General features: G+C 34.1%; 1 protein-coding gene across 4 annotated transcripts; it reads right to left on the bottom strand.

Annotated features, from left to right (window-relative positions):
- Positions 1 to 25,824: 25,824 nt before the first annotated feature.
- Positions 25,825 to 61,186, bottom strand: LOC143255536 (uncharacterized). Of its 4 annotated transcripts, none has more exons than XM_076511355.1 (8): positions 61,066 to 61,186; positions 60,236 to 60,355; positions 55,175 to 55,295; positions 38,966 to 39,442; positions 37,058 to 37,179; positions 31,745 to 31,810; positions 29,506 to 29,605; positions 25,825 to 28,889 (listed from the first exon to the last, which is right to left on the bottom strand). In XM_076511355.1, the coding sequence occupies exons 2-8, from the start codon at positions 60,337 to 60,339 to the stop codon at positions 28,845 to 28,847; spliced, it is 1,035 nt and encodes a 344-aa protein (XP_076367470.1). In that variant the 5' UTR covers positions 60,340 to 60,355; positions 61,066 to 61,186; the 3' UTR covers positions 25,825 to 28,844. The 4 variants fall into 4 exon arrangements, with proteins under 4 accessions (XP_076367470.1, XP_076367472.1, XP_076367468.1 ...); XM_076511357.1 differs by having other exon boundaries at positions 31,745 to 31,804; XM_076511353.1 differs by having other exon boundaries at positions 27,366 to 27,616.
- Positions 61,187 to 72,089: the final 10,903 nt, after the last annotated feature.

Here is a 72,089-nt window from a genome sequence, read left to right as displayed (position 1 = left end):
CTCATAAAAACCGCAAAAGTGAAAATTTGTATTTACCGTCGCTTGGATATAATGAACCTCCACACCAATTTTAATAACATCGATCCACATTCTGTTGCATAGTTGCGTGAACAGACAACAAACAACACTAACTTTTATATGCAAAAACGGCTCGCTTGGGTTGAGAAGATATTTTACATAGAAGAGCGAACAACGTTTCGACCTTCTTCGGTGACGATGACCGAAGCGAGCCGTTTTTGCATATAAATTTCTCAACAAGTGGGTTTCTCGACATCACTGAAACAGCACTAACTGCCTTTCTTCTATTCTACAAGTTCGAAATTAAAGTCGGCTGTATGTGCAAACCTTCTATAAACAAAAAACATACTAACTAATGACATGTAACAAAATTGCAACTTGAATATTCATGTTTAGCGTTAGCCTCGTAGCTGCTAACAAAGCCAAAGCTTCCAATTTCGTATTTGACATTAAGCCCATATCTGCTGTAAGTTTTCTGCATTTTCCTAGACGTTCTGGGATTGTTACACATTTTAGGTTCTTAACTGAACTATAAACGAAACTTGGACACGAAACTGATGACATGGGTAGTGTAGGCGACTTGTGATAAGTAAATTAAAAAGTATACAAAATTTAATCAGTTATGGATATGTTTAATATTAGTCCAGACGTGAACTAGCTGTTTACGTGCCTTACTTATCTGATGATTCATAGTTCGTGATCAGTTGTCACGAAAACACGTTCCGAACTTTAAAACCAGGGAACATTATAAGAATGACAGTCAAACTTTACTGTTTAAATAGGATACCACAATAGCTGGCAGTGGATGTTTAAATCGATTTGTCTTCACTCAAGTATATCAGTTTAAAACAATAGACAGCCTCGCAGATAGCACTTGAATAATTTTTCCCAAACGTCTCAAACAAGCAAACCAAACACGCTATTAGTAACCGAATATTTCGTACTTTTAGAAGATTCTAGTAGTCACATATTCTAAATAAAAAGTATTTTGTATTTTTGTATTTTATTTTCTGTTATGATTTTTTTCCATACCTTCTATTAAATTTATGGTTCAAACCGTTTCCTATTGGCGTGGCATGGCCAAGTAGTTATGGAGCTCGACTTGTAATCTGAGTGTTGCGGGCCCAAATCCCCGTCACACCAAATATTCTCGCCCTTTCAGCCGCGAGGGCGTTATAACGTAAAGGGCAATCCCACTATTCGTTGGTAAAAGAGTAGCCCAAGGGTTGGCGGTGGGTGGTGGTGACTAGCTACCTTTCCTCTAGTCTTACACTGCTAAATTAGGGACGGCTAGCACAAATAGCCCTCAAGTAGCTTTGCGCGAAATTCAAAAACTAAACCAAACCTTTTCTTGTTGATCTGAACAGTAAAGTTGCTAACATATTTTTATATGTACCGACCAAGGGTAACGTTACATGAATTATAGATACTTCCATAAAGGGGACAAATTATTTCACTATTCTAAACAAAGAGAGGGTTCTTTGGTTCTTACACACGTAAAAAAGAACTCGCAAATAACTTTATATACTTGAAATCAAATAGCCTAATAAAAAATAATTGTTAATGATATTCAGGAAGAGAAAGTGTCCTCAGTTTGTTCCAAGTCATTATTATTTTACAAACTCTGTCTCTGTTATTTGTCTCAATATTGGATATATACAGACGATAACTTAAAAATATCAGTAATTTAAAGCGTAGGTCATTTTATTGTAATTGGTGTAGTTTTTGCGGTAATATAAACGTTAAGATGTGGCTAAAACATTTTTAAACTCTTTTGAGTTACGGTTAAACAAGTTACATTGCACTGAATTTTGTTTACATCCAATAATAGCATTTTTAATTGATACTGAAGACTGAACGATAAGAAGAATATGTCGTCTCGTAAGTTGTTTTAACTTCTGTCTTTTAAACAAGTTTTACTAGATACTGTCAAACGAAGTGGAACAAACAAATAGACGGTATTTTAAAGAAATATTTTTACTCTTATCATATATTTATATTTAAATAATGTTATGCTAGTCTTTAGTGTCTGTATTTGGGCGAGTTAAAAGTTGAAGAATGACTTGCTTGTTTGGGGCTTGCTTTTCTGAACAAAGTGAATGACTGTATAAACCTTGTGCCAGATGTTTGTTTTCGATTTTGTGCGAAAATACTCGAAAATCACCGACGCTATCAGTCACTAATTTTTAGTGGTAAATTAGAGGGAAAGCAACTGGCCAACACAAAACCACCGTCTTTGCTTGGGCTACTCTTTACCAACGAAAGGTGGGATTGAGTGCATCATTACAAATACACTACAGTTGAAAGGACGAACATGTACGAGGACGAGATTCGAACCCATATCCCTCAGATTATGAGTCGACTGCACTAATCATCAGACCATCAAAAAGACTTGGAGAATATTTGATGTTTATAGTATTCGGCGTTAGGTTTTCGTATCAAATATAACACTTAATAATAGGTGATTCTAAAAGATTGTGGGTTGGTTTTTGGTTTGTTATTAAGAACGAAGCTACACAATAGGCTCTCTATGCTCTCTATATCGCATGTATCAAACTCAATTATTAGCATTTTTGTGAGGATTTCGAGATAAGAATACACTTGTAGCGATGATTTCCATACTGATATTCAAACTCACTATATCACCTACGTACCAGAAATCTCACCTAATTACTCAGAAAATGACAACGATCCTACGTATAAACAATAAAGTTCCATCAAGTTTTCTCGTATCAGAATGATGATTGGCTACCCCGAACTGCACTCCTTGAAAATTAGAATACACGCTGATGAGCGTATATGAAGGGGTAAGTTTTAGTTAGTTTTGTACGTTGTTGTTTTTATACCGACACACTACAACACCAAAACAAAACACACAAGATATTCTTTCAATATTGTTTATATGTTTCACATGTTATTTTTATTGCTATAGTTAAATTAAAAGCAAAGCTATTTGTTAACATTTCTACCATACTTCCGAGTAATATAAGTTTATACATTAACTATCACTAAAAATAAAAACTATATGAATTATTAACATTTCTTCAATTGCATAATAGAAAATATCATAGTTAATGATATTTTTAGGTTCATGTTTCAACTTAGTGTAGCAAAATCTGGATTGTCCATTATGACCGTTCCCCGCTAAGAGAGCGATAAGACTACGGATTTACAACGCTAAAATCAAGGGTTCAATTCCCCTCGGTGGACTCAGCAGATAGCCTGATATGGCTTTGCTATAATAAAAACATATACACACCCCATCATGACCACTGACCAAAGGCCGAAAGGCCATTACTTAAACAAATCGGACTGTGTTTTTTATTCTCATTGTTGCATTATTTTATTATGGCCAGGTGGGTTAAGGCGTTCGACTCGTAATCTGAGGGTCGCAGGTTCGAATCCTGGTCGTCCCAAACATGCTCGCCCTTTCAGCCGTGGGGGCGTTATAATGTTATGGTCAATCCCACTATTCGTTGGTGAAAGAATAGCCCATGAGTTGGTAGTAAGTGGTGATTACAAGCTGCCTTCCACAGCTAAATTAGGGACTGTTAGCACAGATAGCCCTCGAGTAGCTTTGTACAAAATGCAAAACAAAAAATCAAAACAAATCGCTTCACTGGTGGTACTTTTCTTACAGTGGTTTGTACGGTTATACTTGCCCTTAACGTCTCTTCTATTTTTTAGTGTTTCAATCAGCTTAGATTTATTTGGGTGTCTGCTTCCAACAAGATGGTTCTTTTTGTTGTACAACCCTTATTTCATTAAGCTTAAGTAATTTTATGCTTTTGTAATTTTTTGGAAGAGAGGAAATTAATTAGAACTCCTATTTGAGACGTTCCGCGTAACTTATGGACTTCGAACGCTATAATTTAATGCGGCTCTATTTTATTACAAAGAAGTTAAATGGTTTTTGGCTCCTTAACATTTGACTTCCGAGTGGCTCAGCGGTATGTCTGTGGATTTACAATGCTGAAAAGCGGGTTTCGATACTGGACAGAGCACAGATTGTGCAACTTTGTGCTCAATTCAAAACAACAACAACTTATCATTTGTTTCCCCGTTTTTATCGTTTCCCCATATTATGTCTCACATAGCTGAGTTTTGTAATTTAACACATGGCTGGTACTGATAAAGATTTAACATGGTGTAAAACTTTTATGAAAACTGGAAACTAGGGGGAAAGTTTTAATACAATGTACAACCTTACACTACCACGAAAGTTTTAATGTGATACACAAGTATTCTGGAAACTTGACGTTAAAAGTACTTCAATGTCTTGTGGTCGTTATGGTTCAACTAACAACTTCCCATTTTAGCCCCGTTTGAATCAGAAGAAAAGAGACCTTGGAAAGGGGAATGTCTGACAAGAGTGTAAAGTTAATAATCTAGGTATACAAGATGTAAGAAATGGTGATCGTTTACCTATAGAGTACTTAATATGTGATAGTTTCTTTTACTACTATGTTTCAAAGGAGTGGATCATTCATAACAATTTTTAAAACCAATGCCCAATGTCCACATGGAATCCTACAAGAGAACATACTACACAATCAAAACTCAAACACATCAAGAGAAATACAGCAACACTAGAATTTCATGGGCAATACCTGAACATCAATACAAAGACATAATATCCAAAACGACTGTTGACGATGTCTGATACTTGCATTCAGTTGACCCTAGCCACAACTGACTAGCCAGTTGACCTTGAAGGGGCCAGCCATGAGCTTTATTTGAGGATTGCATCATTTCTTATCAGTTCAGTACTACCATGGTAGGCTATGTAAATTACACTGCCCTGTGTAAATTGAATTCTATAGTTTAGCATCGTGAGTCCGCACCACGGATATACTGAGTGATGGTGAGGTAATTAGTTACCATAGCATTATGGAGGAGCAAGTTATGACGTCATTTGTAGTTAATATGTGTGTGTAAATGATATGCAAAATGAATAAATAATAGTTAATTAATTAGATGTAAATTATATTCAAATTAATAATTAACTTCTAGATAATGGTTATTAATGTAAAAGATAACACTTTTACAATTAAGTGTTAATTGATTAATTAACAGTAGCAGAGCACAGATAGCTCAATATGTAGCTTTGTGCTTAAGTACAAAGAAATACGCAAGCTGGAAATTATATGCAAATTAATAATTAATATATAATTAGTGGTTAATTAATTAATAATTATTATCTAATAAATTGTTTACCAACTAAAGGTTAATTAATGTCTACTTAATGGCTTGTTAATTAAATGTTTAATTAAGTCTCCACAAAGTAGCCAACCAAACTTATACAAAGTTTGAATGATTTTTATGTGAATGGGACAACAAAGCATGAAGTTAGCACTAGATAAATAAACATGGCCTCGCACAGTCAGTCTGACACTAGGATCGAAAACATTGAACGTGAAAATTTGGTTTACACAGAGAAAGTCCTGTTACCTCCACTGTACATAAAACTAGGCTTGAATAAGCAGTTTGTAAAAGCCTCAGAAAAAGACAGCTGCTGGGCTCTTTCAGCTTTATCAGAAGCAAAACTCAAAGAAGGAATTGATTTGGATAAACAGTCCGAAAGGACAACGAGAAAAGTTAAAAAAGCAACATATTTTCATAATTTGGATCCTTGTTGTTTTTATAAAAATTTGTCAAAACATGCTCGATAAATTCAGGTAGTTGGTTTATATTCTGAACTTGAAAATCGTGGTGCCATCAGCAAATAACATAGAGAAAGATTTCATCAAAGAAATGAAGAGGAGGTACAGGGAAGGTGGAACATCAGCAAGACCACTTATTACTGCTGGTAGTTGAAACATAAAAGAAAGTCTACATAATGTAGTTTTGAGACTAAAAGATGTAGATTTCAGAAAAACTCCAAGATGAATAAGGATGTATATTCGTTTGACATCAAATATTATTCACTTTTCTTTAGTTTGTATGTAATTTTGTTAACAAACGTAATAATAGAACGTGTTCATTGTGGTAAATAAAATAATAATTAAATTAAATTACGAGAAGCTTTATTCTCCCAACTTGTAAAAAAAAATCCTTATATAATAGAAACAATAATTACACTATGTAACAAAATTTTTACCTTTTCTTGTTCCTGGGCAGAAAGTGTTATTTCCCAATTGCTTATGCCTAAAGTAAATAGAAAAGACCTATTTTTCTCTTCAAATTTTGCTTTTGTGACGTAGGTAATTTTCAAATTTACCCATTTTCCAGAACATTCCAGGTAGATTCGTGCTGAGTATCTGATAGAGAATTTTCTCAAACTTACAAGAACTTTCTAGACTGTTGTAGAACTTATGAGAATTTTCAAGAACCTTTTAGAATTTTCTAGAACTTTTCATAGTAAGATATATAGAGGGGTTCACCACTCACTACTTCAGTTTAGTTCTAGGTGCCTAAGTGAACACATAGACCAACCTAATTTTATCAGAGATGACATAAAGAAGCTGCAAGCATTACCCAGACACATTCTGCTATTATGTAGCCAATTTATCAAAACAAGAGCGAAAAAGTACTCTACAAAAGAGGAATAGAACAGCATCAAGACCTTGCTAAAAGCCTTGAAGTATGATGAGTATGGCTGGGAGGTTGTCGAAGACTTCAAAATGGTGGCATTCCTGATGGGTCTCCAAAGAGGATTTACCAAGTTTCCCTGTTATCTTTGTCTTTAGAACAGCAGGGACACAATAGCGCACTACAGCATGAAGCACTGGCCACAAAGGACCAAGTTCTTTGTGGAAAGGCACAATGTCAAGTGTGAGCCGCTAGTGGACCTCCAGAAGGTGTTGTTCCCACCATTGCATATAAAATTGGGTCTTATAAAACAGTTAGTCACGGCACTTGAAAAAGAGTCTGCAGCCTTCAAGTACTTTCTTTCCTAAACTGTCTGAGGCAAAAGTCAAAGCTGGTATCTTCCTTGGACCACAAATAAAGAAGATCCTGGAGTGCACAGAATTCCCCAAAAAGCTCAGTAGAAAAGACAAAAAAGCTTGGGACAGCTTTGTAGCAATGGTTCGGTGCTTCTTGGGCAATCACAAGGCTGAAAATTATGTGGAACTGGTTGAGGCTCTGGTAAAGAACTACGGCAAAATGGGCTGCAGGATGCCCCTGTAAGTCCATATCCTTGACGCTCATCTTGATAAATTCAAGGAGATCATGGGAGCATACTCAGAGGAGCAAGGCGAACGCTTCCACCAAGATATACTGGACTTTGAACGCTGCTACCAAGGAGCATATAACGAAAACATGATGGGAGACTATATATGGGGACTGATACGTGAAAGTGATTTACATTACAGTCGCAAATCTCGAAAAACTACTCACTTCTAAACATTTTTGTTCATTTTTGTATAACTTTAGTATAAATACATGTAAATCTTGATTTTATGTTGTTTTATGCGGACCTTATGTAAATAAAAATGTGCAAATTTGCCCGTTTTTACATAAAAAGTAGGTTAATTTCTAAATTTTATTATCCAGGTCACAAAAGCAAAGTTTGAAGGGAATAATGTCCATTTTCTGTACTTTTACAATATAAGCAATTAAGAAATAACACATACTATCCTGGAACAAAATTTGTGTCACATAGTGTAATCACTCTTCTTAAAAAAACCTGACATGGCCTGTTGGTTAGGGTCGCAGATTTGTTAGAATGTTACAGTCACTCCTACTTTTCGTTGATAAAGAGTAGCCCAGATAGTCAACATCAACCAATGCATGCCAACTCAGATAACCTCAAGAGGCTTTGCGCGAAAGTTAACAAATAAACTTTTATAAGTGTCACTGTCATTTGCTTAGAATAACAATATTTTGAATGGTTTTCTGTTTTCAAGGATAGATGAAACTATGAATGGATAAAATGCTCTAAGTTGAACATAGAACTAACAGTATAATATTATTCTAAGCGTTAATATACATACGATTATTAATCATTCTTTTCTTTCTTTTTTATTTCAGGAAATTTAAACGATCACTAACTAGTATCTCAGTTATAGTTGGTTGCAGATAGATCACATAAAAACTATGAAATCCTAGCGCTTTCGGCGAATGGATACGTCTCTTTGCTCGTGATAAAGGTTGTTCCACCTGTAAAAAGCGCTAAGATTTCATCTTTTTATTTTCCTAAGTTATTTGTAATATTTGGCTAAAGATATAATGTGTACAGTTAATTTGGAGGTTCGCCATAATATAGTGACTGTATCAAAACTGTTGTCGCTAACTAGTAGTCTAACTATACAAATCCTACCTTTTATTGAAACAAACAACACTGAAACAAGGAAATCCAGTCAAGTTTAATAATACGAAACGGAACATTTAAGAGTAACATGGAAGGAAACATTTTTATGGATTAAATATGTATATATATTTTTATTAAATAATTGCTCTTAGACAAATATGTTTGCACAGTGTATAGTTACCAAATATTAATCTTACAGTACCATAAGTAATTCTCAAAAGGCTCTGGGACAAACATTTTTTATTTACTTCCCCCTTTCATAAAACGTTTTCTGTCTTTCATCAGAATATTTCTCCCTCTGAGGGGCTCTTTGTAGGTATGGTCCCTTAGATAGCTGCCTCATCAATCGCTTACCCGTAGTTTTGTTTGTTTATTTACACAAACAAAGAACAAATTATAAATTCAAAACAAATGCTGTATTAATAGAATGAAACACAAATACGTGATATATATTATACGTTCCTAGCTTCCCTACTTCAGGCTTCACCTCAAGCTAATATCTAATTTTATCTTTAAAAACAATAAACTTTAATCTTGTGCTTGGGTCCAGTAGTTTGTGAATTTTCTAAATCCTGAAAGCATTTACGTACGACACAGATAACAAACGCTTTTAACAAAAAAATATAATGCATAATCAACTCTTTAAAATTAATGCTATTCAACAAAAGATTTAATGTCATAATTAAACTTCACAAAAATACTTTATAACATAGAAAAAAAAAAAACAACAACAACTCTATAATAGAGCTAATCATGTAATATCTTCAAACACAAGCCCTTTAAATATGGAAATACGATACAGATATACATCTTTTTAAGGAGTAAAACAAAACATAATGAAATAATAACGTGAAAACACATGACGGTTCAACGATCTATAGTAATATTAGAATACTCTTGATAGTAAAGTAATTCATAATAAAACAAAAACAAATATTTCACACAACACAGAAAAATAAACATAAAACTTTTGATAAAGAGATAAACACGTATCCACAGACAAAAAATCTTTAACAATGATATTTAAATTAAGTTTTTACCAACAATCCAAATCTCATTCCATTTCACAGAAACACTAAAAACGATACATCATACTACATTGTCGCTACATAATAAATAATAATACGTTTATCTCTTTGTGCAAGGGTGGGGATCAAAATGTGCATACCACAACCTTCTAAATAATCCCCGTCTTTATTGTATTATGTATTCGATATCAGATTTATCAACTATCAATTTTACTCTATATTTCTGATTTAACGACAGTTAATGGTAAAGAAAAGTAAATATCACACAAAATATTTAATGAAAGGCAAACTATCAATATGTATTCTGAGGTTTTATAGGTTACGCAAATACAATATTCAGACTACGATGTTTTCATACATCATTTTGCACTACAATTTGCCAGAATCTCAGTCAGATTGATGTTGTCAAATTATTACAATGCAAAAACATTAACATTTTAACAAAGAAGCAAACACACATGCTAAACCCTTTAAAAAGAAACCTAAATATTAATCCTTCAAATAAGATTCAACATATCAATCAATCATTTTGCAGGAACAATGTGCTTCCTTACAGAATACTGCAACAGAATTAAAAATAAAAAACGAGATTTGAAACACATTGCACAATACATATTGTTTAATATTACATCAAAATACTAAGTGGAATATGAAAGTACAGGTGAAATAAACTATTGTCTAATACTGAAGGTGCAAATTAAACCCATAAAACCTATTACATATAGAATAGATACAAATAGGCAGCGTATGTATGCGAGCTTTGATATTAGCTCAAACACTGCAGAAAAAAATATATATGATTTTCTAAATTACTTTAAAATAAAAAACATACATTCATTTTAAGACTGATTTTAAAACGCAAAATGAAACATGCCCTTCAATCACAGTACAACAAAGAAATTTCCTTAATATGGAACGTATACATTCAAATATCCAAAGAAAAGAAAGTATATTTAGGTTTATATGAACAGAGCAAACAATCTTAAATATGCAATAAGTAATAAAAATATTTAGTAACAATAAAAATAATAAAGAAAGGACATCTATATATATATAACCCTTAACTAGCTCTTCACAAAATATAGCATCCTGGCGGGACAGAGGTAAGTCTTTGAATTTACAATGCTAATATTAGGAATACAATTCACCTTGGTAGACACAGCAGATAGCCCGATGTGACTTTGCTATAAGAAAAAAATTATACACAATATATATAAGCTCCCTCAGCGTCACAACGGTATCTCTACAGATTTACAACGCTAAAAACCGGGTTTCGATACCCGTTGTGAGCTGAGCACAGATAGCACATTGTGTATCTTTTTGCTTAACTTCAAACAACAACACAAAATATGCATTTACTCCAATGGGCAGTACAAGGTCCAGATCCCATCACACTTATTTGAGCTCTGATAGTAAATATTATAAAGTGATTTTTGTTTGGTCATTGTTATGTCCTGAAGTACTGCTTCAGCCTAGACTAAGACCAGCCTGATATGTTCATAGTTGACAGGCTGCTTTCTCCAACAAAGAAGCTGATACTGAGTGCCATCACAATTGATCCTCTTCTTCGATGCACAAAGACCAGGTCTCAGTCCATTTGGTGGCCATTTCATTAAAATACCACTTCAGAGTTTGGATTTCTATCACTATAAGAAAAATACTAATTCAAATGGAGACGGTCGTCGGCAGGTCAACCTTCAGTTGTTGTTGAAGTAAGTCTTAAGAACGTTTGGTCAGATTTATTTTGATCTACTGCGTCCCATGCCGCTTAGATCAAGTAATGTTCTGAGTTGGCCATCGAGATGTAAGCCCATAATTCTCCAAAATGGTGGTGGTGATAAATGGTTTTGTTTCTATCTGCAATGGAGTCTTCTTTGCTGGTTTGTTGTAATCCTTGGTAGTTGGCTAGACCGTACGATTTGCCGCTGCTAATAGTGATAGTTTATGATTGAGAAACATCTTGTTCTTGCCTCCCCAGCATTTGACTACTCCTTAATCAAGCTTCAACTCTGAGAAGATAATTTTGTCTTTTCTCGTATATTAATCCCGCTGGAGGTGATTGAAATCTAATGTTGTCTATGCTTAAGGTAAGATATCCTATAACGGGCCATTAAGCAGGGGCTTATGCCTCTACATCTGTTACTTTACCTTTTTCACGTGTTTTGTGGCTGTTGACAGTTGATGTCAAAGATCTAGCGGATTACACAACTGACAGTGATGAGTTTACATGTATTATGACTTTCTAAACTTCTAGAACTACATTTTCTGACAAGTCCTCACCAACTAAACAGCTCAACTTTAGAAAACGTCAGAGCCAGAGTGACTATCTGCTAAAACAGATTCAGTATATTAGCCAGTAAGTTTTTGCTGGGTTAGAGTTAGGCTTCTTCAGTTCAGTGGAAAAGTCCTGAGCATGGCTTGATAATTTTCTCCTTCCACTACAGTTTGATGATGAGTTCTGTACACAATTCCAGAAAAACAGACCACATCAAATTTGAGGAATGTGACAGCCAAAATGGCCCAAAACTTAACCTTAAATCTCTCACATTGACAATGTAAGATTATAGAAACCTAAATGGTCAAAAGGTCAGCCAAGTGAGGAGGTTGAAAAAGACTCATAATCACCTGAGAACAACCTCCTCTACAAACTACATTTAAAGGTCCTGTAATATCCTAATTATGTCGTTAAAGTGACACTTCTGTGTAATTCATCTGTGTTAATACTCTAACCATCCGTAGAATGTGAATCATTGGCACCATGAATATCTTGGTCCGGAAGCTTCGTTGAGTATCAATTTACTATTTAGCTATTATTTTATCTGTTATCATTCTACGACTATTGACAGCATACGTATTGTGAAATTAGAACCTACACACGTACACTCATCCATACTAGGTAGCACTAATATTCGTCACTCCTATAAATAATCTTATTTTATGGTCCTTCTTTCAGTTAAAAATGTAATCCTACCTTTTGCCCACTCTGCCAGCCAGCATCTACAAGGGTAAACAGTGGTAGAAACGTGTAAACAATGAGTAAATAAGTTTTCATACACAAAAATGTAGTGGTGTTGAAGATATTGGTCACAACCACAGTATATAACCATGTCGACTGACTTTTACAAGTGGATAAAAAGTTGTGAGTAACTTGAGCTCAAAAACTGCAATTTATGAGAGTTCTTTAAACAAGAAATAAGACTTAGAGAAAGAAGCGCATCAGTGGAAAAGAGAAGATGAGAGAAAGAGAATTGTTTTTTTAGAATTAAGCACAAAGCTATACAATAGGCTATTTGTGCTCTGCTCACTGGCGGTATCGAAACCCGGTTTGTAGTGTGTAAGTTCTCAGACATACCACTGTGCCACGAGACAAAGAAGAGAAGAAGAAAGGTAGGGATATAAAAGAGAAAGAAGAATCTGGAAGTAGAGAAAATAAAAGCGCAAGAAGAAAAATAAAAAATCTATATATTTTTTACAAAGTAGATACTTAGATTATCGATGTCGACAAGCTAGAAATAAGATAAGAACTTCCTATACTTTCTGTTTTCTGATATATTAATATATTTATTTAATCAACCAAGGTAGCCCTGCTCACCTCTTCCATTTTTGAAAATACTTATTACACCTACTTCGCCCAGGACGTGTGCGTATAACCAATAGAAAGCTCAGAATGAACTAGTGGTTTTTTTTTCAGCCTCTGTGACGTATTTGTACAACAAGTTCTTTCTTTTCATGCTAGGATCCAAGTGGTAAGGTTAAATAGTAATGAGCTCCAAAAATATGCTTTAGACATAAATAATGTTTAGTTACAAACCTACATAAAATATAGTAGAATTCTGTAATATTGTTATAGTAAATGCACATGTATAATACCTTAAAAATATAATTTTTACATCCTCCACGCGCGAAATTTGATGACGCTTATCTTACGGCAAGCTGCAAACCATTCAAAGTTCGTAACTGCAAGAGATATTTGTTTTCTATACTTTACTGTTCTATATTTTAAACAAAATAACTGGAATTTAAGAACGCATTTGTCAATAGTAATAATGTTTAAATACAACCAATACAGGTCACTTTGTAAAGGCTAGTTTTATATTCTTGGATATCATAACTTGATTGCATGTGCGCCACATTATTGCAACTTCTGTAATGTCAGGCACAGCTGAAAGATCAATAAAATAGAAAATAATAAATACATATATAGATGTATAATGTTATGGGTTTTAAGTTATTTAGACTAAATATTTGTGTTTTCCTATGATAATTTGTAGTTATTCTAAAGATAACAAGCATAATTTATATATATATTTCATAATATTTATGGTTGTTACAAGGTCGATCAAATCGATCATACCCACCCATAGATACAATAGAGAAAATTACAAATAAAATATATTTCCCTAAAAAATTTGATAAATTATCTATAAGACGTAAAGATTTGGCACGTCAAATCTGAAAATTTTTGACGCATAAAAGTATTTTTAATCTTAAAATCAAAATTACTTTCCATGCTGGATAGTCAACATTCAAAGAGAAAAAATGCACGAGAAAAACGTTACTTCAAAAATCTTAAGACTTAATAAAAAAAATCAGATATTTTGCATATGAAAGCCTTGTAACGTTAAGTGATAATCTGCAACACTTCGTGAAGATATGCTTATTATATTAAAAGTTATAGCATGAAAACTATAAAAACAAAAATAGCAGTAATGAGGTCGGTCTCTGAGGCTGAAAAGAAGAGATACAAGAACATAATTGGGAACGGAATGGAAATAGAGAGAATAAGAGCAAAAGAAGAAAGAACAGAAACTGGAAATAGAGAAAACAAGAAGATAAATTAAGATCACTAATCTCACCCAAGCAAAAGGTAGAGGACACAAGAATAAAATTGGTATCAAAACCAGCCATCCCAAGCTGTCCAAATTTGGTGAATAGAAAGAAAGCATGTATGCTTCCTTGAAGAGGTATGACAGATTTACCAAAATTTGGAACTGATACAAGAAAGTGAGTGCAGCAGTGAAAACCAGAATAGTATGTTATGATCAGATGACAGACAAACTACATCTCTGTATGCTGATTGATGGAACAGTCAGAATGTTTTCCATACCAGGAATAAAGGTGGACATTGTTTACTATGGGGGAGACATTGCAGTTTTGTGTATGAAGGCTCCCATTTATGACTTGATGATTGGCAATATACCAGGCAGTAGTGGTTTGGGGGAACCAGACAGAAAGGAGACTAATGAGGCATCTCCACAAGAGTTCAATAAAAAAAAAAAAAAGCAAGTGATCAGGCTTCAACAAATCTAGAAAGGTGACATCTCAACTGTTGGTCTGCGGGACTAGAATAATACACAAAAAAAAACCTTCATTGCAGAAACTAGGGAAAATTCGACGACAAGACCAAGGGGAAGGAACTTGTGAAATAGAGAGCAGGAAGAGAGTGCTGTACTGAATCTATCAAGGCAGGTGTGCCGGGAAACTTAAAGAAATCATATTATTAACAGAATATGTGACTCAAGTGATAAAGTTGGTTTATGAGTTAGTAGTGGGAGGATACCTAGGAATAAAGATGATGGTAGACAGAATCAACAGGAACTTCCATTGACTAGGGTAATAAGAGATTTACCTAGAGTCTGCAGGTCATGTGACATCTGCCAGTACCTAAAGGAAAACTAGCCAAAGTTCCACCAGCTGAGATGCATCTCATAGAATAGCCAATCAGCAGAGTAGCTGTGGACTATAATGGACAACTTGCACATGTATTTGAAAAGGGTAACTGATAGATGTTGACAATAGTTAACTATGCAAATTGTTACACAAAAGCCATTTCTGACATGAAACTTTGCAAATATTTTTAACTAATTGTTGGCTTCACATTTGAATTTATAACCAGTTTCCTGCTTGTCCAACTGTTTTTTTTAAGGGTAACATGATCTGAGTAGTGACAGGATATGAAGCACATTTTACTTCCTAATGATGGACTTCACCATACACAAAGAAATAATCAACAATTTTGAAATTTTTATACAACCTTTTCCTGGTCTGTGTTTTTCTATCACTGACTTGTTTGGAAAGCTCTTTGATCTTCACAGTTTGGTTGTTGTATCACCGTATAAGTTGTGGCTTAAACAAATGTATTTACTCTGAAATCAAGTTAACCACTTTGATTACACACAGGCAAATACCATTACACTAATTTCGTGACCTTATATCTAATCTTTTGCCACTGAATGAATTAGGATTTCCATAGTAAAAAAAGTTCAATATTTAAGCAACTGAGAATATTCTAATTTTATTTGAATATCAAACTTAAATAGTATCAGCATTTTTTTTTTCATTTCTCGGTTTGGATTAGATTGTGTAAGTTCTGTAGGTTCTAAATATAAAACCACATTTGAAAATTTCGAAATTGCAAGCTCAGATGGTAATAAAATGTAGAAACTTTGCTAGGATAATTACTTTTGCAAGACAAGTACTTACTTAAACACATATGTCGAGACTGTGTAATTATCAGTTGAGCTATAAAGAACATCTAATGACAATTTTTAAAGTGAAATTACAACTATTTGTATTGTGATAAAAAAGTAGAAAATAATAAATTTTATAATTTGTCTTGTTAAATTATGTTCTAAGTAGTTGAACCAGCCTATGTGGACTTTGATGGGAAGAAAAGAAAATTATTTACAGCTGTGGATACAACTGTGATAACCAACAATGTAACAAACACTTGTAAATGTGTTTGATTTGTTTTAAAATATTAGTTTAAGATAAGTGGACTACATGTTTTTTGTTTACTGATGAAATTTATCACCAAGAAGTCACAGACATTTACTGTAAGGACTCAAATCCACACAAAAATGACAGTATTAATTATATTATTAATAAGTAGTAAAAATTATATTTTCCATAAGTATACTATATATTATTCATTGCTTAAAGTAAAAAAAATTCATAGCCATTTTCGCTTTGATAAATGTGGGTACTAGAAGATATAAAAATCAAAAGTAATTGTTAGGTTATGTAGCTTGTAAGAATAAAAGATTTATGTTAAAAATCGAACGATTAAGTAAGCAATTTAGCATCTCTTAAAAACTGACAAAACAGTGTATCACATTTCACAGAGAAGGAAATGAAACATTCAGAAATAAATGCTACTGCAGACTTTATACACGAAACTATAATTGTGAACATGAATTCCAATGTCAACAGCAAGAGTAGAGATGATTGTCAAGATTCTGGTAATTCATGAATGAGTGGAAATGAAGCTAAGAAATGGTATTTATTTGTTTGCTTTAAAGGAAAGCTTCATTAGGCTCTCTGTTTTGTCCACCATGGGGAATCGTACCCATTGGATTTTAATATTGTAAGTCTGTTAGCTTACCACTGTCCATGATAAAAGTAAAACTTTGCCTTTGCTTCATTATTTATTTTCTACTTTAAACAGAAACATTATAATAATAATAATTCTTGCTGTAATTTTAAATAATTTGATTAAAAAGTTTGAGTTCAGCATACATGAATATGGTTTATCTTGCTGAATGGTAAGAAGTGCTTACACTATATGCAACTTATTCAATTGTTCTTCCCAGAGCTATGAAAGTATTAATCATGGTAGCCATCCATTAGTGGAATCCACTAATAATGGCTTGTCGTGATCATAGCAAAGATAATAGTGATGGAAAAAGATCATACTATTTATTTACAATTAGAGTAGGCCAAAAGAAACTATGGCACATCATCTATTATGTAAAAGCATGACCCATTGAGGAAGAAAAACACAACCTCAACCAGGATGCTGTAGCAAGGATAAAAGTTTTGAAGCATACAATAAAGATAGCTACAAACGGTGAAGGTGAGGAAGAGTTTCATGAGACTCAGTGTACAAACCCTGAGATGTAGAGGTGCTAAAAGCCCTCGTGCAGAGTTGAAGCACCTGATGTTGAACAGGGTCCAACATCTTCAAGGCTGAGGTCCTGACAGAGCCATAGATCAGAGACCTACAGTCCAATTTCGATCAAAGGATGGAACAATAGATCTTTAGCATTGAACATCAATCCACTCACCATGAGGTGGAAGAAAGAACATGGAGGACGTTCAGTGCCTTTATACACTTGAAACATAGATGATTGATGTGTAGAATAAAATTAAGCTTACAGTCAAATATAAGCCCCAAGAACTTTGCCGTAGGGACCACAGAAAGCACAACTTCACCGAGATGGAGTTCAGGAGCAGAGTGAGTACACATTGGTGGCAGAAATGCAGGCAAACAATTTTAGAGAGAAGGTAAAACCATTTGCTGTAGTCCACCTTCAGTAAACGATTGAGGGCAGTCTGTAGCTGTTGCTCAATAAATATCTTGCTCAATGATTGACATGAGATGTAGAAGTCGTCAATATAGAGTCCACTTGCAGCTGTAGGAGGAAGTTGTCCAGTGATGGCAGTAATATTTATAATGAAAAGTGTGACGCTCAAGCTACACCCCAATATGTTGCAACTTCAGAAAGACTTCCATGATTGAGGTTTCAAGTTGAATCAGGTAGTCCACGGTGGAGTACTGTCATCAGAACCCACACAAGGTGGGTGAGAGGAGGTTGTTTGATTTGACAAACCAAACAAGATGAGCAATAATATTCCTCTCTAAGATCTTACAGAGACAGCTCGTCAAAGCATTTGGAAGATAGTTTGAAGAAATCTTGGGATCCTTCTCAGGCTTGGAAAAAGGGAGGACAATAGTCTAGCATGAAATACCAGGAAAAGGATTCTCTTCCAGATCCAACCAAAAGAATAGCAAGTGAGGTAGGAGAAAGATGGCACAGCATCTCATAGTGAATATCATCAGGTCTGACCAATGTACTGCCAGACCTATGAAGAATAAGCATGAGTTCCACCAGTGTAAAATGTGATTATAATCATAGAGACAGTCACCCCAAAAGGAAAGAGGTGACCTCTCTGCCTGAGTCTTCATGACTAAAAAGATGGGATATGAAGCAAAAGTACTAGATGCATGAGTAAATATTTCACTGAGAGTATTGGTGATGTTCTGGGCATTAACAACTTCCTAGGCATAAGAGAACAAGATTGAAAGGGGCAGAAGTATATTGCCCACTGACCATCCGAATAATGTCCTATATGACTTTGGAACTGGTTGTAGAAGAGATGCTAGTTGTGAACTTAACCCAAGATTCCTTCTGGCTTTGACATCTGAAATGCCAAGCATTGTCCACAAAATCCCTGAAAAGCAATGCAGTTTAAAAGAGTGGGATACCCACGAAAGGTATCCCAGGCCCATTTATGAGACTTTTGTACCATGAGGCAGGAAGGATTCCACCACGGACAAGGATACCGTGGAAAACGTGTCGAGGTTTTAGAAATACATTGAGCATCACTGGATAATACATTCAGTCACTGCTGCTATGCAGTCGTCTATCGAAGGCTTTAAGACAACGACAAGATCAAGTTCCGACAGAGCAGTTAAAGAGGGCAGTTGGCCTGATCCAGCTTCCACCGAGGCAGGTGGGTTAGGTGGCACTGACCACAGCTAGTCTCCCTCAGAATGACGGATATAATCACAGCCCCATGGGTCACTGTCAACTCCCCAATAGAAATGATAGAAAAGTGAAGATCACTAGCAGTAAAAGACTGACTAGGTGTATGAAAATAAATATAACAACCAGCATTTAAGAGAGAAAGATTGTAATCCAAGGGCACACGCTCTACAGAACGTCCCTTCCCATCAATATCAGTACCATCCCAGAGGTGATTATGTCCATTAAAATCCCCAGAATTAAAGAGAGATGGCAACTATGCAATGAGAGCACCAAGATCTAATTATCATAAATCTCCAGGAAACAGATAGAGGGAACAAACAATGATGATACAAACCAAAAACAGATAGATCATGTGGCAAAGACAGGGCAGGTACATGCTGATCTACTAGCAGTGCCATGCCTCCAATGCACTCATCCATCACACCACCTGTCATTTCTGTGCAAAGATTTCTGTACACTGGATCGAATAGGCAGGTTTCTGTCAGTAGATGTAGAGACCAGCGACAAAGGTCATAAATGAATAATCATTCAACATCTTTGGGCCAAAGAAGATGGGCTTGATCATGTGTCAGAAGCTGAGGCCAAAGGAAGTGGACCTGAACAACCACTGGAAAAATTGATGGGTACAGAGATGGGAGAAGACGTTGACTTATCTATTCTCTTAACTACAAAGGGCAAAAGACTCCTCACATAGTTGGAGAATGATTCTGAGGATGAGAAAGCACGAAAAGATCTATCTGCACTCCCACTGTAGCAATGGAAAAGAGTGCAACACCACAGTCCAAGAGGACAGTAACTTCCAAGCCTCAGGAGAAGAAATAGTATTTACAGTTTTCAAACGTAGCACCTCTTTCTCTTCCACCTTTTAGGGCAAGATCAAAAGTACGAGGGGTGTGAACCAATACAGTCAACGCTATATGGTTCCAGTTCGCACTTATAGGTGTCATGGTCTTTGCCATCACAACGGCACATGAAAAGGATTCATGACAAGAGGTATTTGAATGTCTGAACCACCAGCACTGGAAACATTGGAGAGAGTTGGGAATATATAGCCACACCTTACAATTTATTTTTTCCTGCCTTAATATAGGCAGAAGGACATGGCTATGAAAACGTCAAATTAAGTACATTTGTAGGTAGCATTATTCAGTCCTTTCGAGTGGATATATAGTGCACCACAGGAACACCTTGGTTGGAGAAACCAGCAAGGATCTCTGACTCGGCAATGTTCTTTAAATCCCTCTCAAATATAACTCCTCTTGAATAATTCAAACTTGCCTGGGGAGTAACCTCGACGGGTATATTGCCCATGGCCTTCAACTTGAAGAAGAGTTTGGTGTGTTGTGGTAAAGATGTTTAGCACAAACCACACGAGGCTGTCTGAGATAGCCCTCCCTAATTTAGTAGTATAAGACTAGAGGGAAGGCAGCTAGGCATCACCACCCACCGCCAAGTATTTTACCAATGCATAGTGGGATTGACCATCACTTATAATGCCTCATGGTTGAAAGGGCGAGCATGTTTGATGTGATGGGGTTTCTAACCCGCGATTCTCAGATTACGAGTCGAGTGCCTTAATCACCTGGCCATGCCAGGGCATCAAAATAGAATGAAGAAGGTTATTAACATTGGTTAAGAGAATGGATTGCCTTTTTATTAGAATCATGTACATACAGATCATTAAGTTGTGGTAGTAGTTGGAAGTGTTTGCCTCACCCACACTCATGGAATTATTTCAAAGGTATCAGTATTTTTCAAATAAAGTTTATTAAGTAATCATGCTTGGTAGTTTAAAAGTTTATTTTATAACTTTATAAATGATAACAATTGTTTGATAATGACTTTCATCTAAGGAAACTAGGGCTTTCCTAAATATTAATAGTTGAAAGACTTAAATAATTCAAGTTTCACAGTTATGTTTTTACTAATGTAACATTTGAAATTAACAAATACATTTTGTAAATTCAAAACATACATGTCTTAATGGTTGCAGTGACTACTACTGAAAATATTCATTTGTTTTAAGGGAATGTTAGGCATTATATTAACACATTAAATAGTTTCCATGCATTTCCCCTGCCTTCTTTTTAGTTTTGGAACCCTTTCAGACTGCGTGTTAACTTCTTCAACACTTCTGTACAAATATTAAGACAGGAGGTTAGCATGACAGTTGTCAGATTTTGAATGTAAAAGACTCTACGAAAAATTCATCACAGAATCCAAACATTCTTTGAAAACAGACAGAAGGCAGGAGAATAGCATTCAGCACACCATATTACTCTTATATAGTATGCTTTATGGAAAAGTCCAGAACACTGAAATTCAAAAGAAAGTTTTTTGTTCTCCTCAGTAGATACACAGCTGTTTTGTGGTAAAAGTTAATTTAATTTATAAGAATACCAAGTATCTTAATATACAAAATATTATTGGCCTTGCATTTGAGAAAAAGTAGTTCATTATATTACTTTTCCTTATCAGTAAGTAATGGAACAAAATAATTGGAGGTGCGCCAATGTATAAGTTAAGATCATAAAACAGTTAAAGGCTAACTTAAATCTCCTATACTGAACGAGATTTTATTAAAATTACAGTTGAAAATATTACCAACAGTGAAGGAATCCGACTAATGAAACAATGCATTCTATTAATTATAAGGAAGAAGGGTGCAGTTACTTAGCTATATTCATAAAAAAACTGGGCAATCAAATTACCTATGAGCATTAGTTATATCTATTAGTGTCACATAAAATAATCAATTAATCAAAATTATGGTTAAATCAATTAACTTTTCAAAAATAATAATCAAAATTAGTACTTCCAAATTTTCAATTATTCCATCTAATAATCAAAATATTACCACTGTTATTTTCAGTTAACTCAAGTTTGACTATCTGAACAAATTACTGTTACAATTCACAAGAAAAAAAAAGCTAATCAGGGTTTACAGTTATTTCTACTTATGATTATTCCAATTGCCCATGTATTCAAAATGTTGCCATGTTTGTTTGCTGTTAAACAAATAGTTACACAGTGAGCTGTCTATGCTCTGCTTTGCTCAAGTAACAAAACCGCATTCTTAGCACTGAGTTTTTTGTTTTTTAGCCATCTCATTTGAGAATAATTAAAAAGTTGAATATAATCCATTAGCAAAATTCACTAATTACCCAGCTTTACTCATTATCAGATTAATTATGATATATGGAGGTAGGTTCCATTGATCAGAATTTAATATTAATTACCCAAGTTTCATTTTATCAGAAAAAATGTGATTAAAAGGGTAAAAGAAAAAAAGTAATAAATATACACATGTACATGTGTGTAAGTTTCCAACAATATCTTTGAGTTGTGTCCCTATTTTTGATTCATGGTAATTACAGAATATTCAACAAAGAGACAAAGTGAACCATCATTTAATACCCAAGATAGTTTTTCACCTCTCGCTGCAGGAACTTACACATTGAATATACAACAGATCCTATTTCATTTAAATTCAGAACAGTGAAATACACTCTGTTGTAAAACTTTCAAATTTAAATAATGGTAAAACCATAAGGGAAGTATGTTCATACGATGTTGTATATGGCAATAAAATTAGTTGGTTTATAAAAGAATAAATTTCCCTAGTTCTTTGTATATAAATGAGGGATGAGTTTTAAAAAGATCAGACATTGTTTATAAATGACAGTATGTCAATAACAATCAAACATTGTATATACATGACAGCATGTCACTGATGATCAGACATTGTCTATACATGACAGAGTAACATTAATGTCAATCTCATCATGTAATTTCTGTGTAGCTTTTACAACAATGGATGTATACTTGTTCATTTCCTGTATTCCTAACCTTTGTTTATGTGGTAATATCCTTTTGCTCACAACCACATTATATTTGGTGCACATATTTGTGACAATTAGTTAATAATTACCAAGTTAGGTATTTCAATACAAAAGATTTGTGTTTTGATATTGCAATATGGTTAATTATATGCACTCAGCAAAATTTTAATTAGTGTATTCTAATTAACACAATGAGTTTTGCCAAATTTATTAAGTACATCAATACAGTTGCTGGATTTCAACATTTCTTGAGCCACAAATTTAATCTATATAACATTGCTGTCTGTTGCATGTCCATGAAACTACTTCATGTCATGTGGATGGATCTTCACCAAAATTGGTATGGAGGTTCATTTGGTCCAAACAGGGGTACATGCAAATTTGTGGTTTCACATTATGCAGTTTTTAAATATGTTTTAACAAATACGTATAAGGGAAGCAACATTTCATATCCATCCAGGTAATGGTACTCCAGCTAGTTTAGTAATATAATTGTTATTTTTATTTATACTATTGAGAATAAAAAAATTAGTAGCTAAACTATAATTGTGGGGATGAAATTACAAGAAGATCACTATGGTTAAATGCTAGATTAGATTAACCTGTAAGGATGAGCAGATTGGTTGGGTTTACTTATGGAATCAGTTCAATGGGAGAAAGGAAAAGTTTTAAACTAGAAGTAGCCAGTGCCAGATAGACATTAAAAAAAAAAAGAACAGAAAAATTTAGTATAGGAAATGTGTACAGAAATAGTTATGTTTGCCCCTGCAGTAGAAAGTTCCATCTTTTGAAATTTCTCCAATTTTAGGGTTTTTATAATTTTGTATCGACTTCTTGAACCTACATTTTTTTCTGATATCATGAAATAGTTTTAAGACTAGGCTTAATTTTTACTATTGTAATGCTAGAAGTACAAGAAATAAAATAGACGACCTCAGGGCACCAGTTGGAACAGAGGATTTTGATATAATGCAAATAACTGAAAAATGGTTAAATGTAATGATTTAGATGTCAGAATTTTTTTGGAAATACAGGGTTACAGGTTATTTAATAGAGATAGAGTACTAAAGAAAAGGGGAGGAGTTACATTCTGTTGAAGCGGAAGATATCAAAGATAATACCAATGAGATTGAATCCATGTGAAAAAAAACATTTATAACAGACCACCACATGATACTATTGAAATTAATGACAAACTTAACAGCAAAATTATCATTTCAGCTGTTGATGAAGTCATAATTATTGGTGATTTTAATTTCAAGCATATAGATTGGGAAATGCTCAAGTTAAACCATAATAGAGAAACATTTTTTGACAACTGGTCAAGACGGTTTACTTCACTAATTTGTTTAGGAACCTACTAGATACTGCTATTTTAGATCTATTATTAACTTCTAATACAGAAATTGATGAGAAAGTGGAAATTGGGAAACATTTGGGTGCAGGTGAACATTGCTCTGTTAGGCTTGGTGTTTTAATGCATGTGGAGATCAGAAATAATATTTTCATTACATATTTCAAAGAAGCAAATTTTGAAGAGATGGGAAACAAATTCTGTTGTGAATTGGTCAGCTGAGTTATTTGAAAGCATTGATCAAATATGAGAAGTTTTTAGGACATTTTTAAAGATTCAAGATAAAAGTATTTCTTATAGAAAATAAAGGTGGATGCAAATAAAAAAAACAATTGGGTCACAAAAAGTATAGAAAGATAAAAGTAAACAAAATGTTAGAATGATAGCTAAAGTAACTACTGTTTTCAAGAGAGGTGATACAAATTGTCCTAGTAATTATAGACCTGTTAACCTTACTTCAGTTGTGGGAAAAGTTTTGGAAAGTCTGAAAAAGATGCTATGGAAAGTAACTTTAAAAAAGTTTAGAATTTCATTGGATAGTCAACATGGTTTCACACTAAGAGAAAACTTTGCTATACACATCTACTGATATTCTTTGAAAAGGTTAATGCTTATGTAGATGAAGGAAAGGGTGTAGATTTGGTGTATCTAGATTTTACGAAGGTATTTGACAAGGTACCATATAAAAGGCTTGTAAAAAGAAAATTCAATAGGTGTGGGATATACATTAACTATGTGGATAGAAGAGTGGCTAGATGAAAGAAAGCAGAGAGTTATAACAAATAAAGTTTGGTCAAACTATTAATGTCAAAAGTACCTCAGGGCTCAGTCTTATGACCTATGCTCTTTTTTATTTACATCAATGATATAGATGTAGGAATAGCCAACAAATTAGGACAAAGCAATTTTGGTGTTGCACATAGTGTTATCTACAAAAGGAATTTAAGTGCTTGGACCACCTGATTAACTCACTATTATTTACTTCCAGTGGGAAGAAATAAAAGCATGCATTTTATATTTCTTTTGCTTCATTACTTATTCAATATGCTTGCTTCACTCTACCTAACACTATAAACTTCACAACGTAGTGCAAATGATAGCTTGGTATTAGATGAAAATAATTGTAGGTACTCATCTCAATTGTTTACACATTAGTAAATTAGCTACAATTATTGTAGCTTAGTGCTAACTGATAATTTAAAAATTATTAAGTTAATCATCCAATATCAAATAATTTTACTAAAATTGATATTTTAAAATTCAGTTCACATTTTAAAAATTATTGATCAGTTTTACCAGTACAGGTTTACACAGGAAATTACTTAACAGTTAAAAGTCCTCTCCCACAATGTCAGTTCTTTATTACTGTACTTAAAGCCCATAATTCAACTTGTATGACACTTCAAGGCAAATTTAGCCTCCTTTCACAACTTGATATATCTTTGCACCTCACACCGGTCTTCTACAAAAACATACAGAACTTATTACAAGACACTGGTATCCTGCCAAAACATACCCTAAGATATAATGGAAACTCTGGACTCTTACCAAAAGATACACTAAGCCATAACAGGAATACTGATCTCCTACTAAAATGTACACTAAGCTGTAAGAGGAACTTTGGTCTCCTGTCAAATCATACACTAAGCTGTAACAAGAACAAAATATGCACTAAGACATAATGGGATAAACAGTTATGAAACCACTATGTTATTACAGAAAGAAAAGTGCACTGGATAATGAAACTGTAGAAGAGATATAAATCTGGATGTAAACAGCAGTGTGAAAAAGACATTTATTAATTTTAATATTTATGTTTGGACAAACAAGTTTTAGCAGATGGAAGCAACCACCACAAACATATTCAGAAAACACACAAATACTTATTAAAATAAATGGTTAACCATAAATATATTCATAAAAATTTGGAGATGGCGTGAATGAGTAATGTAAAGAAAAAAATTATAAATGTACGTTTTCTTCATTACACATTCAAACCATATCTAAACTTTTACTTTCTAAAAAGTGAATTCTTCATCATAAAATTTAACCATATTCACAAAACATGAAAACTTTTAACACAAATACAAAAAAACAAACCTTATTACAGAAGTATGACCACCATGAATAGATTGAGAACAACAAAACTTATTCAAATACATGGTTGACTAAAAATTTAGAGTACATTAGCCACACAAATACAGTTGGAATACAACAAAAAATCATGAGAGATCAATACAATAAGATTAAGGGTGAGATCAGTACAACAACGTAAACAACATTCATTCATTATGCATATATTTAAACACAAACTTTTAATGAGAAAACACATAATCACCAACATTTTCAATACAGTTCTTGCATTCTCTACATGTCAGTTTCAAACTTCTCTACAAAGACTGAATAAGCACAAGTACAAAATGTTCTTCCCATAAATGGTATAAAACATTTCATTTTTTATGAAGTTTATTTTGCAGCATGTATTTAACATTTCAGTTTAATATATTAAAATTAATAGTATTAAACAAAACATAAAATTCAAGGAGACAATAAATCCAGCACTTTTTTAAAAGTACAGTTTTAAAAACTGTAGTTAAAAAAAAGTTAGCAATACTTTATTACATTCATCTAAGTGTTATCAAAGATTAGATGAGAATACAGCTTATGATAACATAAAACAATCTTAAAACATTCCGAGATGCTGGAGTAGCAACATTTTTGAACTGTATGTATGTATGTACAGTCTCAAGTACAATTTTTTTAAACAAATGAACTTATAAATGCATAAAAGTTACTTATTCATAAAGCACCAAATAAACAACATGTAAGCAAGATGTTGCAGTACTAATACTGAACCAGAACAACTCATGCTTTCAGTGTTCAGATCAAATAGTACTCAATCATTAAATACTTTTCCATTGGCTACTTGAACATCTCAGTCACCTTTCTCAAAACCTTTATAAAGCTGACGACCCCTCCCAACAGGTTAGAAATTATCTTGAAAAATGTTACTACTCATTCTAGTCCACCTACAAAAATGCATTGTATAAAATCACAAGGCATTTTATCAATCTATAAAAATGTTTTGAAAAAAAAACAACAAACTATACGCCTATTAATGTCCTTTAAAGAAAATACTCAATAAATCTTCCCATCTTAAAAAATTATTTCAAGAAAATCCACAGTCACTCATTCCATCTCAAACAAATCCTTTAAAGAAAACCCGCTAGTATCTCTTTCCATCTTAAAAAAATCCTTTAAAGAAAATCCCCAGTCATTCTTTCCATCTTAAAAAAATCCTTTGAAGAAATTCTCCAGTTACTCTTTCCATCTTAAAAAATCATTTAGAGAAAATACCTAGTCACTCTTTCAGTTTTATAAAAGATTTTAATGAAAATACCCAGCCACTCTTTCTATTTAGAAAAACGAATTTAAAAATTCCTCAGCCACTCCTTTCACCTTGAAAAATATTTTAAAGAAAATTCCCAATAACCTGAAATTATTAAGTCTCTAAAGTAAGAGGTACAAAATATTACAAATCTCACAGTTTGTCCTTTCCTCATAGCAAACTGTGAAAAAAGAGAAACATACACTGTACTAATGGTTTTGCTGAAGTAACAACTTTTAACAATTTGAGACTAATGCTATGAGAATATCTTAACCATAAGAACACCTCTTGACACACCAACATCTCATTCATTGAAGATTACAGTAGCAGAACCAACATTTGCAGAATCAAAAGTAATTATTTTCATGAAATGTTTGAGAGTTTCTTATGGTCAATACATTGGTGCTTATTGAAAACCATTTCAAATTTACTGTTGTTAAAATAAACAAAACGAAAAATATCATCATCACTAGGTACATGCAACTTATTTATGATAAAATATTAGCTCTTAAAAAAATCAGTGTTTTGTCAATAAACCAAACATTACTATAAAATTAACAATAAATCAAAGTAAATTGATTTTTAGTAAGTTTTTTGTCTTCAAAGTTTCCTTCAAGTGTTTTTATTTTGTTTTAAAATTATTACTATTAATGTCATGTACACAGTTACTGATTTCATTAAGCCTAACTACATACATGCTCAACAATAACTTTTACATGTTTCATCATGCATGTCTGTCATAAAGTTATGTTACAAGACATGAAACCCAGTAACCCGAACATTTTAAGAAAATAGAAGAAATGAAGCATACCAAATCAGCTCAGTTTACTGAGTTTGTTGTATTGGACTTATCAACTTATCTGACCCTATGTGTTTTAATAATATCATGAATAAATGTTGCAATTAATTTTGTAAATTCTGAAATTCATTTGGTTTAAAAGCTATCAAAAATAGCTAGCATAATATCTCAACACATTAAGAGACATGATAGTGTCTACAAAGGTTATAACATAAAGAAGTTTTAGGTTTTCTTAAATTTTGGTTATGATTTGTTTCAGTTAAAATTCTAACAAAAATAAAGATTCAAGACAGTTTACCAAAACATATTGGTATTTTAAAATATTTCCTTTTATGGCATATGAATATAATAGACATTTAATCTCTGTTGTACTCTTGCATTTTTCAGTTGTTTTAGTTGTGAATTGTTGGTAAACTTGATTTACGAAGTTTTATTCAGTGTTTTAACTTTTAAGTAACATTCTAGGATATATTTGTCAGAAAAAACAAGTAAAAAAAAAGATGTTATTTATGCCACATATAAATGGTGACATTGAAAGGTGAGATTCAAATGAAAAATGTTGCTCTGATCACATTCGTGCCCATGATAAAACATGTATAATCTGTATTTTTCACCAACTATTTTCGGGAGCAGGTGGAGATGGGGATCTTAGAGACTGTAAAAAAATATAAATACCACATTAAGTTTCACAAAAGTTATTAATCTATCCTTAAATTACAGTCAATAAAAAATGGATTGTGTGCATATCCCATTTCATATATGTATTAAAACTACTGAAAAATCTTCATTTTGGAATATAAAACTTAAACCTGCACATTCTGAATTCAAAATTAGTGATGTAGTGTGAATTGCAAGGTGTCAAATAAATTACCAATGGATTTTATTCTATTTCTGTGAGTATACTTACCCAAATGTGTATTAATAAAAAAACACCACTAGAGCTATTGTTTTTCCATAATGGTAAACTTAATTAGTTTGATATTGACCTTTCATTAATGGGAGAGTTCAAACACTTTGTAAAGCAAATGCTGAAATTCATATAAACATTGTAAAAAAATATTAGAAATTGCAAGTCAGTATAGTCGTTCCAATACTATTTGTACTACTTCTACTACTACTTTAACATGGCAATGAAAATACCACAATACTTATCCCAAAACATAGCTTATAATGAATATCCGATTTGTTCCTTGAACATGCTGAAAATACAAGTTAAAATACACACATACAGTAACAATTATGTACATCCTAGTCTTAAAAATAAAACTTACCAAAAACCTTTTTCTGAGAGCTGTTGTCATCAAAGGAGTAAGTCCCTCACCTGAATCTTGATGACAGTTTTTGTCCATAAGAGGAGTACCACCAGGACTCCTACAAGAAAATTACTGATGAGAAATTATAAAAAACGTGTAATATAACATCATATTGTGTCTATATTATTTAGTCAGAATCTTAATGGTATGTTTTCCATAATAGTAGTACAACAAAATTATCAACAAGAAATTGTGAGTCTAATATCATCATGGCATCATTAATGTCTATGTTGTACTTATTTCTTGAGCGATATGGTAAGTTTATTTGTTTAGTTTTGTTACAATTTTCTAAAAGAAAGGAAAATATTCAGAGAAAATACACGAAAAAGATAACTCAATACCTGACATATCAAAGTATCACAAATTAACAAAGTGACTGTATATACACGTTTTGACATCAGCTTTGGTTATCTAAGCACTGGTCTTGCATGCTTGTCTTTTATACCCCACTTAAATATCCTTGGCAATATCCAATTTACAAAATTTTCCACCCTTGTCAATGCACCTTCTATCCTGGTACTGTATATAAGACCCTCACTTAGTTAGTGTAATCTCTTTTTCAAAACATACAATGGCTCTATGTGGGGAGGCAGGGGGGAAGAGTGTTGGTTAAGGTAAGTATTATAAAAAATACATTTTCAGTTTAGGAAAATATTAACTTCCAAAATGTACCATCTGTTGACAATATAGTTTGAATCCCACACTAAGTAGGTAGAGGAGCCATTGCAAGAATAATCCATACAGAAAGCATCTGCATAAAACAATGTTGTACAAAGATAAAAGTGAAACACAAGTGTGGGAGCCACACTACATACAGAACAAGTATTTTCTTAGCCCAGAACTTTGCCAGAGACATAAAAGAAAATGACTCATGAGAAGATGAATTAGTAAAGTGTCAGAAAACAGAATCTACGTTCTCCCCAGAATCAACAAAAAGACAACTTCAGAAGTTAAAGGAAATAACACCCTAGGCCAAATTAATGTCTCCACCCAAACCAAAAGTGCCCCCAACTACAGTGAGATACTAGATAACAAAGGAGGAGTAAGGAAGGTCAGATCAGCCACCTTGCTGACAACAGTAACATTAGAATTCATACTTGCAAATATTATTCTAGATGTTTTTTTTTAATTATAATCATACTGAAATCAACAAAGCAGCATGAAAATAATAATCTATAATGAAATAATGTATAATTCTTCATCAGAGAAAAATGTGACCAACACATTGTTGAGAAAAAGTAATTACACTATTAGTGAGGTGCTTATATACAGTACCAAGAGAGAGGGTGCACTGATGAGGATGGAAACATTTGTAAATTAAATACTGCCAAGGGCATTAAGGTGGGGTATAAAAGACTGGAGCATGCAAGACCAACACTTAGATAGACAAAACCAACGTAGAAGAATAGCTATGTTGTCAGTGGACGTTATGTATGTTTTGGTGAAGTATTTTTATTTTATTCATAACAAAAAAAAATCACCTTGCTGTCAGAGTGAATTAAATAAATTCAGAGACAAATTTTTAGTATGAATAATTTATTAAAATTCTGATTTTTTATATAAAACCTAATTGTAATACTTACCATAAATTACCAAAGATTGTGAGACACATCAAGTACACTTAGAATTACAATTTTTTTTTCGAGAATTAATAATTAACACAAAAGTATTATTTTTATTCACTCTCTCCCTCTCTCTGAAACAACTCATGAAATATGAAGAGAAAATCTTATCTTCCACAGTAAACATTGTTTTTCTATCAGTCTTAGTACATGATTTTACTTTTATATAGACAGATAATACTATAAAAAAATACAGGTAATATTTTACAATAAAATAGCACAGATATGGCATTACAACACAAGTACAAGTTATTATACAATAAGACACCATAAACAGGACTTCAAAAGGTACGTGATATTACAATACAAGCTCATTTATTATTATACAATAAGATAGAAAAGATAAAACAAAAACATCTCTACAACAAACTCAACTACATCTATTTGGATAGCCACAAACATCACTAAAATTAAAATCATGAAGGCATATAATGTTATCATTGCACTAAAAGATTTAAAACTAATACGTGAGAATTGTACGTCGTAACTCTACATCCTGATGCAACAAAGAAAAACAATGTAGTTCATTGTTACATGTAGCCAATGTTCTTTTTCAATGCAAAATGGGTTCTCACCTGTGCACATCAACTTTTTTCAGAGTGCTTATATGTTTATGTAGTTCTTCATTAGAGAGTCTATAGCTGAAAAAGAAAACATAAGCTCAAACAGCATCAAGTTTATGTTAATAGATGAGTTAAATGGTTTTCAGTATTTTTCCATGCTAGTCTTAAATTTTTCTAACAGAGACCTTTAAAAATGAGATAAAATATAGTTGATATTATGGAAAAAATATTCTCCCCTTCATATACTTTAATTGGTGACTTGAGCAGTAATAAGCAATTATTTACATAAAAAATATATACAAACATTAACTACACATTTTCTGTTAAGCAGATGTATTATAATAAACTAAAATTATTTTAAATTTGTATTGGAAATACTAGAAATAATCAGCATACAAAATATCCTTTGAAAAATAATGAGCAAGATGTACAAAAAAAATCATTCTATGCAATGCAAGAGCATGCAAATATATAAAATAAGCATGGTTACTATCATACAATTAAAATAAGGTCTTGAAATGTAAAATTCCACACACGCATTTCAGAAAACATGGAATTGCTTTCCCCCTGCTTGTTAACAAAATATAGTTCTACTCCTCTTATTGATATCTAATGAAGGTCATTTTTAGATAAATTGAGTCTCCTCATCTATATATGTTGCTGAGAAGAAAACACACACTATACAGCTAATAAACATATGTATGTTTTAGTAACACTCTTTGTACATGATCAATTTGTTCCTCTGACATTTCATGTCCAAATTATCAATTAAGTTTAATGTAGTATGTGAGCTATTGTTTTACACAGTTACAATGTTTGATGTTCATTGTTATATGAACTATCTGGCCTTCTTTTATGGCCTCTGAACTAGACCATAACCGTCTTATTCATTATGGTATGACATATACAGAAATGTGCAGTAAATCAATTTTTCAACATTCTTAAATCCACACCAATTGGTCTTAACTTTTTACTTCACATAACTAATAAGTTTTCTTTTCTATTTATTTATTTTAACATTAAATTTTATTTAATACAACTGACAAGTAAAAGAAGACTTAAGGAAGTACATAGGACCAGTGTTTAGGCTGGCATTCACTTTTTCACAAAGAAAATCCCAAATAGCTATAGTATAGTAGCTTCACTAAAAAATAAATCACTTTTGGGAGACAAATTCATTAACTTTCAAGGAAATGATAAAGGTTGGTGGTTTTAATACAATGGCACTCACATATTTCTACTTTCATTAATATAGGATAAACCAGTTTTCTTTCATGAAATTATGAGATGGGGTGTTTGTGTTACAGAAAATATTTTCTTATATTATATCATTTTTATATTATGGGTGGTTTTCACACTTTTCTCACAAATGATCTGATTGTTTTCAAGGAAACTAAACCTGAAATTATGGCATGCTACTCACTTGAGTATATACAGACATCCTTAGCTAGAAGTGTCTACGTGATAGTCAAGAAGTTCATATTTCATATACACTGCTGGCCAAAATCTTAAGGCCAATGAACATAAAGAAAAAATATGCATTTTGTGTTGTTAGACTCAACCACTTATTTGAGTAGTGCTTTGAAAGATGAAAATAAGAAAAGGAAAAATAAAAATAAACCTTTTTAGCATTTAGTAGGAAAAATGTGAACACTATGAAATTTTCCTAAATACTAACTAGTCAAAAGTTTAAGACCATACCAAAAAGAAGTCCTAAACAGGGTAGGAAATGCCCAACAAGAGGTCTCAGTAGTGATTTGCATGGCCATCACTGTGAATAACTTCAAACATCCGCTTTGGCATGGTCGATATCAGCATTTGCAGAAGGCTGGCTGGAATGTTATTCCAAGTGGTGAAGATGACTTCATGCAGATCATGCACTGTTTAGAATTGACGTCCATTTCTATAGAATTCCCTTGCCATCAACCACTAAATATTTTCAATGGGGTTCAGTTCGGGCAAACATGCTGGATGGTCCAAAAGAATCACATTATTTGCCAAGAAAAAGTCCTTTGTCCTGCAGGCATTGTGGCTTGCAGCATTGTCCTGCTGAAAGATCCAGTCATTTCCACACAAGTGAGGGCCTTCAGTCAATAAGGATGCTCTCTCCAACATGCTAATGTAGCTAGCTGCTGTTTGATGCTCCTATATAACCTGAAGCTCCATTGTTCCATGGAAGGAGAAAACACTCCAGATCATGATGGAAACTCTTCCACTGTGTCATGTAGAAAATGTCTCTGGTGGGATATCCTTATCATGCAAGTAATGTTGGAAGCCATCTGAACCATTCAGGTTAAATTTTTTCTCATCAGAGAACAAAACCTCTGTCCACTTTTCTATGTCCCATGTTTGGTGCTTCTCAGCAAAGTTCAACAGAGTTGTTTCGTGGTGTGGAAGGAAGTGTTTATGGTTTTTAAAGCGTCTCTCGTAGATGTAGTCGTATTGTTCTTTAGCTACATTCTGCATCTGTAAGGGCCTTAATCTGGTTCAACAATCAACTAGTGTCTTGCCGGACAACTTGTCAAATCCTCCTACTCAACGCCGGCGAAATTTTCTTGGGCCGACCACTTGAAATTCTCGTTCTGTATTCCTCAGGATTTTTAAAGAAATTTCCATCAGCAGTTTCAATTTGCCCAATCTCACCAGCGATGGCACATTGAGAGAGACCTTGCTTTTGCAGCTCGACAATTCTGCCACGTTCAAATTCTGTCAACTTTTTAGCCTTTGCCATGTTTTTTCCCAACGTAACACAGGAGATTTCAGTGGAAGATGTTGACAACGCTAATGCTTGAACACAAATTACTAAATTTCATTACATGTTTACCGATTAACGCTTCGTTTCAGTATGGTCTTAAACTTTTGATCAGCTAGTATTTACGATAATTTCATAGTGTTCACATTTTCCCTATTAAATGGTAAAAAGGTTTTTTATTTTTATTTTTCCATTTCTTATTGTCATCTTTCAAAACTCTACTTAAATAAGTGATTGAGTCTAACAATGCAAAATGCATATTTTTTTTTCTTTATGTTCATCGGCCTTATGATTTTGGCCAGCAGTATAGTTGTCACCTTCACACATTTTCCAAAGTTATGCACCTTACAATTAAGCATTCTTCAGTAATGTCTATCTGAATAAAGCAATCTTTTTTTTTGCCATTTTCTCAATTAAAGTTAAGATTTTATGACGGAAATATTTTATTAGTGCAATCTTGAAAACAGCTTTCTCAGGTACCTGACACAGACAACTGTCAGACAGATTTTAAATTGTACGGTTACACTATTATAAACGGTCAAGAAAGATGTGAAAAATAACATTAATAAGGCCTGTAAAACAATAAATTGGAATGACCTAGATGATGCAAAATTTAAAAGTAAAAAAAAATATAATCATCTGAACCTCTTCCAACACTTCAATGTCCTTCCTAAGGTAGAAAGCTCAAAGTTCAATATAATACTCCAAATGAAGCCTATAGAATAAAATGGTAACATCTTTAGACTTATCCAATATTTCTGTAAATACAACCTAAAATCCTATTTGTCCTACAACTCACTTAGATTGCTTAAGATAATGATCAATCAGAATACCAAGACCTTTTGCTTCCACAACACTATTAAGTTTATTCAAATCAAATTTATACTGAATCACATTATAACAGCCTACATACATTAACTTGTATTTATTATAACAAAAACCAATATATCATTTATTTGCCCAAATCATCAAATAATGTAAGTCCTACTGTAAAGTAGCAGCATCCTCACTTCCAGCAACACCCATATTTGTTTGATCATTTTTCCATCTAGCAATTATTCAGAATGAGAAAAGAATGCTAAAATCTACATTACTAAAATCTAAGAAAAAAAGTAGAAATTAATGACACAATTATCTTATAATTACATGGAATTAGCATATAGCCTATGAAAAAATTATTGAGAAAGTACTACTACCCCTACCCCATAATATACCCTAACTTCACACTTCATAGCTAACTGAAATAAATAATTTTGCAAAATCAGCTTGACCAATAAAAAGGCAGAAAAGTGCAGCTGAGGCAGTTAGAAGTTAGTAAATTCCTTTGTGAACCAATCAAAATTAAGATCATTCATGTTACAAATTTGTGGCATATTCATAGAATAATTATTGATAAACATCAGTTAGATTAGCAACTTCTAATATATATAGAAATACCAGTGCATCTTGGTAACACTTAAGTTCCAAAAACTGACATGTTGCTTAGCAATAAAAGTATAACCTAATATTGTTATTTGTCTAGGTACTAAAAGTATAAAATGAAATATACTGACAACAAAACTGTAAATCTGTTTATAATTTAATTTCCATTGATTAAAGAGATTTAATTTTATTAAAAACGTTGGTGATATAGCAGATAACAGCTTCATTCAGAAACAATTTAAGTTTGAAACTGAATCAACATTTTACTTTCATTGCAAATTTTATGCACTTGGTTTTAAACTACATAATCCCACAGCACATCTTTATTTTAGACTTATTATACCAACAGTCACTAGTTTAGGTTTCATAGCACCCCCCTTCATGGCTCCCTTAAATCCCTATCACTAAATTCATAATAGGCAAGCAGTAATCAAACTATTCTATCTGGATAAATGCATTTGGGCTTTTATGGTGCCTTCTATTTTGAGAAATTGAGAGAAATCAAACTTGATGTGTCATGACATACCCACTAACTTTTATATAGGTTAGATGACTCTTACTTTATCATCCCTCAAGTGCTTTACTCCCATATTAACATTTTGTTTACCCTTAATGTATTTTTAAAAATTTCGTAGTGTACATTTTTACATTTTTCAGCCAAACTTTCTTCACAAACCTTTTCAATTTCTAAATGTCCTGTTTAACCAACTTTCTTGATCTTCTATAATCCTCTAAGTTTCATATCATACCATGTTTTTAAAAGTTTTTCCACATTTGATAAGTACCTCAAATAATTCATTTGCCCAATTCACAATAGATAATTTTATCACCCCTTAAAAATTAACTTTCTTGAAAGTTGTAACCAAAATTTCATTATTCCTGATTTTCATACACAGTAAGACATTAAACCTAATTTAGTAATTATTCACCACATGTCAATGAGTTAGACCAGTCCTTCAGATTTATCCATCATAAGTAACTTTTGACAAGAGCAAGCCTAAGAATAATACCAAGCCTTTAACTGCAGTGAACTACAGCAAACTAAAGAACATCTTTTAAAGTTTGTCAATTGAATGAAATATGAGTTTTGAAAATTGTGTAATTCCATAACAATAATTGAAAAATAACATACAAAACTATTACTCTGCTACCTATTTTTATAATTTTCTTTATCTTCTTCACATGTGTGTATTCTTTTGGTTGCCTTTAGTGAAACAGACTTCAAATCCTCCAGAGAGACAGTGCTACCACCACCATCTTGTTCAGACCTCATCTACAAACAACAACCAAGATTCAACATTTAAACATCACTCGTTTGATTTGAATACTAAGATTTAAATTCAATTTATTTCTAGTCCCAAGACATCTTATTATTAGAAAAAAAAAATCAGAAATTTTGATAGATATTGATATGAAATCTTTAACACTCTTAGTACTAGTTTTATAAGTTTTTTTTCCCTTACAGTCAACATAATGCCACCAGTGTAATGAGTTAATAAATTTAAGGTGTGTAACATTAACATGATAAATATCCAATCATACGAGTTTAACAGGAGTTACGAAAAAATTAAAAACCTGTTAAAGGTTTTCTTTCATCATATGCATTATCAGTAACCTAACTTACTTATTATTCTAATGAACTCAAGATATAAAAAGGTGACCTGATATAGAATAAGGAGTGTGGTATATGGTGAAAGCAACCCATGTTTATTTTCCAATAATACATTAAATAAAAACAACCTTTAGAAATCATTAAAGTTTTAAGACAATGCTGCACAGACATCTTACATGAAGAGAATTGACAAGATCCTTATAAAACACAAGATGTACAAATGGGACAGTGTACAAATGTCATCACAGAATTCTTTGTGATAAGACTACTGGTAATAGAATTTGATGCTCAAGAAAAGAAAAGTTCTTACAACAAGTATTATTGTTTGTTGAAATGTGTATCACAAAGAAGGGTCAAGTGAACAGAAACACCATAACATCAAGGGTGTCAATGAATTCAACTTGAGATCACTTTGTTTGATACTACTTCCATCTATGAAATAATCTTATCTGAGAGCCTTTTAAGATAATGACTCTATCAGCAGCCCTTTAGGCTCTTTCTTTCCGTATTTTTACAGTGATCTCTCACTCTCCTGTCTTTTGACCACTCTTGAGCTAGTAGCCAAAGTAAAAAAAATGATCAAAGTTATCATATACAGAAACTTCCACTATGGAAGTTTACTTGGAAACCTTACTTTTATTTAAAAATGTAAAAGTAACCATTCCCAGAAAATGGAATGATCTGATAAAAGTAAATGATTGTTTAATAGCTGTCCGAACTGAACTTATAACTTTAACAGAAAAATATATGAATGATAATCACATGTACTTAAGTAATTGAATAATAAAATGTGTCATTTGTATTTATTTGACTAAATAATAAATGTACATGTTTCATTAACCAATCTTCAAGCAATTTCTTCATTTTTCACATAAACTTCTCATGTTGGTGACTCACAAGTCTAACCAATGGTTGTGTAAATATTATGGACTTAAATTTATTTATAACGAGTGAAAGGCAAACCCACGACTAACTGCACCTGTTACAACAGCAATTTATATGTTGAACCGATATGATTATTTTGTAGCCTTTGCTTAAAAATGACCAAACTCTCTTTAATATGAAGGCTTTGTACATCATCAGGCCATGTTAAGATCTTAAAACAATTTTAATGGACAACTACAAAACTCTCTCTGAAATAAAAGCTTTGTTCATCATTGGTTTAAAAACTTAAAACAATTAAAAGGTGGAAGCACAAAACCTTTATTTAAAAAAAGATCTTGCTTCTTTTTTTTTTTATAAGCAAAAATCATAAATTAACCAAGTCAGTTCTGCACATCACATTGCTGCTTATCATAATGGAAATATTCCATCTATTTATTTATTTTCTTACCAAAACACTTAAATAACTATTGAGAAACATAAAATAAAATGGGGAAAGGAGTAAAATCTGCTTTTAAACTGACAGCACTAATAGATACTGATATTTCTAAACCTTTAATATTACCTTTTCTCCTGTACTTCTATTTGCTACTTGTTTAAGCTTGACATTTCTAATAGCTTCCAATGTTATGGCAGGAGGTCCAGATAGTTTTACTTTTTTACTGGGTGATTTGGCATACAAATCTTCTAAGTTTTTCCTTACTGGTTTTATTGCGGGTAGTGCTGAAAAAGTGAGGGGAGGTGGAGGAGGAGGGGGAGGTAGAAATAGAGGTACCTCTGATGATTCTTTATTTATATTTGCTTTAATTGGTAAAGGATATTTATTACAAGTTTCTGATCTGCAACAACAAATGTTTTTATAGTCATTTCTGTTTATTAACTGGCATTCCCTTAATAATTTCATCTGTTCTTCTTGCTTTGACTTCATAGAACTGATGACAGATTCCAGGTCACCAAGTCTTTGAAGAATTTGACTTAGCCTTTGAAGCTGCACAGAATCCAAACTTGCACACAATGAATTCCAGCTACTGAAAAATGTGGACTGCAATGATAAAAACATTTACCAGGTTAGTTTGTTAGCCTTGAACCACATAAAAATCATACACATAGTGTTAAATCTAGTTCTGCATTATTTGCACAAGTTCTAATAATTTTCATAATAATTACAAGAATATAACTCAGTGCAATGCATCCATAGTCAACCTGAAAACTGTTCAAATAAATAAAATTGGTTTAAGAAGCTTAGTTCTTAAAATTATTGTAAGAATATACCAACAATAATGGAAACACCCTAAAACATAGCTTTTTTCTACTTCATATTAATTTGAAATCCTATAAGACCACCTTTGCTACTATAATATTCCTAAAAGATAATCATTTAATGAACTTAAAACTAAAACATTAAAAGTTTCATTTACTAAATGTTAACTTCCTTATGTCTTATGAAAATTCACAGCTGTTTTTGTAGTATATTCATTTGTAAATAAAGGTTCTAGTAATTCAACTAAGGATCCAGATAAGTCATAGTTATATGTACCAATACTTGACACTATAGGTCGCATAGAATATCAATCTTTATGAATATTAAAAACCCCATATACGATTCCTGAATAGTAGATCTGAAAGAAACCAGACCTGCCCAAAAAGACGGGCTTGGATTGAGTTATAACAAAAGATCCAGGTTCAAAATGGGTTGAACTTGAATGGAGTGACTTTTGCAAATTTGTTTGTAAAAATTCAGGGTTTTTTTGCTTAATTTTTCAACTTTTTAAAGTTTGCTTAAAAAACTATTTTCATAGTTGTTGTTTTTTTAAACATGAGGATAAGGTTAAGATCTTTAAAATTTTTCTCTCTTGAAATAAAAAAGAGAAAAAAAATTGGAGGTAATCCAATTCAGATGTTTGTGATTGTTAATTGTCTTTTTTCCATATTTAAAGGTGAGAATGGAAAGACTAAGAGACAAGTTTTGGTAAGGTAGGAATCACCTTTAGCTAAGACAGCTTTGTATTTCTTGAAGGGTAGTTGGCTTTTGGAATGGGTCACCTTCAAATGTGATAGATCCAATTAAATTAATGGAGCTTAAGGGGTGTTTTTTCTCATAGCAAAGTCACTTCAGGTTATCTACTGTGTCCACCAATGGGAAATGAGCCCCTGATATGGATTTGTAATTCCAAACTTACCAATGCCCCATCATGGACAGGAGCTTAATGGAAGACTTTAAAGATATTTGAGTGATAAGGGCTGACAGAGAACTTTATTTTATATTAGTATATTGGATGGGATACTCTAAATCAGGGATTTCCAACAGGTGGTATGCAGTCCGTGGCATGGTTTTGTGTGGCCTGCGAAAGTCTACTGAAAAATAAACTACTTTTACAATATTTTTTTATAGTGAAGAAATGAAAAATTCTGACTTGCAAGGTAAAAATGCATGAAAGCTCCAACTGACATTCACTAATGAAATTTTAAAATTTATTTTGTGTGCACCTATATGTTTATTATTTATGCCTCCATAATTTTACAATAATAACTTGATCCTAATAGCTTTTAAATTATATCACATACACCTCGGCTATTATACCATCATTCTCCCTGCTAGACAAAGTGGACTCGCCCAGCTGGTGGCTGTTGCTAGTCTGTTCGTTTGCTGTTGTGGAGGTTGATGTGTTGTAAATTATCACTGCTTAGTTCCATGGTAAATATAAACATGAGCAAAGTTTTTAAGAAATGTAAGATTGATGGTAAAAATAGAGTGTACCAGGAGCATTGGGAACTTGATTATTTAATTACAAACAATAACAGCAAGTTGCAGTGTTTGGTTTGTATGCAAATTATATCAGTGCCCAAAGAATTTAATGAGAAAAGCATTATTCAATGATGCATGAAGAAAAGTACAAAAAATATGAAGGAGAAACTTAAAGTGTCTAGACTGCAGATTTCAGCAAGAAATAAAACAACAAACAAATATGTTTAGCAAGTTGTCAGAAAGCCATACATCTGTTTAGATTGTTCATATGTCATTTCTCTTGAACTTGACAGAGCAAAGAATCCTTTTATTGATGGCAGTTTAATAAAGAAATAAGCTGTTGGAATGGCAAAGGCATTTGGTGATGCCATAATTGCTGAGAAATCTGAGTCAGTGCCACTTTCTAACCAAACCATACAAAAAAAAGTCACTGATATGGGAGAACAATTAAAAATCTCACTTGTTGGATTGGTTGAAAAAAGTACTTATTTCCTTTGTCTTGACAAAAGTACTGATCAAGCAGATGCAAGTCAGCTGTTAATATTTATACGCATTATTCATGAAGATTTTTCAACGAAAGAGGAATTACTGAATGTATGTGCTCTTCGTGGGACCACAAAAGGAAAGGATATCTTCAAAGCAGTGAAAAATTCAGTTGATAAAATCGGAGGTTGAATAAGTGTTAAGCAATAGTGACAGATGACACACCTGCAAAAATCAGGCTTTGTTGGTTTTTTTAGGGAAGATAAAGTAACTTTTCCAGTCCAACATCTCATTGTGTTATTCATCAAAAAGCTTTGTGTGGGAAATCAAAAGTTTTTAAAATTGTTGTTAAAATTATTAGCATGATAAGAGAAGGAAACAAAGCTCTTTTACACTGGCAGCTGAAGCAGTTTTTGGAGGATATAGAGACAGAATATGGGGATTTGGCTCTTTACAACCAAGTGAGATAGTTCAGTACTGGAAAATGTCTTGAACGATTCTTTGGAATAAGGAAAGAAATCCCTGCATTCCTCGATCAGTTTGTTTTATCAGATACAACACAATTGGAAGAAGAGCTCAAAAGTAACGATTTTATGAAACATCTGGCTTTTCTCACAGACATCACTACTCAACAATCTCAACCTGAAGCTCCAGGGATAGAACCAGATGGTATCAGTTTTGATGGGAAACATAAATGGGTTTCAAAATAATAATTTTCATAGTTTGTTTAGAAAATAATGACTTGGCCAACTTTTCAAAGTTGTCACCAATTAACAGAACAGTTCAAAGATGATGAGCCACTTGATTTTTCAAAATTTTTTGTTAATACTGAAGATATCATAGATGAGTTTAATTGATTGATTTAGTGTTTTATGGCACAAAGCAGCTAGGCTATCCGTCCGTTAAAAAGGTAAAAACAAATTAAATGTAGTAAACAACAGAAAAGAAAATGAAGGTAAAACAAAACATCATTGAAAAACAAAAAAAGCATAAAACCAATGTTGACACCTAGTTTACAATGTTAAGATAGAAAGCAGAGTAAAAGAAGTTGTAAAGGACTTCCTGTAGCAGAATGGTAATGATCATAACCTGCCAGGAAGACTAACAGGTAAGTTCAAGAACCACCGTCAGTCACCTGAAGTTGGCCTTTCCAGTCCTGGTTCTGGGTTATGTGTCATTAGAGCCTGTACCAAAGGGTAAAGTAATAAAAGTTCAAAAGACATGCAGCAAAATTGAAATAACAACGCACCAGGACAATTAACGGGTAGTTCAATCGGATAGTTCAAACAGCAGCGTTAGTCACCTGAAGTTGGCCCTTCCAGTACTGGTGTCGAGTTACTTAATGTCCTAGCGATCTTCCAATTTCAAATTGAACTAGAGAGATTGAAACTTTGAAAAGGGAACCACAATTAAAAAGGTGTAATGTATAAATATCCAACACTTAAATAAGATTAAAAAGATTAATGGCCATTAAAAAACTAAAAACTTTATCAAGGTGGACAGTGTCACCATCACCAATAACACTTTCCAATGTTACAGATAAACCCTGGGAAAAAACATGTTTAAAATATTGCCGTCGTTGAGAGTCGTAACGATGGCAAGAAAGTAGAATGTGGCTTACAGTGATTTGAGTGTTACACAAACTACACACTGGTGCAACAGTTCCAGATAAAAGAAAACAATGAGATATAAACTGTGACCAATGTGTAGTCTAGTTAGAACAACTTCCTCCTTCTGAACTTTACGGAAGCTAGATGGCCAAAGCCCAATATAGGGTTTTATTTGAAAAAGCTTGTTGTCGCGTTGCTCACTCCAAGTGGACTGCCAGCTGGAACGGAGCCAAGCCTTCAATACAGGACCATAGTCCATTTACGGAATAGGCACAGTGATAATAGTGCCTGAGCAGATAGATTTAGCTGCCGTGTCTGCAAGCTCATTCCCTCAAATACCAACATGGCCTGGTATCCAGAAAAACTGGATAGAAGTAGCAGTTAATGAGAAATGGGCCAGTCAATTTTGAATATCAGCGAGAACAGGGTGTGAGCCAACATGTAGCGATTCCAGGGCCAGTATAGAACTAAGCAAGTCAGAATAAATAGCGCAGTTGGAGTACTGCTCAGCTTCAATATGATCCAGTGCAAGAGATATGGCGTACAGTTCAGCAGTGAACACAGAAGCTGTAAAGGGGATTCTGCATCCAACCACCAAACCACAGCAAACCATGGCAGAGCCCACTGAATTACCTGATTTGGAACCATCTGTATAAATTGGAACAGAATGATTGTTTGAAAGATGTTCATTAAATAAAAGACGGTACTTCCAATCTAAAGTATCTGCCTTTTTCAGATGACTGAAAGAAAGGTCACATTTGTGGGCTGAAATAAGCCATGGTAGGATGGGCTTACCTGTGGATTCTGCAATGTTATCCAAGGACAGATCCAATTCATCCAATTGCCCCTGGATGCGAAGGCCAAAAGGAGCAATGGCAGATCGTCTGTTCTGAAAAAGCACAGCCCACTGAGGAAGGAAAACACATCCCCAGGTGGGATGCTTTGGTCAGGTACGAAGTTTCAAAGAATATAGTAAAGATAGTTGCAAATTGCAAAGGTGCAGAGAAGGTTCATGAGATTCAACGTATAAGCTTTGAACTGGAGAGCTGCAGAAAGCCCCAGTGCAGAGTCAAAGTCCTTGGTAATGAATGGGGTCTAGCAACTTTAGGGCCAAGGGTCTGGCAGAGCCATAAACCATTGATCCATAGTCGAGTTTTGATCGAATAAAAGCACGATATACCTTTAACATAGAGCATCAATCTGCTCCCCAACTGGCAGTAGAGAGGACACGGAGGATGTTCAGTGCTCTTGTGCATTTGACCTGTAGCTGCTTTAAGAGTGGTATAAAGGTCAGCTTACGGTCAGAGATAAGCCCCAAGAACTTGGTCTCAGGGACCACTGGCAGCAAAACTTCACTGATATGAAGTTCAGGATCAGGGTGAATACCCCGTAGGCAGCAAAAGTGCATGCAAACAGTTTTAGAGAGAAAAATTAAAGCCGACCGCCACAGTCCACTTCAGTACACAATTGAGGGCAGTTTGTAGTTGCTGCTCAATATATCTCATGTTCGACGACTGACACGACATGTGAAAGTCATCGACATACAGCCCATTCGCAACAGTGAGAGGGAGTTGTTCAGTGATGGCATTTATCTTTATACTGAAAAGTGTGACACTCAAAACACAGCCCTGAAAGACTCCAAGTTCCTGTACAAAAGAACGGGAATGTGTCAAACCCATACGAACTTGGAATCTCATGTCCATTAAAATTTTTTTAATAAACTTGGGTAAATGGCCACGTAACCCATACCTCCATGTTGTGTCATAAGCCTTCTCAATGTCAAAGAATATTGATACAAGATGTTGGCATTTTAGAAAGGCTTCTCTGACTGAAGCCTTGAAGTTTCAAGTCGAATTAGGTGGTCTGTGGTGGAGTGCTGTTGTCGGAACCCACACTGGGTGGGCGAGAGGAGGTTGTTTGGTTCAAGGAACCAAACAAGACGAGCATTAACCATCCTCTCCAAGGTCTTACAGAGACAGCTTGTCAAAGCAATTGGACGGTAGTTTGAAGAAACCTTGGGATCTTTCCCTGGCTTAGAGAAAGGTAAAATAATAGCCTGGCACCAGGCATCAGAAAAACATTCTCCTGTCAGATCCGGTTAAAGACAATTAGAAGGACATCAAGAGAAGCAGGAGATAGATGGTGCAGCATGTCATAGTGTACATCATCATGTACGACCAATGTAATGCCAGACCGATGAAGGGCCATTTTCAGTTCCACCAGTGTAAAGGGACAATGACATTTAAAGAGACAGTCAGTTTGAAAGGAAAGAGGTGAACGCTCTGCCCAAGTCTTGATGGCCAAGAAGGTGGAGGAACAAGCAGAAGTGCTAGATACCCGGCAAAAGCTTTCACTAAGAGTATCAGCGATGCTCTGGACATCAGCCACCTCCTGACCATCTGAGAGTAAAATTGAGAGGGGGACAGAATTGTAGTGCCCACTGACCTGTCGAATCCTGTCCCATATGACTTTGAAACTGATGCTAGAAGATATGCTAGTTGTGAACTTAATCCAAGATTCCTTCTGGCTTTGACGTCTTACCCACCTAGCACGTGCACGGGCCCATTGGAAAGCGACGAGGTTCGAAAGTGTGGGATATCTATGAAAAGTATCCCACGCCCGTTTTTGAGCCTTCCGTGCTAAGTGGCAAGCAGGATTCCACCATGGATGAGGATATCGTGGAAAAGATGTCTAGGTTTTAGGAATACACTGAGCAGCTGCTTGTATAATACAGCCAGTTACCGCTGCCACACAGTCGTCTGTTGATGGCTGATTCACGATGGTAGGATCAAGTTCTGAGAGAGCAGTGAAAGTGGACCAGTCTGCCTGATCCAGCTTCCACCGGGGCACACGGGTTGGGTGGCATCGACCACGGGCCAGTCTCTCTCAAAAGTATAGGAAAATGATCACTGCCTAGTAGATTATTGCCAACCCTCCATGAAAAATGGGACAATAATGAAGGGGAGCACACTGAGAGATCAATAGCGGTATACGACTGACTATGTGCATGAAAATAAGTGGAAGAACCGGTATTGAAAAGAGAAAGGTTGTGATCAGAGAGCATACCCTCTACAGAGCGACCCCTCCCATCAATAACAGCACTTCGCCAGAGGGGATGATGTCCATTAAAGTCCCCCAGGAGTAGAAAGGGAGATGGCAACTGTTCAACAAGAGCATCAAGGTCTAATTGATCATATGTCTCTCCAGGGGACAGGTAGAGAGAACAAACAGTGATGGTATGACCCAAGGAAACACCAATGGCTATGGCCTCCAAGGGTGTGTTGAGTGACAAAGACAGGGTGGGCACATGCTGATCAACTAATAGTGCCACCCCTCCATGTACTCATCCATCACACAGCCTGTCATTTCTGTACAGAGAACACTGCTGAATGGTGACTGTATCAGCAGGTTTCAGAAATGTTTCTTGTAAGGAAAGACATACAGGATGGTAGGAAGCAATCAATGTTTTCATGTCATCCAGATTAGAACGTAAACCTCGACAGTTCCATTGTATCAAGGTGGCCATTTTTAATGACAGGTAGGCGAAGTGGCTGGAGAATCCTTCTGTTTACGACCACGTCTTTTTTCCTTACTGTCCTTAGTCGAAGAAGGTCTATCAACCTCCATGGATCCTGCCCTGGGTCTATTGAGCAGGTCTTTGTTATTGGAAGGGGATTCCAGTGACTGAGGATGTAAACGAACGATTGTTTTGCCTCTTGGGGTGGGAGAAAAAAGATGTATCAGAAGAAATGTCTGTATTTGAAACTGAAGGATGTGGATCTTGTGGTTTGTTGGAATGTATGGGAAGAACAGAGATGGGTGTGGAAGTCGATTCATCAACCTTTTTAACCATGGAGGTCAAAAGGCTTTTCATTTGTTTAGAAAACAATTCTCTTGTAGGCACAGGGAGATCTGTCTGCACTCCCACTGTAGTTGTGGAACAAAGTGCAGCAGCATATGTCCGAGGTGGAGTAACGGGCAGCAATTGCCTAGCCTCAGGAAAACTAATGTTATGAGTCGTTTTCAAATGCTGCACCTCTTTTTCCTCCAACCATTTTGGGCAAGAAAGAAAGTAGGAAGGGTGAGAACCATTGCAGTTGATGCAATGTGGGTCCATGTCACATTCATAGGCATTGTGGTCCTTGCCACCACAACAAGCACATGTCAGGGAACAACGACATGATGTCTTTGAGCGGCCAAACCTCTGACACTGGAAACATCGGAGAGGGTTTGGAATGTATGGCCATACCCTGCAAATTAGATAACCTGCCTTGATGGTGGCAGGTGCACGTGATGATATAAATGTCAAAATGAGGGTATTTGTTGGCAGTGTAACTCCATCTTTGCGAGTGGAGATGCGCCTCACTGCAGAAACACCTTGAGTGGAGAGACCAGCGAGAATCTCCGAATTTGGGTTGTTCTTCAAATCCCTCTCAACAATAACTCCTCGTGATGAATTCAAGGTAGCATGAGGGGTAACCTCAACAGGTATATCCCCAATTGCCATTGAATTCAAGAGGAGTTCACTGTGTTGGGTTGTGGATGTTTCAGCTAATATGTCTCCAGATCGAAGCTTCTTTACTGACTTTGGAGAGCCAGCAAGACCTCTAGTCCCTTCTGAAGGTTTTTCTGAAAGAGAATGTAATATAAGAAACTGGGATACGTGTGTTACTGATGTTGAAGATTGCTGTTCAAAGTCTTCAAGATGTGGTCGCTTACCCATTGACTGTTTTTTACAATTTTATTTAAATTTTTTGGAGGATCCATAGGAAAAAGGAAAAATTTCGGTACCCACTGACCCCACCCACCATGGAGCCCTACGAGGGGATGCAATGTCATGCAAGGACAATATAGCAACGCTAGGGTTTCGTGAGCACTATACCCAAACACCAGCATCAGGCACAATGTCCACAACATCCATTGAGAACTTCCAACACTGGTACTTGGTTGACTCTAGCCAAAGTGGACCAGCCGACTGACCCAAGGGGACCACCCAAAGCCCACCCATCTACAGGAATTCAAGGCCAAAGTGGTGTGTTAGGGTTGGACCCCTCAACCACCAGGATCCTCTCCTCCCCTTCACGGGTTGCCATGCATGGCAAACACGTGGGTGGATGTTGGTTTCCAGAGAAGGTAACCAGACAGAACAGAACCTTCCCTGGGAGGTCCCCTCACCATGTACAGGAATCCACACCGAGGGCAGATGAATTTAAAGCAAAATTCGAAAAATTTGAAATGCTATAAAGCAGGATACAGCTGTTTAATAATGCTCTTTGTGTTGACATATAAAATCAACAAGCTGACATTCAACTTGAATTATGTGATTTACAAGCTGATCCATTTCTGCAAACCACACAAGAAAAAGGACCAGATGTCTTTAAACTACTTTCAAAAAATCGATTTCCAAATTTGCATGCTTTTGGACAGAAGTTGCCTCATGGATTCTTTTCTGCTTCACCTCCTGAGACTAGCAACAACAGAACTCCATGTCGACATACGTGCTTTGGTCAGTGCTGCTGAGCAATCTCAAAGTTCACATTGAAACTTTTACGTTCTTACTACGTTAAATATCACAGATATATTTGTTATTCTAGTTTCTTTTATATACAGCATTTTTTCATTAAATTTATTTATTATGTAACATGTTTAAATTACAATTTCCTTTTATTTTCACAATGAAATACATCTTTCTTCACAAATTTGCCTGTCCAAATATCATGCAACTTAAAGCAAGTCGTATTCAGATCAACTCCTTCCCCAATCGTAACTCATTTTACCATGCTGAAAGAACATAAATTAACTCTACCACGGATTTATTTACTCTTTATTTTGCATTACGTAATACACCAATAAACCCTAACTTGACAAAAATATAATGCCACCTACCAATAGACTTGTGATAACTCTGGTGTAAGTAATGGAAGATGAATATGTTAGATGTAGTACACATACCAGCCTACAAGACCTCTTCCAATGATTGGCATTTAACAAAAAAAAAGAAAGGCAAGAGAGATTGTATTATGCCAAATTTTATTAGATGGGATGCAAAGAAAACATGTAGTCAGACTCCCTAAAGAAGAAAATGTTTAATGAATGAGTTGATAACCCCAAACACTTAACATGAAAGGCAATACAGCCCAAAAGTTAGATATATGCCCTGATAAAAGCAGATGATAGCTTCTTCCACACAAAGGGATAATCTTATGTCTTTGGTAGAAAGGAACAGTCAAAAAACAAAATCAACTGATCCCTATAATATAGTGTGCAGGAGGCATCTAAGCTATAATTCTCCAAATCACAATGGCAGTAAGATAGTAGAAGGAGAAAATATATTTTCAGGGACAAATTATTTAAGAAACAGGAGGACATAGGCTTAAAATTGAGGCATGTAAAAGACCAAAGTACATAGTCAGAAATAAGGATCAGAAAAGAAGAATGAGAAACAAAAAAAAAGACCTTTAAGAGGTCCACAAAAACATGCAAAAAGAGGAGATGACTACCTGGCAAAAGGTGAGATTCAGTTACTTGCAATGGTTAAAACAAATCATTGTCAAAAATTGAGGGATAGAAGGAAGTAAAATGGAGGAATGGAAAATGACCTAACAGAAGAAAAGTGGCAAAGAAATTAGCAGGAGTAATTCAAACTATAAAGAGTGGCATCAGTGTAGATATGCAAGTTCAGTTTAGGGAAGAAAGTGTAGTACCTCAAGTTGTATTGGAGTGATCCAGTCATTATAACAGAAAGGGATGTAAAGAAATGAAGAGACAAAACAGTAGATAAAGGATTATAAAACATGTTCCATTGATCCACCAGAACTCAATGAAAGGAACACAAGTACATAATAAAGAAGGATCAGAACTTCAAGAGAAAAAAGTGAAAACACCTCTCATGCAACACAGATGGAAAATGTCATCCATCAAGAATCACAAAACAACACGAAAGAGATCTAAAGATAACAGATGTTAAATCCTCCATCTTCCTGGATTTGACAAACACAATAATAACAGACTTTAGCAGTTTCCTTCTGCTGCCAACAAAAAGATCACTGCATTCCAAAGGCATTGAAGAGAAGTTCTGATGGCAGGGGAGAAAAAAAAGGTGGAGTATGAAAGTGTAGGGACAGACAATGAGAAAAACTTGCACAATCCAAAAATCACTGGTGAAAGAATCTCTTCAGGTGAATAAAGTGGGGGAGGCAGAGAGCCCAGAAGTTTCTATAAGGAAAACTCCCTGCTATGAGCCCCAGTGGTCTGACCTGAAGAAAAGAAGACACTACCCAGGAACAACTGGAGAAGAAAAAGGAAAGGAATTAACATGACATGAATCTCAAGGATGAGTAGCAGACTGAGGTACATGTAGCCTAGTGAGACACAAAAGCAAGAAAACAACCAAATATTGCTGGTTAGAAATCTTAGCCTGGGGTTTCCAGGAATTGGAAATGTTCTCAAAAACTTGTACGTGTAGGTAATGAGACCAGATAAAAATCATGTAGAAAAGAGAAAAGGGTGACAATCTTTTAATGAAAAGCATTCCAAATGAAAAGACCCACAAAACAATGATAGCAAGTCAAAATAGAGACAGTAGAAAAAAAAAAAGCAAACAAACATTAAATGGTGTCCCTTACATAACTCTCAAGATCATGGCAGAGGACTTCAGTGAGAAGGTGAAACAGAGTTGGTCAGTTGGCTGTTTGGCCTTTTATAGCACAAAGCAACTTGGTTATCTGCACCAAACAACCATAAAAAAATTAAAAGTAAATTAAAATTACTAAAATTCATAAAAGGAGATCGTAAAAACAAAACAGTACAAGTTTTGAATTACAAACTCAAATAGCATTAAAAAGGCAAATGGCCCTTAAAAACCTAAAAACATTTGTAAGGTGGACAGTGTCACCATCACCAATGACACTGTCTAATGTCAGGGGTAAACCTTGGGATAAAACATGTCCAAAATGGTGCCATCTTTGAGAGATATATAAAAATGGCATGACAGTAAAATGTGGACTATTGTGACCCGAGTGTCACACAGATTTGGTGCATCAGTCCCAAAAGAAAAAAAAACAAGGAGTTTAAAAGCTGTGACCAATGTGTAGTTTACTTAAGACAATTCCTTTCCAATCCTTAGGAAAACAAGATGGCCAAAGTCCATTAGAAGGTTTTACCTGGAAAAGCTTGTTTTCACATTGCTCGCTCCAAGTCGACTGCCAACTTGCATGGAGCCAATAAAAATGGGCAAATGGTCAAGCAACCCATATAACAGAAGATCTTGCAAAATGCCATACCTCCACATAATATTGTAAGCCTTCTCAAGGTCAAAGAATACTGACACAGGATGTTGTCGATTGAAAAAGGCTTCTCTGATCAATGTTTCAAATTGAATCAGGTGGTCCACAGTAAAGAGCTGTTGTTAGAACCCACACTGGATGGGTTAGAGGATGTTGTTTGATTCGAAGAACTAAATAAGACAAGCATAAAAATCCTCTCTAAGGTCTTATAGATACAGCTCATCAAAGAAATTGGATAGCAGTTTGAAGGAATCTTGGGATCTTTCCCATGCTTAGAAAAAGGTAGGACAATAGTCTGGTGCGTGCATCAGGAAAAACATTCTCCTGTCAGATCCAATTAAAAGCAACCAAAATGAGAGCAAGAGAAGCAGAAGAGAGATGGTGCAGCATCTCGTAGTGTATATCAGGTCTGACCGATGTACTGCCAGACTAATGAAGAACCAGCTTGACTTACACCAGTGTAAAGGGATGATTATAGTCATATAGATGATCAGCCCAAAAGGAAAGAGGTGATCGCTCTGCCCGAGTCTCGATGGCTAAGGTGTAGGATGAAGCAGAAATGCTAGATACCCAGAAAAATCTTTCACCCAGAGTACTGGCAATGCTCTGGGTATAAGAAACTTCCTGGCCATCAGAGAGCAACATCATAAAGGGGATAGAATTATACTGCCCACTGACCTTCCAAATCTTTTATGATATGACTTTGGAACTGGTAGTGTAAGAGATGCTGGTTATGAATTTAATCCAAGATTCCTTCTAGCTTTGACATCTTACCTGCCGAGTATGTGCACAGGCCTACTGAAAAACAATGTGATTCAAAAGTGTAGGGTACCTACAAAAAGCATCCCAGGCCCATTTTTGAGCCTTCCATTCGATGTGGTTGGCAGGATTCCACCACAAATGAGAAAACCATGGGAAATGTGTCCAGGTTTTAGGAATATTTTGAGCAGATGCCTGGATAGTACAGTCAGTAACTGCTGCTATGCAGTCGTCTATCAATGGCTTACAGACAACGGCAGGATCAAGTTCCATGAGAGCATTGTAAGGTGGCCCGGTTGGTTTGATTCAGGTTCCACCAGTGCACATGGATTGGGTGGCATCAGCCACAGTCAGTCTCTCTCAAAATGACTGGAAAATGACTACTGCCCCGTTGGTTACTGTCAATCCTTCCAAAGGAAGTGGATCCAAGAACCTGCTGGAATGAATAGTAGGGACAGAGATGGGTGTTAACATTGATTCATCAACTTTCTTAACCATGGAGGTCAAAAGGCTTTTACATGGTTTGAGAATGATTCTTTTGGAAGCATGGAGAGATTCATCTGCACTCCCACTGTAGCAGTGGAACGAAGTGCAGCAGCATACATCCGAGATAGAGTTGTGGATAGTAACTTTCAAGCCTCGGGGTAAGAAATGTTGTGAATCGTTTTTAAACACTGTACTTCTTTTTCTTCCACCCACCTAGGGCATGAACAAAAGTAAAATGGGTGAGAGGCGCTACAATTAATGCAAATGAGGATCTATTTCACACTGACATTGTAAACATCTGAAACGGTTTGGAATATATGGTCATACCTTCCAATTACAATAACCTGCCTTGATGGTGGCAGGTGGACATGGTGATGTGAACATCAAAATTAGGACACTGGTCAGCATCATAATTCCATCTATGCAAGTGGAAATATGCCTCACTGCAGAAACTCCTTGGATGGAGAGACCAAACCAGTGAGGATCTCTGACTCTTGATATTCTTGAAATTCCTATCAACAATAACTCCTCTTGAAGAATTCAAAGTAGCATAGGAAGTAACCTCAATGGGTATATTGGCCCAGCATGGCCAAATGAATAAGGCACTTGACTCATAATCTGAGGGTCGCAGGTACAAATCCTCATCACACCAAACATGCTCGCCTTTTCAGCTGTGGGGACATTATAATGTAGCAGTCAATCCCACTATGTGTTGGTGGGGATATACCATCTATCAGTCTTAACCACCATTTGCCAGTCTCATATAAGAAATAAAAGAGTAGCAATAGAAATAAAAATTAGGAGAGCAAGATGTGGGTGCTCAAGCCCACAACATCCCACATCTATAACACCCTTCACTGGCTGCAGACAGTGGTGGGAAGGTGACTACTCTCCAAAGTAAAGAAGAAAAATTAAATGAAATAAAAATAAGAATAAAAAATAAGGTCCTACCATTTGGGGGTAAGTAAGTTGAAAACTTACCTCTTGAAGTTAGCATTCCAGCCCCCAATACAGTTGAGAGGCACTAGCTGATAGCACAGAAGACAAATTATACTAGTATGAAGCATCCAATCCAGTTATCTAAACAAACTAGCAGGTGGTGGATGGGAGTAACATTAGTTGTGCATGTGTGTATAATTGCCATAACTCCAAAAGGACAAAGCCTAGAAACTTGAAATTTTGCACCAATACCAAGTGGACCCTGAGGACATACACTTGGGTATTGTTACTTGTCTCATATACGTGCATGCAAAGAAATGTTTTTTTATATTACAAGCATAAATCACAGACCGATAATCAGACACAGTGTTTTAGTACTCATCATCTTTACCTACTCAGAAAACGTCAAGAAAAACAATTAATTTATATCCTCATTTTACCCACACAATTCCTATTTTCCACAACGTTATTACATTTGGGAAAGTCCAACATCTTGATGTGGCTCGAGAAAAAAAAAAGTTATTTTGGAAATGTTTAGCTGTTTTGATTAAAGAAAAAAGAAGACATTTAGCACTTTTTCAAGGTATGGTTTACAGGACCAAAACCAACATGGAGAAAGTTAACTTGTAAATGTAATGTATAACAATGTAGCAATGAAACATGCTCTAATTGTTTTAGATACATTTGTGAATGTAATGTTAAAGTACAATGATTATGCTAAACTATTTGTCCAGGTCAGATGAGAAAAGAACTTGTTTAAAGATATTCCTATTAATTTTTGTATAGTAGCTGAATTGAAGAGTCATCAATTGATTATCACATCAACAGTGAAACATACAAAATTGGGCTCAGTAGTAAAAAGGAGATAGGAATTATATATAAGAAATCATTAGCTCCAAAATTTTGTGAAACTAATGGCAAAATGAGACCCAAAGATGTAGTATTGAAGTCAAAGCAGGTGCACAATGCATTACAAAATGACTTCTCTAGCAATTCATCAAATTAAAAATTCCAGTATGTTACAACCATTTTTGTGGCAAAGATCATATACAATGTTTTTTCCACAACTCTTAATTTGTTAATTTTGTATTCCAAGTCAAAGGTATGTAAAATAAGCATTTTAATTCAGTATGTTGTCTTCCATAAGATGCTGCTCAAGAGTTCTATTATACAAAAATTCATCATTTACAATGAATGATGAAAAGCAAAAGTTTTTCAAAATTTTGTTTATATGTATAAAACCTTAAAAATTATAGTTTGAAGGCAAAAGCTGACAAAGTATTGGAAACCAAAAGGCTTAACATTTGTTTTGAAAAACAATTAATTACAATCATATTTAAAAATGTATTCAAATAAAACTGAGTGTTACAGTATTAGAGTTATATTGAATCATGAACCACATCAGTAGCATCTTTAGATATATCACACACATCAACCATCAAAATAAAGAAAATAATAATTCATACCATAAACAGTCTCAAAGGCCACAACCTTATCAAAATGAAAATTCCTTCAACAACCCAATTCCACAGAGACAGCAAGCCCATCATCTTGGTACTCTTTACTTCAGCAACACTAGACCTTTGCCTAGCACAAAGTAGTAAATAATTAATTCACAATTTCTACCTATACAGGGCTTAAAACCATACAGAAATTACTATTATACAAATATATTATTAGGTTGTTCAGAAATAAATGTCAGAATTATCACAATGACATTTAGAAGCTGAATACTGAGTAACATATTGTTGGTTTGTTGGTTGGTTTAATCAAACGTTTGTCGCTTACAAGGTGTGTTAATTGTTTGCTGTTTCAACTCTACTCAGAGTAAGTTTTGCAACCTCCAAGGCAGCATGGACAAGAAGGACTTTCATCTGATTTTCCTCTACAACTTCAAACTACTACAAAAAGCTACCAAATCCACATGGAACATCAACCAGGCATTTGGCCATGGATCTGTCACTGAACATACAATTCAGCATTAGTTCCAAAGGTTTTTGACATGGAGATGAAAGTCTTGAAGTCCACAAAGGTCATGGAAGGAAGCCATTATTAAATTAAAACACATTAAGGGAAAAAGTTGAGACAGACCATCACATAACAATACATGAGCTTGTGGAAAAGCTAGGCACAAGCAAATCAAGTGCTGCCAACCACCTGAGTGTGATTGGAAAGACAAAGAATGTTAGATAAGTGGATTCCACATGAGCTGACCAAAGATCAACAAAATTGGCATTATGAGACCTGTCAAGGATGACACTCTAAATATTGAACAATTGAGAATCAAGGTTTCTTCCTCATTCACCTTATTATCCAGACCTTTCCCCTACAGGTTTGTTTTAACACAATGAGAACTTTCTGAAAAATAAACACTTTCAAAACCAGGCAGCTGCAGAGGAAACTTTCAGGGAGATCACTGACCGCATAATCTCTGATTTCTACAGCAGGGGCAAAAACAGCATCGTTAGACATTGGCAAAAATGTGTTGAAGCAAATGGTGCTTACTTTGATTAAAGCATGTTTTACAACACTGGTTTATACTTTCCCAAACTTTGCATTTCAAAAATGACATTTATTTCTGGACAACCTAATAAAAATCAAAGAAATGTTAAAAATGTATTTATTAATTTCTCATGTTTTTTTTAATTACTTAGTTCAGACGTTCATTACAATAACATACAGATATTTTCTAGGTTAAAAAGAGTAAATAAAAGAGTCAGAGTCAACTTCCACTGGTTATTTTACAAACACTTCACCTGAGAATCACTTATATTTCATTAAACTGCTTAACCAGTGAATGACCGAGTTATAAAATGAATTATCATCCACAGTGGCAGAAGCCAGCAATTACAAAAAAATAATGATGATGAGTAATTATTTCCTGAAAACTAAACTAGGAATGTAACTTCTTACTCTTCTCAAGGACAATCCTGAGGGACTAAGGAGTATGATATTGTTTATATAATGTGTTAATGTTTAAGAATATGATCAACAACCCATTCAGAATCTGTTCTTAACTACGTAGTTGTTGATACATACATGAATGTTATAAAACTTTACTTATTGTCTAAATAAACTGAATATCCTAAATTACCATACCATAAAGATCTTCATAAATGCCACTTTGGGTTCAACAAAAAAAAACTATCTTCTGGTGACTTTGCCTTGCTTATTATTTTGCACATGTATTGTAAATAATATGTAGGCATATACTTAAATTTAGCCTCATTTACAACAATTCAATTAAGGCTGTATTAAACAGTATGTAACCTACACATATATCATATTATTACATTATAATCAACAAGCTATGTTATAGAGAAATCATATTATATGCTTCAAAATTACAACTGAAAATAAAACTTAATCCACAGATGCTGAAATCAACATACTTTTTAAGATTCTATTTTCATTTAGTGTACCCTTTACTACACTCCTCCTTTATAAAGAATAGAACAATGAAATGGATGGGAATATAGCTACTAACCTTGTTCTAGATACATTTCCCTTGTAAAAATTTGACAAGTAATAATTATTCCTATTATGTACTATTTTAACATGGTGTCCCCATTAATTAATGGTAAGAATGGTTGAACTAGGGAAAACAACTATAAATCTTGACACAATAGGAGTCATCTTCAAGAAAGATAGTTTTATATTTTTTAACTGTATGACTGACCTTTGGATTAAATTACCTTGAGATGTCGGGCAAGCAGTAAATTTAAGTAAAGGCTTCATAGTATTTCAACTGTAATAGGGTACTTTGAAGTTTATGTATGTATGTATATATGTATGTATGTATGTATGTATGTGGTTTTATTTAGTGAATATAACAGCCTAGAAGGATCAACAGGTCCTTTGTTGTCCTTAAATATTATATTATTACATAATAACACAAAATAGCAGTCACCATCAAAATACCCAGAAACTGTGACTTATCTGACACATGACAATAGTACTTTGAATATATCAAAAAATATGTATTTCCCCATTAATATGTCACCAGTTATTTCATTTTACTTTTTTTCCAAAAAAAAACATTCTTCATATGTTGAAATTATCTTGTAATTGCAGATAAAATTTTGGAAGGTTCAAACTGTATTGAAGATGTTCAAATATTATGGAATGAATGGGATTAATTGCTAAGTAGGGCAAATATTTGGCAAAGTGCCTCTTACTTACAGTAAATACAAGGTTTTGTATTTTACTTATCATTATTTAGATCATAAATTTAATATTGATAGAAGCCCACTCAACAGTATAACTGAAGATAAGGATTTCCAAGATGAAAATGTGATCTTATAAGGATATGTCAAGATCTTTTATTTTCTCCAACACAAGAAAGAGTCAATAAGATAAAGGTTTCCAATATCTTTAGGTTATATTCTGTATATAATAGGATGTAAAAAAACAGAGAGACAGGCTAAGTTACAGTTACAATGGTTTTACTTTTCTAACAAGATGATTAACTTATGTAATGATTTGCCAACAGTAGTAATAGAGGCCAATATTTCACAGGGTTAAACTTATGATTTTCTAAAAAATAAAGGAAAAGTTAAAATACTCACTTTATCATGGATTAAGTGTGTATGGACAATATTCAAGAACCTTTGTTTTTTATATGTTATGTTCAGAAATAACACAATATTTTTGCTGTCCTGTGCAAATGTTCAATTTGCTACCCACCCCAAAAATTTTCTGTGAATCATTTGTAGGCAGCAGCATTTTTATGTTCTAGCTGTATGTGGTAGGATGGTGATTCTGTATGATAAGGAATTTTTCACTCAGCCAGGGAGCAGCTGGTAATGAGAACTAATTTTCAACAATCATTTTGTTGTTCTCCAAAACCTGCCATCTTGTTCACCTCCCAGTCATTCCATCCCTGATTAAGTTGTTAACATGTGTAATGACAAGAGTTTTTTGATTAAGAATGATTTTGATTTTATAACACATACTATAAATCATCCAAAAATTTACAAATGCAAATGTTATCTACAAATAAGAAAACTATTGAAAAAACACCGCCAATTTCATGTAAAAAACAGACACTAATAACCACAATCACTCAGATCAAGTTGTATATACTGCAGTATAAGGTGTCATAAAAATGCTAATGCACCCCAAATTATCAGCAAACTGATACCAGATAAACATTAATTTCACATTTTACTTATTCAATCCAAAAATTTACAAATGCAAATGTTATCTACAAATAAGAAAACTATTGAAAAACACCGCCAATTTCATGTAAAAACAGACACTAATAACCACAATCACTCAGATCAAGTTGTATATACTGCAGTATAAGGTGTCATAAAAATGCTAATGCACCCCAAATTATCAGCAAACTGATACCAGATAAACATTAATTTCACATTTTACTTATTCAATCCAAAAATTTACAAATGCAAATGTTATCTACAAATAAGAAAACTATTGAAAAAACACCGCCAATTTCATGTAAAAAACAGACACTAATAACCACAATCACTCAGATCAAGTTGTATATACTGCAGTATAAGGTGTCATAAAAATGCTAATGCACCCCAAATTATCAGCAAACTGATACCAGATAAACATTAATTTCACATTTTACTTATTCAATTTACCCAATGATAGACTAAATTTTACTGAACCTGCCAGATAATAGGACATCTTTCTTAAATGATGTTCTTTAATAATTTTTACTTTCACTAGTTACATATTATGAAAGAAATACAAACTACAAAAAATGTTACTGAGTTCAACTTAATTAATCCACTAATCACAGTCTGTAATGTTAACAGTACAAAAGGTTCTCAAGAATCTTTAATGACATTCTCAAACAAATCTAGAATTCAAAATAATAAACTTTTTGATAATCACAAATTATGAGGCATTAGAATTCTTGTAACTCATCAAGGGCATCCTGACTCCTAACCTCCTTCAACAAACAGAAAAATAAGCTCTAAATTCAGTCCTTATTCCAAGTATCTCTCACCCTTTTTTTAAACACTTGTAACATTGTAGCCTCAAATACAGTAGAAGGTGCTTTGTTGCACAAATTTACTATCTTATTAGAGAAATACAACTGGTACAATTGAAAATGTATATAATCTTTCAAAATCTTTAATTTATTATCTCTTTATACTGTCCTCAAAATTCAAGATGAAAAAATCTTATGTCTTTTTTCTTTTCACTTTCTATAATAATTTTGAACAATTAACTTAGATTAACTGCCTTCTCTTTTCAAAAGGCATTAAGTTAATATATTTCAAAGTAACCCCATGATAACCCTTCCAACCCATGAAATAGTAGCACAACTCTGAATCCTCTTCAACAACTCAATACCCTTCCTAAAATAAGGAGAACAAAACCATGTACAATACTCCAAACAAGTCCTAACTAATAATGTATACAACAAAGCCATGGCTTCTTTACATTTTAATTCAGTTATAAATTTTATACTTGATATTTTTATTATATATACGATTACAATTATATCTTGTCTAACATGTTTTGCTTAAAACATCATTTTATAAACCCACCTCATTTTACTTTGTTTGTGGTGTACGTTTTGACTTTTCCTTCTTATTGTAACTTTCCATTGCCTCCGATGCTGAAATTTCTTTCCTTTAAGTCTCATTGTCATTTCACATATTCTAATTCTGTCAAAAGTAAATGGATGTCAACAGGTCTATATGAGATACATACATACATACACACAAACATATGTATATATATATGAACATCACTCAAACAAGGGAGAATTGTTAAGGAAATAAAAATTCTAAATTTTACAAGGTTTAGCAAATTATAAATAAAAAGAAACTAAAAGCTTGCAATTTTCCATCCCTTTTATTAAAAAATATGTGCCAATTAAAACATCTGTCTGATTATCATAACATTGTTATCACTCCATCATCTCTCATTACCAAACCTTGATATTTATTATTTTACTTAATATTTAACGTGTGTGTGTGTATTAACATAAATCAAAACACAAGAAAATGTCAAGCATGACAAACTAGGAGTTGTTTTTTTTAAAACATTATAAATGTAATGTAAATCATGAACTTAAAATAAATATAATGAATAACAATATAGCCTATAGTTCCTGTGAATGTAATATGGAGACTACATATATTACCGCTTCATATGTTTTAAATCAACATTATCACTAAACAATGATTAAATATTCTTTCTTGTGAAATTTGCAAATACCTCACACATACGTACAGGCACACCTAAATTAACATCAAAGAATAAAATATTTCGAAATTTGTTGGAAATCACAAAGTGGAAATATAATTATCATAAAAATAAGCTGTACATTTAATATAACGAACAAAATTTTACAACTTTAGACACGACTCACCATATAATATTGAAATACATTGACTGTGATACAGAAAACAAATTTTGCTCTCACATTTTTAAAAATCCCACGCACGAGGGTGTATTTCAGATACAATGAAAAACAGCCAATAGCATTAAAGCAATGCTCACTGTACTTTTAGACTTAAACAACACTTAGCTAATTCTAAATAAAACAAGAACGATTTTTCACTTAATCATTCACTTGTTAAAATTGTTTGTAGAGTTGCGCATATTATATCAGACTAATTTATAATAATAATACCATAGCTCGCATGCAAGCCATACTTTTGAAACCGACATTTTTATGATTATTTTTTGTCAATAAATAATGTCAGATGAAAAATGTGAATTTATTGGTAAATGGTAATGTTTTATTGCTGGAATAACGTAATACAAAGTTCTTGGAATGATGAGAGGAAAGCAGCTAACAACCATTCAATGATAGTATTAAAATAGCATAACCTGAAAAAATAATATTATGGCATTAATAATAATAAATGACCTAATAAGCTAATATGACATAACAAATCTCAAATATTATAAACTATTATTTCCTTTATTAGTTGTTCGATTTCATAATTGTTTGGGCCCAGCATTACCAAGCGTGTTAAGGCGTGCGACTCGTAATCTGAAGGTCGCGGATTTGCATCCCCGTCGCACTAAACATGCTCGCCCTTTCAGCCGTGGGGGCGTTATAATGTGACGATCAATCCCACTATTCTTTGGTAAAAGAGTAGCCCAAGAGTTGGCGGTGGGTGGTGATGACTAGCTGCCTTCCCTCTAGTCTTACACTGCTAATTTATGGATGGCTAGCACAGATAGCCCTCGAGTAGCTTTGTGCGAAATTCAAAAAAACAAACAAACATATCATTATTGTTTTAATTTCCCATTTAATTTCAATTGAATCAGCTTTTTGAAATTGTTATTAATCAATTCAACCTTTTTTAGTTTCAAAATGTCTTTCTCTGTATAGAATGGATGTATTGCAGTAAATAATAAGATAATTAAAAAGCTGGTGGAGGGCAAGCTTGATTCTATATCTTTTGAAATAGATAGGTCTTTACTAAGGAACAGTATTTTTATGTGTTTCTTCTTCATCTCCCTCCGTGCTTGAAAATGTCGAAAAATAACTTAAATTAGCATTTGCTGAAGTTTCATTACTGCTTCACTCCATCTTCAATCAGTCTTTTAGTCATCATTTGTTTTTCTAGCGAACGAGCAAATCAAAATCGGTTTAAACCATAGGCGGAAAGCAACTGCGAGAATATGATCCTCATAGACAAATGCAGCAATAAAGCACTTTTCAATTCATGAAAACAAAGCATAACAAATATCTTGCAAGTCTGAAATGGATTACCACAAATATATTTCATTTTTGTCAGACATACAGTGAGTGTTGGAAGAAGTATTCTCATGTAAGCCTTAGTTCCAATTTGAAGTAAACTCAGAGTACATGTTATATGTCGCATGATGACTGCGTATTCTTTGATGAGGTTTATATCCGAAAGGTTGAAACGAGCGATACTTAACTCATCACACACTTTATTTATTAAACTCTTTCTCTTCGTAACTATATTCTCCACACAAACAAATGCATCTTACATCGAATTCCATCACAATGCAACCAATTATTGTTGTATAATATTAGCTGCTATGGTGTTGTGGATCTGTTTATTCTAAATCGTCTCGACTATTACATGTGTCAATCGAAACACTTTCTTATATTTACCATCACACAACCCCTTCTCTATATCATTGGTTACTACTAAATTGAGTGTCTGTGCTGCACATCGAAAATGCGCCTAGAGAAAAGCAAATTCCACCGGACTCTGTCTTGCTTCTAATTATATCGAAAATGCTGTGGAAGTTTATATCATCTTATTGTTCTTCATCACTTGGATCTGGTGTGCTTTGTTCTGCTTTGGAATCACATGCAGATTCATCCCTTTATTCACTGGAAAATATCCTGAAAAACAAATAATAAAATATAAAAAGAGATATGTATATGATGTGTGGCAAAACTTACTAGTACCATCTTGGTACTGTATTGAATTGTATCGCTGTATTGGTATGATACAATAATTTAATTCCTTATACAGTTCTTCTCCTCCATTCAAAGAACCTATCAATGACTAGACTCTAAACTAATGGAAAAACATACAACTTCAAAAGATATTTAAAAGACTTGACATACTTTACACATTGCAGCTTAATGGACAGAGTTTTCCAAAGCTTAGGAACACAGACTAGAAAAAAGCACGATCACCAAAACGTACGAGAGAGAGGACCAATATCAGTTTTATTATGCACCAGCCTCTATCCTCAAAACCGTTGCGGTAGTTCCATACCCGTGCGTTAACATTCCTTATTCTATCATTTTCACACACAGCGTTTAAACTATGTTTTGTTGCAGGCATTTTGTATTAAATCGATAAATTGTGTTCTATTTGTGGAAAAAAATTACACTGTAAAACAAACTCACAAAGATGTAACTATTTAACTCTTTTACTATGGGCATCGTTTTCTGCACATGCCACAAGTTTTCAGTGAGATCACTGAAAATTTAATTACAGTACTTTATTATCGTGATATACTTCTTACATTTATAACATATAAGGCAATATTTACTTACCTGTTGTAGGTTTGGTTGCTAGCCGCTCTACTGTGTTATTCTTCTCTTTCACTTCATCCTTTTCCGAAATAATTTACCATTAACTGCGGATGTTAGAACTTTCTTACCGAAAACTTTTTTAAATTTGGCTGTAATGTCTTTTGAATAAAATTTTGAAGAACTTACGACTCAACAAATTTGAAAACAAGTATCTTCTCAATGACCAAATCAGTAAGAAATGTATTTATTTTACATGGACCCGGCATGGTCAGGTAGTTAGGGTGCTCGACTCGTAATTTGAGGGTCGTGGGTTTGAATCCCAATCACACCAAACATTCTTGCCCATCTAGCCGTGGGGACATCATTATGTGTCAGTCAATCCCAATATTCGTTAGTAAAAGAGTAGCCCAAGAGTTGGCGATGGATGGTAATGACTAATTGTCTTCCCTTTACTCTTACACTGCTAAATTATGGACGGCTAGCGCAGATAGCTCTCGTATAGCTTTGCGCTAAATTCAAAACCAAAAACAAACAATTACTTTACATTGGCTAAGTCTCCTGGCACTAACAAAAATGAAGACTCGAAGTTGTTCTGCGCCATTCTCCCTTATTAGAAGTTCTTCTCTTACTAGAAGTGTAATCCCTTGTCTATGCTGCTTCAACCGATTATTTGCTTGACCTGTTATATCCATTCTTCTCTTGATACACGATTCAAAATCTTTGAATTTATAGGAATGTTTGTAACTAATGTGTTTCTTTAAATTAAAAAGTGATTTTGGTAGTTGCACTGTAAACACTTTTTGGACAAATACAACTTACACTGCAACAAAACACTTTGGGTTTGGGATCTACTTACATTTTCACTTCCAAGAAGTTTGATATTTAAGGCCAACGATGGTTGCTTCCACAAATAGTGTGTTTTCTTATAGCAAAGCCACATCGGGCTATCTGCTGAGACCACCGAGGGGAATCGAGCCCCTGATTTTAGCGTTGTAAATCCGTAGACTTACCGTTGTACTAGCGAAGGGCTCCACAAATAAACTCACTGTTAAAAGTTTTTTATTATTATTATTATCAGATTCCATTTTATGGCATTAATTAACGTACATGGTGACGCAACCTCGCATTAAGTGTTGCTTTGACAGAAGGGCGAACGGAAATAAGGAGAAATAAGGAAATGACGTCTGGTTGCAGTCGAGAATAAGTTTGATTCTGACGAAACACGTTTGTGACAGCAATTGCTTCGCATAACACATTTGTTTTTCGCAAATATAATACAGTACAAATATAATTATAAACAGTCATTTATAATAAATATACAATATATAATTACATATATATTACAATGTATTACAAATCACGATTGACAATAATATATCTGTCTGGGATTTTCCTAAATAATTATCCTACACGAAATATAAACCAGTTGGCGTATGTGATTATCTTGTTTTATCAATTGAAACATACTAACCAGTAAAAGTTTCTGGTAGAATTGTCCACCTCAGGGATTTAATAAAACTTTTGACAATACTTCTAAACTAAATTAATAAATAAAAATCAATTAACAAATCTTCTAAATTATTATTAACTTACACTAAGTATGTGAACAGTAAATATTACATTCAACCATATTGATTGCAAATGCAAATAATGTTTTATATATATTACATCGCGTCACGAACAACCGGAATATCATCGCTGCAAATCGAATCAGTGGAATATGTCAGGACCCCAAATGCGTTCGAAACGCTTTATAAAATAGTTATATATGACATCTAAATAATTATAATTTATATTTTCTATTAAAAATTAGGGATATCACAATCGCTATGAAATTTCAAATGCAACGTCGATTAACTAGTCGATCCTAGAAACACAGCGGCGTTGAGCATAGCTTTGAATAATACCAAGAGTATTATTTTATATAATATATCTCATATATAAGAGTGTCTTTTTATAGCAAAGCCACATTGGACTATCTGCAGAACCCACCGAGGGAAATCAAGCCCTTGATTTTAGCGTTGTAAATCCGCAGACTTACCGATATACTCGCGGGAAGCAAAATACCAAGAAACGTGTTCTGTCTGCAATGTTTTAATAACCATTATACTAAAGTTTTCCAGAAATAAAAATACATTTCATTTCTGTTTTTCTCAATGTACTCACTCACGCTTACGCCCCTCAATGGCACAGCGATATGTCTGTGGGATTACAACACTAGAAACCGGGTTTTGATACCCGTGGTGGGCGGAACACATATAGCCCATTGTGTAGCTTTCTGGCCCGGAATGGCCAAGCGTGTTAAGGCGTGCGACTCGTAATCTGAGGGTCGCGGGTTCGCATCCCGGTCGCGCCAAACATGCTCTCCCTTTCAGCCGTGGGGGTGTTATAATGTGACGGTCAATCCCACTATTCTTTGGTAAAAGAGTAGCCCAAGAATTGGTGGTGGGTGGTGATGACTAGCTGCCTTCCCTCTAGTCTTACACTGCTAAATTAGGGACGGCTAGCACAGATAGCCCTCGAGTAGCTTTGTGTGAAATTCAAAAACAAAAAACAAAAACACTCACGCTTTGTTTGGTTATAGTTATCCTAAATCTATTATTACTTTGTTGTTGTTCTTTACCTTCTTTATACTTCTAATATTAACAAACGCATCATAAAGGAACACTTTCAAAGCTTATATGGAAACTGCCTAAGGGCCAATGGTACAGGAAATTGAAAGGTGTGTCGTCCAACAAACTTACAAGTAATAAATAAATGCACATAACTTACGAAAAATTATCTTAACTAATGTGTTTTATTTGTTAGGATAAATAATAACTTTTAATTATAGTAAATGCAAGTTAATGCGTTTGGTTTATCATTAACTGGAACAACACAATTAATACAGATGAGAAACACATACACTGCTGAAATGGTTCTTAAGTATACAAAAACGATCGCACCAGTGGTCGAAATGTTGTGCTTGTTTCAAAAATATTCTTCCTCATTGTAAAGGCTGTAAGTTTTAATAAAATAATATTCGTAATCAGTAAATAAGCTCAATAATGATCTACAACATACTACAATAACATAAAAGCTTTTAATAGACTTATTTTGTTTAATGATACAAACCACAGTATTTACTTATAATTTTAAAATAAATAGCTTGTTTGCAATTAAGCACAAAGCTACACAATGGACTATCTGTGCTCTGCCTACCACTGGCATCGAAAATGAGTTTCTAACTTTGTTAGACCACAGGCGTATCGCTGTGCTACCAAGGTGCTTTAAAATGTTTATTTATTTTTGAATTTCGCGCAAAGCTATTCGAGATCTATCTGCGCTTGCCGTCCCTAATTTAGCAGATTCGAACCCTAATTCGTGATGATCAGTTTGTTGCTAAGATGACCGCTTTAGAAAAGGCAGCATGGTTATCCTTTGTGGCAGTCGTTCAGAACTTCTTTGGAAGCAATAAGGCGGAGAACTACAGTGAACTTGTGAACAGAATGCTCCTCGCTTTTCGTGATCTCGGGTGCAACATGAGCATCAAGCTTCATTTTTTGAACAGCCACCTTGATAAGTTCCCTGACAACCTGGAGGCTGTGAGTGACGAACAAGGAGAACGATTCCACCAAGACCTAAAGGTCATGGAAGAACGCTACCAAGGGCGCTGGGACAAAAGTATGATGGCTGACTACTGCTGGAGCATTAAACGAGATTGTCCAGATGAAGTGTACAAACGCAAAAGTTACAAACGCAAATTCCTACCTGAATAAAATACACAAACAAATTGATAAGCTATTCCTATAATTTCCTATAATAAAGAAAAATTAAAAAATAAATAAAAATGTCAAATTGCATAAAATCTGTAGCTTGCAGACAAAAACCGACTTCAGATTTGAAATCAACACACTCAAATTGACTATAGAAAGGTCTTTTTTTAAATGCAACAAAATGAGTGTTCCCCAGTGTTATTACTGTTATTATTATTATTTTAAATAATTTTATCTTAATGATCTGATGTACAAATTTAACGGGGAGAGGTGTTTAGGTCTCACTTCATCATATATGCAATATCTGTCTAGTTGGCATAACAACTCATTTTTTCGCCAGTTTTTATCAAAATATTTTATTGTACTATATAGAAGTCTATCTGGTATTGTTTGTGTATTTGAGTAATTGTGCATGGCTCGCGATGTCCAACGGGAAAGTCAAACACAGAGAGTTCGCACCTGCGCGAAGATTAAGTGCTATAGAAGAATATGCATTAGATTAGGTGCTGGATGGTTCCATATTTTGTCGAGCAATAAAGAAAATGTAATAAGCAAATCTCGTTAATGCATTGGCATTTAATCATTGGCGCAATGACATAATATTTCTGTAATTATGAAATATCACGCGTTCCAATTGGTCTTCGAGGTTTACGTACGAACCATATTTTAACATTTCGTACGAAAAACGGCAGCTAATCGTAAAAGAAAAGTTGACGACGAAATCCGGCAGTTTTATGATGATTGGACTGCGCAATACTGTTTTGTTCAACAACAGAAGAACGTGATTTGTCTCTTGTGTCATTCGACAGTAGCAGTGGCGAAGGTATCCAATATAAAGCGTTATTATGAGTCGAAGCATAAAGATTTCCACAACGTTGTCGGTGATGAACGAACAGCTCGAACTGAATCTCTGCGACGGTCGCTGAATCACCAGCAGAAAGTTTTCTCAAAGCAGTCAGCAGATTTAGGTGCAGCATGTGAGGTCAGTTACGATATTTCGTTGATGATAGCAAAATCTGGCCGACCGTTCACTGATGATGATTTTGTCAAGCAATGTATGATTACTGCATCGGAAAAGTTGTGTCCAGAAGCAGTTCGCAAGCTACAGATGGTGGCTTAGAATCGTATGACAGTTCAACGAAGAATTTCACATCACTCAGTAGACGTGACAAGGCAGCTTACAAATAAAGCAGCCAACTTTGTCTACTTCTCGTTGGCAGCAGACGAGTCGACTGACATCAGTTCAGCAGCACAGCTAGTAGTTTTTGTTCGTGGTGTGTCGTCATCGTTTGATATCACAGAGGAACTAATCGGCATGGATTCTATGAAGGGTGAGACAACTGGGTCTGCTCTATTCGAGGAGACAATACGATTGCATAGTAGTGTTTCATTGGATTTCACGAAACTGGTGTGTCAACTGATGGAGCACCAGATATGACCGGAGAAAGTAGCGGGCTGGGCTAGTAACACTGTTGATGAAGCATCGAGGAAAGCAGAACAGACAGTTGGTGAAGTTGCACTGTATTATTCACCAACAGAACCTGTGCAGTAAAAAAACTTGGTTTTCAGGCACTGATGGCACTGACTCCAACTGAGTCAGTCATGAAAGATAGATATCAATAATCTTTAACAACTCTACAAAACACGATAATAAGATACAACAGAGCCAACTGGATATTTTATGGCTGTGTAAGACAAGCAAGATAGAATAGAGATGTTAAACCTCCTTTTATGAAATAGATGTGGCTCACCCTAGGTAAATAACAACACTAATATTTAAGTAAAGTCCAAAGTTAAGTTAAACTTGAGTCGTGCTCCAGAAGTTAAGATGCAATACTCACATAAAACCCTGAAACACAGATAAAGTTATAGTAATAGTAAAATGTTATACAATTCTAAAAATATTAAATGAAATCCTTACCATTATCTCAGTTCAGTTATACTCCAAGTCTAAATTGAAAAGTTAAGACCTCTGAAAAATTTGCTGAAGAAAGGACAATCTTTATTTTAATATAAAACATACAATAACATCTTAAGCCATTTTTTTCACAACAAAAACACTATTCAGCACATGGCTTGTGTTCTTTTGTGTTTGAATGGAGTCATTAACCAATTTACCGGCATAAAAGACAGCATTTTATTCTTGGAAATGACATTTTTTTCTCTTCAATAAATTTTCATTAACTGTAAATTAATGGATGAAATCATGGATACAGCTAGCAAGAAACAAAGATAAGGTGTGTTTACTTGAACGATTTTTCACAAACAATGTAGATATCAAAACTACAAAATTATGAAAAAAAACGTGTATAGATATTAACTGCGGGCGTGAAAAAAACACGGTATGGTGTTGTACCACAAATATGTAAAACAGTTGTTGTTAGAGATGTATAAAGAGGTTGCTATAGTGAAAGTAATGTATGAGCAGATTACTGTGGTAGATATATACATGTATTGAAACAAAAAAAGCTGTTGTTGTAGAAGTAATGTATGAACAGGTTGCTGTAGTAGATATTTAAAACAGCTGCTGATGGAGAAGTAATGTATGAACAGGTTGCTGTAGTAGAAATATTGTGTATTTATATACTTTGTATCTTTTGTGAGTGACAACAACCTTTAATTTATTTCCTTTCATATGCAATTAAACGAAGCTGAATCAGTTTTGAACTTCATTGAACAAAAACTGAAAAATAATTTAGCCCAGTGTAAAAGTGGGGTAAGTAATTTACGTGAGTAATATTAATTTCAACCATATCTTATTAATAACGTATGTTATATATTAAATGACATTTCTTTAACATTTCAAATAATAAAACAAGTATTGTGTCCTTCAACAAAAATATAGTTCATCTGATGGGCATTTATCTTGAGCCTTCCATCAGATATAGTTTCTATAGGCAATTTCAATATTGTTTGTAGTGATTATTTGTTGAAGAATGAAGAAAAATTAATTTTAAAATATACATTAGGAATTCATACATTTTTATTTATTAAATTTGCAGTTGTTTTTTGTAATTATTAAAGGATGTATCTTTCCTCAGTAGAAAATGTTTTTAGGGATTATTTTTATTATTCCCCAAAATATTTATTTCTTTGATATTTTTAAAATTATATTACTTTTTTTCAATTCTTACATTTTGTACAGAACTGGGCAATATAAACAGGTAATCGATTATCTCTGAGTAGCAATTACATCAAGTATCACGTAAACTAGATTTTGAATTGAAATTACCATTCCTCTGTCTAACGTCGGTGGAGATCTGGGAGAGAGTTGCGCGCCTTTTCCGGGTCCCGCCACTCACGGCGGAGACTGTCCTGTATAATGTACCGATCCCTGTTCCCAGTCACCTGGCCTTTTCCTTTCAATATACTCTTTCTGTCTTTAAGTACGTCGTCTGGCTTGCTCGAAACAAAGTGGTTTACGAGAGTGCGCCAATGTCGTACTTTTCGATACTGGGAAGAGCCAGATATAGGCTGTTACTCCGACTTGAGGCGAACTATCAACGGCTGGGTCCGGGGACATTTTACCATCTATGGTGGCCGGACGTCTCGCCTCTTTATGCGTTGGTGGGAGGTCGGGTGGAGATTGGATTCTGAGCCACCCTTTCTCTGCCCTAGCTTCTAGTGTTTTTTATGTTTTGTTTAACTTTTTTCTTTGTTTCCCTTTTGTAATTTTAGTTTATCTTTCGAACATTTAGTTGAGTTTTAGTAACTTTTATTTAACTTATGCATTTTTTGCTTTGTTTAACTTGTATATTTTTGCATTGTTTTTGTGATTTTTTAATTTGTATTTTTATTTTGGCCTTTTTAACTTGCACATTTTTGCTTTGCTTTGTTTGCTTTGTTTACCTTGTTTATTTTTGCATTCTTTTTGTAATTTTGTTTTCCTTCTATATTTTTGCTTTGTTTTGTAATTTTGTTTAACTTTAGTACATTTTTTTGCTACGTTTCACTTGTATATTTTTGTATTCATTTTGTACTATTATTTCACTTGTACAGTTCTGCATTGATTTCGTAATTTTTACTTTTGTACATTTTCGCATTATTTTTTGCAATTTTTAGCTTTTGTTCATCTTTGCTTGGTTTTTGTAATTTTTGTTTAATTTTAGTACATTTTTGCTTTGCTTGTTTCACTTGTATATTTTTATATTCTTTTTGTAATTTTCATTCTTTTTTGCAATTTTATTTCCCTTGTATATTTTTTTGCTTGTACATTTGTTTTACTTGTATATTTTTCCTTTGTTTTTGTAATTTTTGTTTAACCTTCGTAAACTTTTTGTTTTGTTTTTGTACATTTTTGCTTTTATACCTGTAACGATTTTTGTATCTCTTTCATTGTACATATTTAATTGTTTTGATTTTTCTACAGTTCATTGTTGTCAATAAATACAAAGTTGTTCTTTAAGAAAAGTACCGTTAAATAAATTAATCAAAAATTAGTGTTTATGAATCATCATTTTCTCGAGTATTCCAATTGTCCAGGTGACTGAAATACAGTAGATTCTCGTTGAGTAACCATTTCAACAAGACCATCACTCCATCAATTTAGGCAAAATATTAGAGTCCAGATAATTTGCTTTTCGTGACAGTTATAAAATATTTTCCTAAGCCGACTACTCCCCTATTCCATACTACATCCACTGAAATCAGTCCCGA

The sequence above is a fragment of the Tachypleus tridentatus genome, chromosome 7 (assembly GCF_004210375.1).
Source record: "Tachypleus tridentatus isolate NWPU-2018 chromosome 7, ASM421037v1, whole genome shotgun sequence".
In the NCBI taxonomy this organism is placed as follows: domain Eukaryota; kingdom Metazoa; phylum Arthropoda; class Merostomata; order Xiphosura; family Limulidae; genus Tachypleus; species Tachypleus tridentatus.
The sequence above is the reverse complement of the archived record's forward strand: the minus strand, read 5'-3'. Positions and strand labels throughout refer to the sequence as shown.

Bases quoted from the DNA above. Each gene is read 5' to 3' on its own strand.
- LOC143255536 (XM_076511353.1), bottom strand. From the start codon at position 60,339: ATGACAATGAGACTTAAAGGAAAGAAATTTCAGCATCGGAGGCAATGG. The intron at 37,180-38,965 runs GTAATATTAAAG...TGTTGTTTGTAG, and splicing joins ATAGAAGTACAGGAGAAAAG to ATGAGGTCTGAACAAGATGG. The intron at 29,606-31,744 runs GTGAGAACCCAT...ATTTTCTTGTAG, and splicing joins AAAAAAGTTGATGTGCACAG to GAGTCCTGGTGGTACTCCTC.